Consider the following 72,089-nt stretch of genomic DNA (forward strand, 5'->3'; position numbering starts at 1 on the left):
AGATTACGATGTTGATTACCGACAGCCTTTCCATGTAGTCCTTTTCAAAATGGAAAGGCTGTCGTAATGCGACTGGTAGTGGCCCTCTTCCCCCCTGGTCCTCTGCTAAAGGCCTGAGGGGCACATATGAAGCCCCCTGAACATCCCTGCACCGTGTGTCAGGCACCTTGAGGTGGCTGCCACACGAAGCAGGAGTTTTCGCAAACTCCCATTTCTTAATGGGAGCTTGTGCTGCTGGTGGTTTCAGCCCACCTCACAAGCTCCCATTGAGAAAAGGAAGTTCGCAACTGCACCATGCATGGTCGCATTGCAATCAGGTGTGCAGAACCACCTATGGTCGGGGGGTTCCCTCACCGAAACGGTGTTAGTCAGAGGCAACTCCTGACATCATAATGTGGGCCTTCAAGTTTATTATTTATTTTTATTCATATATATATATATATATATATATATATATATATATATATATATATATATATATATATATATAAGAAAATATATTTTTGACAATGATATTAGTAACAATTATATTTTTTCCAATATTTTTGTCATTTGCATTATAACTATATTTTTTTGATCAATATTTTGGGCTCAATATTTTTGTAGCACAATATGAGTGTTGCCGGTAATATGTCAGTTTACCAAATCAGGTCCTCTATTCATCTGTTTGCCGCATGGAGTTCATCATTTGGAGTATTAATCTTTGATAGTTCTAAGAAGCTGGTTCTCATGTATAAGTGTATTAAATAGTCAGATAAAATCAATGCCCACAGTATGGCAGGCATATGAGGGCCTTTCGGTAGGTTTGAGTAGTGAAGTGTGTGTCTTTATAGAGTCTATTTTTAACATTGTTTTCTTCCTATGTGCCCACTATGCTCTAATTAACTGACATCGTAAATTGCTGGGTGACTCAGTTTGTAGTTTCTACACAACAAGTGATCTTCCGTAGACACTTCAATCTTAACTTCCCAAAAAGGTTGTAAATCATAAGATAAACAATTTTCTTTGGGCCAATCTTCCTTAATAGAACAGAACATTTCTATTGAAACAGAATCTGACAATCCCTTCACCCAATATCACTATTCAATGTTCTCCTCTGTTCCATCCTCTATATCAATATTGACATTAATACGGTCATCTAAATCATAGGGTTTAATGACTTATTTTGTTTCCTAGTGGTAATCATGCAAAGCAATTAGCAAAAGCATTTGTTTTTTACCAGGAATGTACCTCAAATTGGCATTCATTTATGTGTCACTAGCTGTGTTAATCATCAAAATACGAAGGGCCTGATTACGCCAAAGTCGACCGCCACCTGCCTGCCAGATTATGAGTTTCCTCGTTGTCTGGCAAGCAGGCGGCACAGAAGTCCCATTGTTGTGCCTGCTGAAAAGGCACCACAATAGAAGCACCTAAGGTTGTTACACAGCATGGACTTTGCAATTCCTGCTGTGCGGGAAAGGAGGGCATGCAGGCGGGAAAGGGGGTGCATGCAGATGAGGGCACAACACGTTCCCCACTGCATGCATCCCCGGCACAGGGGCGACAGGGGAATTTCCCCAATACCATGCCTTTTCATGGCGGGCTCACTGCCATGTAAAGGCTGGAGGTGGGAAGACTCATAATATGCTGGGCAGTGGCGCTCTAGCACCACCAAGCATATTGCTGCCCCAGACTGCCGCAAGACCACCAGAGATCATGGATCCCGGGTGTTTGCTGTGCTCCCAAAATGATCCGACAGCTGTAGTCATAATACGGGGGTCGGACAGCTGGTGTGGAGGGTCCCGACTGCCACTGCACCTTCACCATGCGTTTGGCAGTCCATCGTAATTAGGTCCTTAGAATAGCGACTGCCAGACAGAAATTGAATTTGCCGTTTGTGGTTTCTTTGTAATCAGAAGATATGATCGCTTATAAATGGCACTTTAGTGATTGATCATGTGTTATTTAATATTTAAGCTCTGCTGATCGCACAGTCCTAGATGCAAAAGCGATAATAATTAGTTTCTGGCCTTTAGTTTGTTTCAACATGGCTCCTATACCTTATTCTCTAGTGAATGCTGAAAGTTGTACACTTAAGGTATGATGTCAAAATACTGCAAACCTGAGGCACTGCTAATGTTCTATTTACTCTCCTCTAAACACCCATGTCTTACCTTAAATGCAGTATTTACATTAAAATGTTGCTCACAAACTTAGTATTGTGTGAAAAATTCCTAACTAATTTGGCCAAATATTTGCAGAGACTTAGAAGGGACATTATTTGCTCCTTTATATATGATGGAGGAGACTTAGCAATACCTTCAACTAAATTAGACTTGTGTAAAATGCCATGCTCAAGTTATATGTCCCAAGAGTTCATCTTGCTTTCTCATAACTATTGTTTTTTTTCGACTTCACTATTACAGTTTTCTCTCTTAACAATTTAAGTGCACTCTCTAGGACTCTATCATGTTTAATCTCTTTTGAAGGAAAAATAAGTATGCCATCCAAGAATGCAGTTATGCTCGTAATACCTTTTATAGTAGAAGCATTAAACACTTTGAAACAACCGTCACTGATGCCAGATCAAAGGGTCTCCTCCAAAAGTAGAATAGACCTTCATGTGTAAAAAAAAGTCCATTCTTGGAAATGCTTTTTTAACTTTGTTTGATGATAGGCTCACTTCAGATCAAGAGTGCTGCACACCTGTGCACCGTGCAGTAAGGCAATAAGTTCATTGATATTAAGTACACGATGGTAGTCTACCCATATATTCATATTCAAGCTCCAAAGATCAGTGCATACCCAGACCTCCCGCCTTCTCTTCATGTGCTACAGATAGCCATAGTGATGCTTTAGTAGGTTTTGTAATCGCTTCGTGGCACATTTCGAAGCAACTTCTTGTCCTATGTAAAACTGGAAAAGCATCGATTTTTGTTTTATAACTTGGAGGAACCCCATTAGTTTTCCTAATTTTTCACTTCCTTGCAGTCTCCTATTATTTCAACATTTGAGTTTTGTATGACCCCAACTGACACGCAGGGATCTGAAAATTGATCAAATGTAATTATGGAGCATTTAAATGTTGTCTTCCTAGAACATTTTCTCTGTTTTCAAAGTCATAAACGTTTCTCATAGCAGTTCCGTCTTGAGAAACAATTTTAGCCCAAAGTACCCACCAAGTTTAATGCTGACAGTGCCAGGTCTGCTATTTTTTAAAGTTAATATTAGGCAACTCTTTTTTAATGCTGCCCGTTTGATAATGGTAAATGTCAACCTTGAATCTGCCATGCACTGTCCAATGTTGAATTATCAACATGCACTTAGGTTTTTCTGTGGTCATTCTTTACGAATAAAAACAAGTTCTCTAAATTGTCTTCAACATCAATAGTGTCATCAACCCTATGAAAATTCATGTATTTATGAGTTGCTTCTTCTCCTCTCTCGATTGACTGCATTAACTGAACTGTGCCCTGCTTCACCTTCTTGCTGGTTTAAAGCCTTTGGGGTGGCAGAGATTGTGCCATACCCTTGACTGTTGCCTTGCTCTGCATGCTAACAGTCTTTCCTGCACTTTGTCTTGTAGCAGTGACACACGACTTGATCTCTAGTCATAAGTTCAATAAACTTCTTGTTTTCACAATGTCCTCCTAGGATATGCAAAGTAACTATAAACATTTCAGGGGATTCATGCACTTGTTGAAACCTCATCAACAATTTTCTCTTTTCCACCACAATGCTCGGCAAGGGAACCAAATGATTTTGTAAACGTAGTACTGATATTCATATTTATCAAATTTGACTATTTCTTCTTCATGTACACTCAGGAAGGTAATCAAAAACGTGTTGTCCTCCACTTCATAGAAAATGGAACAAAATTGGAAACGTTATTTGTTAAGTGTTGTGTAACAATCTTCAGTTGTTAGGTAATTTCTATAGGCTCTACAGATTGTTCACTTCTTTTTGGATTCACATGGTGTTTGAAGAAAGCATGCAGGACTGGTGCACGATTTTTAATTTGAGTAATAATTACAGTCAGGAATGATAAAAGATTACTTTGAGACCGTATAGTAGGTTGCATGTATATTTTAAACATCTTAATGCACAGGTAGAAAGCTGCAGAATGGCTTTTTCAACATTAGATCCTGGCCAACATCTGCTTGGATGCTCTCTGTTTGTGTTGCACGGTCTTTCTCTTAGCGCCGGGGCACTCCAAGGAGTAGCCTCGCGCTTTATAAATACCAGCTAACATAACATAACCTGGTTCTACATATTTGACCTGTACAATAAATCAGGGTAAAGTGAAATTAATGATGAATTGGATACAAGGATGAGCTAGTTTTGCTTTACTGCTCAAATGGAAACAATAGATTACAGTGTGTGTGCGTCAGGATCGGATTGGGATTGCAATTTGGCCCGGGCAGTCCCATAAAAAGTGGCCCCCTTCCCGGATCATGCCATTTCATGAAACATCATTTGGTTAGTCTCATTGGGCTCATGTTTAGAGAAACGTTTGGAAGCCTAAGCATTTTAAAGCCTATGGAATCAGCATGATTGGTGAAAATGAGAAGCACTGCATTTTGGCCAGATGGGTGAGGTGAAATTAACTGTGACAAGGGCCTCAATACCTGGTCTGGCGAGGGTTACCACCCAGCCTTTTTTAAACAATATGAAATGTATTTTAATATCTTGGCCAGTGCAAAAAAAAATCACAGAAAGTCTATATTTTTTTCTTTTATTCAGTTTCTATTTTAAACAGTCAACGTAAAGTGAACGCACTTTAAAATGTTTTCTAAAGCTGCTATACTCATCTATGACTAATAGCTAAACTAAACAAAGACAGAAAAATTATATGGCTATTTTAATATAAAGAGTGCCCTCTAATCATCATGCTCTGGTCCTTGTAGAATCTGATAACATGAATACATTGCAGATTTTTCTAATTGCTTTTTGTATATTTACATAGGGTGAACTCGAGATCAAATACATTTTTACTTCAGGTACTCGTGGATTAAATGTTTTGCTCAGAATCGCAGGATGCTCTGCTGACACAGGGACTTGTACCTGGTTTGCCACTTCTAAAGTCAGCAGGTTTGGCTGTTAAGTCCACCTACTCTCCAGTGTAATGGCAGCTTAACAAAGGTTGCCTCATAGCTAGGCCTTAGCAAATACACACAAGCATCCTTCAGGAAGGCTTCTCTTACTTCACACCCTCCCCGGCCCTCCATAGCTTCGGGGCGATGGCATTGCAGTGAAGAAGTAAAAAATAAAGGGCACGGCTACTGCTGCTCTAGTGGGGGGTGAGCTGTGGATGGCCCATAGCCAGAAACCCCCACTCTCCAGCGAGGTTCCTGCATACTCCCACCCTCCATTGCCTGAATGCGATGGCCTGGCAGGGGGGTTGGGTCAGGGGCAAGACGCTGTTTCTTGGCCAACAATGTCCCACGGGGCCCGAGGTAAGAATGGCCCAAGAAATGGAGCAAAACTTGCCCACAGTAAGGCTGATTGTCACACTCACCACCCTTGCCTTCCCAACATAGCCTGAATTGCGATGGTCTGGCAGGACAGGGCAGGAATGAAGCAGATCATGCCCTTGAAAACCCTGCCCCTTAGGCGCCAGCCCTTTAGCCAATGCTGGATGGCCCACCTTCCCAATCCGACCCTGCTTGTGACTGCATGCCCTTTGGAAAACATGTCATTTCTTGTAGGGCTCAAAGTTTGGCTATGACCGTTTCACTGAAGTCCTTAGTACCTCCTTAATGTTTTTTGTGGAGTTTCGATACGCCTTCCTTACTGTATCTCTTGAGCCATCCTCCAAAGGAATGCCCCTGGAGTTGAAAATCCTCTTGATTCTAGTCTTTATTGTTTCCTCACTGGATTTGTCAGAACTCCCAGAAGTTAGATTGTGGCTGCACTGAGTTGGTCTTCCAGGCATTCATTGTGTAACTCCATTTAAACCAGAACTGGAGTAGCACAGTCATTTATTTCCTTGAGCTCTTTTATCATCTTGCAGTGCTGTTGCTGAGGCCTCCAACTAGCCAATGCTTATCTTGCTATCCTACATTGTCCCCTCTGTTTAGCATTGCTGTTGGTGAATAAGGACATTTTCATGTTTAAAGTAATTGCCCTTTTGATATCTGATGTAGCACACTGCAGGTCTCTTAGGGCTGACAGGATTAGATACCCTTAGAGACTTCTAACCATCATCTTCAATAGCTGTGTCCATCATCTCCCTATCACTACTCGGAGGGCATTGAAGAAGATCAACAGTCAAATGGATCTTTCTTGCTTTTACTTTTGTTTCTTTTGGAGGCATGGCAAGTGCAGTGCTCCAGGTCTCTCTAAGTTCAGGTCTCAAGGCCTCCAGGACCAGCTGTCATGCAGTGACATTCATTCACTCTCGCCTGGGAAACGCCTATTCTTAGGCCCTCTCTCACTTCTCTGGTCTTTCGCTACAGTGCTATTCATCAACTGTCAGGTGCATGTGATTTCGGTACATTGCTGCTCCTAATTCTTTGTGTTGGTTCACTTTTAAATCAGCAGGGTCGCGATGGAGGACCTTGGATACCCACTTTGAGCAGCATTCCCACTGCTTGGGCCCGGAAGTGCTGGTGCAGCAATCTTGATGTTGCCAGGTTCACAGACGTTGTATTTTTCACGGTTCTAGCTGATAGTGTGATGAAAACTTCACAAGGTAGAATCTTCTAGCAGACCTCATAGAGAGCATTCCCCGCCTGCTATTTGACCTAAAGGGGCTTCTGACCTGGAGAAGAGGAGTCTGGCCAGAGTGCTCAACCACCATAATGTACTCCAACACTTGGTCCTTGGCCCACAATATATATATTGTAAAGTACATTTGGTGAAATGTGGGATACTAAAATCTGGTATGAAGGTGGAGGCATAAGTATATATTGCTGATGTGAGTCCAACTCTCTCATTCCTAAGTAAATGTTTGCACCTCACTTTTGACTTTGATTCATTATGTAGCTGTCCATACCATTTCTTTCATTAAATAAAAAATATATGTATATATACTTTAATTCATAGAAAATGTTTAGATTTTCACAAAAAAGTAATTCAAATATGTGCGCAAAGTTTTGTTAAAGAAACATACGTGTGAAAGGGACTTAAATTGTAAATGAGCATTCCACTGTAAAAGAATATATGTTGGGAACTTAAAATTATGAAAAGAAACTAGGTACTCACATTTCATTGTCTTTTGATCCAGTGGATGTGGATTGCTGGGGAAATTTGTATTACATTCCGCTGGAAAACAGGATATGCCACAGACATAGGCTGATTTTACACTCACTCTGGGGTTTTAAGTTATTTGAGAAAATTTCTCTAATGCTAAGAGACTGGTGATAGGTACATTTGTTCATGTTGCTTTATTTGCTGCTAGCATCACATGCAAATTCGTACAAAGGTAATGATGCTAACGTGCAAATACAAAAATTGTATAAAGTGCCACTTTCCTCACATACATGTAGTTCTATATAGAGCACAAACTTGACCAAGAGGCAATGGAGCGCTTAAAATGAGCACCAGACAGCTTTACAAGAGGTCGGATTCATGCTCTTTTAGGCTCAGGTACATTATGTGATTTGCCCAAAATCACAGGATCTTGAGCTGAAGCTGGAACTTGAACTGGTTCATCAGTTTCAAAGTCGCTTAGGTCACAACATCCCTGGACTGCAGTAACTGATATCGGGCATGCAAAGGGGAACAGAAAAGGCTTATTTATCTATGTCTGTTCCATGGAGGTGAGGGGGAATAAATAAACCGAGGGGCTCCCAGTTGGCATCACCAACCCCCACAACTTTGATTGTCCAATGTTCTCCCCATTAGCATTTCCTTGAGGCCCTATCACACCTGGAAATAACCAGAAGGCAGGGACACCTCGTGCTGGGAAGACCTGGAGCAGCCATTGTCACGTTGCCTATGACAATTACCCGGCTGTGCATCCCCTCACTGTTTAGTATAAGTATAGAGAGTGATTGCAGGGAAGACGGTCCAGACGGGTAGGGCTACATATACCACCAATTACAACGGCCCACCTACTGTCCTCAGACACAGCCTCATCGGCCTATGCTCGATTGCCCGCCTTGCCAATCTGAGGCTCGTGTGTGAAAAAGAATGATGAGACTAGTAGAGAGACCTGTAGCGAATAGCACAGTAGTGGGATAATAAGTGCACATCTCAGGGAAACATAGAAAATGCAAGTGCACAATCTTCTTCCAATAATGTGTAGTCCTGATATTTGCACAGAAATATTGTTCCTCATATTTTATACTTGCTGTGGAGTAACCTTATACATTGGAGAGTCTTATATAAGTGTGCACATCAAAAGGATTTAAAAAAGATATGTGAATGTACAAGCTTCCACCGGTGTGATTTTCTGATCAAAGATTGATATTGACCTGTATATTTGAATAAATCTGTGTGGGCATTGCAGATGTGAATAATGCATCCCAGAACAGCGCACTGCAAGATTTTCAGATTTACCTTAAATCTCATATCAAAATGGTCACCACTGCCGAAACGAGGATTGACATGCAGTGAATGCCATTTAAGTCTTTGTTAGATAGCTGTTATAGTTATTGCGTGAGCATGCAGTTAGTATGGCAAAGAAAAATCAACTCTCATTCATTACCACATCTTGGTTGCAGTCTGACCTCAGTGCAAAGAAAGCCAAAGAATGAAGTGGCATATTATCAAGTACTGTTGTTAAAATTATCGCTGTTTCGCCCTTACGCCCTTGTTAATTCCCATAGAAGCCCATGTTAACATCAGAACATGGGCTTCCATGGAAATTAACAAAGGTGTATTATCAAGCCCTTTATCGCCGTTTTATCTGCAGTTTCCTGCCGATAAAACGGCGATAATTTTAATACCGGTCCTTGATAATATGCCCCGAAGTCTCGGTCTCACATGAGTAGATGTTTCCCCACCGCTCTGTCAATTTACCTGCGTTGCAGAGACACTCCTCTGGTATAAACTCCTACAATACCAACCACAGTGTAAATTCAGAGGCCCAACAATTCAATAGCGGCTCCACGAGGGAGTGCTGCGGGGCAGTGGGGTGGGAAGGGGGAGGGGCAGGGTGAGGGGTAGTAAACTCAAGCATAGGCGGAATGGAGATAAGGACATAAATAAATAAACAAAACGAATTACATTGCGCCCGCTGCATCGCCATTGCAGCGTGCGCAATGTAATTTGTTTTATTTATTTATTTACTTACCTCCGTTCGCCCGTATTCTGTTGTTTACTGCCCCACCCCCTCCCCACCGCACACCCACCAGGAGCTGCTACTGCAACTCGTTGCTAGTCCAATGACGACAAATGCGGTGTGAGGTGAGTTTGAAGCAAGAGTTCATTAGTGGAAGTGATATAGATGGTGCAGAGGATTACAACTGCCACAGCCATCCAAATGCAACATTTGGGGAGAGGATGTGGCCTTACGGCTAGTGCGGTCGACCTCGGAGCTGGGAAAGCAGGTTCGGGTCTCGGCAGGGACGCTCAACATCCAGTTATTCTGGGCACATCACTCAATCTCCCCGTGCCCAACACAAATGAATGTGTCCATATGTAATGCAAATGGTGCTCATGTAAAGCGCTCTGATACCTTGGGGTCAAGCTGGCGCTATGTAAAACTCCGAAAAAAAAAATATATATAACATTCCATGTGCACAGTGAGAACATTGTAAAGCTATGCGTGTGAGATAACAACTATGCATATTTGCTTGATCTAACATTTTATAGCTTCAGATTTCCCTGGGTCCTTCCATAACCCCCACTGCTCTGCCAGTGATCATCAGTTGCTTTTTTCTGGTTTCATTGTCAAGGCCATGAGTGGTCTGAGTTCTCCTGCAGACTCAAGCTATCCCAGAGGCCAAAATAATTGATCCATTTCAGCTGACATATTAATATTATAGGTTGTTCTCTTTTGGTTTTATTTACATGCACGTGGTCTTATTTCGAAGCTCAAACAATTCAAATCTACCTCCATCAACTAAAAATCGGCCTGTTGTCAAGGGCAGTTACAGTCTAGTTTTCAAGCTCTAACCATATGGTATATTTAGGTCTAATTTTCCCCAACAATAAGCTCCACCTACCTAAATTCATGTAAGCACATCATTATGATTAGTATTCTGCCCATTGGTCATTTTACCATTGATGAAGCATAGTCTTGATTTTTTGCGGGTTCTCCAGTTTAAAACCTGCTTCTTATACATTTCGAGGAAGGTGCAATTTTCTCTCATTTCCAGACCTATTTCAGTGGAAGCTTTCCACAGTGAGTTCACATGCTTGTTCGTTTTAATGTTCAGAGCAGTTGAATGTCTTTCTGATTGCAAACCCATTAGCATGCAAGTGCACTTTGTACAAAATACACAACCTAAAGGTGAATGATAGGCCAAATAAACCCTCTGAGCCAGATCCATCCCGGATAACATATAAAGGTGAGATCAACTAAAGTGTGTTTTGCATTCAAGATGCACTGATTATGCACTTGTAGCTGCTAAAAAAAATGCAACATGAAATTAAAACTTTAATCAAAGCAGTGACACATATCTTCTGTTGATGTTAATCAGTTTAGTAGTTTTTGAAACATTTGTAGTAGGAAAAAGAGCAGAGGGCTCTGAGGGTAAATTATTAAGAAACCGTAATGGACAACTCAGAAGCAGCAAAACACATTCAGGTAAGGGAACCATATGATTCCTCACTATTGATTAAAATCTGTTTTATAATAGAAGCCAAAATAATTGCCAGTAGGAAGAGAATGTTGACACCAAGAAAAACCACTGGGTAAACAAATGCAGGTGCCATAACCAGATGACTAGATAGCACAGAAACTAAGATGTAATCATGAGAGCATGGTATATAGCAGTCTAACTTTATGTCATTTGTAGCTGGCAATATTTCAAAGCTTACAGATGTTAAAATGCTTCATAAAGTTCTAGAACATTAATGGTGCCTTTTTTATTGGTCCCATTATGTTGGTACCTTTTTAAAGCCTGGCAGGTGAATGGTGGAATTTTCAATCCTCAAATAAAATAATGTGTATGTTTCCTAAGCTCTGCTAAACTTTATTTTAAAAATAGACGTGGAGCAATAAAGTGGAATCATAGCAAATCAATTTACTGATTGAAAATCCCTTGAACTTGCTTTCAGGAATAGTTTTGGTCACTTATATTTAATTCCTACTATGTTGCATACTGTAAAAACAAATTTAAATTGGCCACCTGCACTAGTAATCCTGAGTTAGACTAATGTTCATTCTCCATATTTTCTCTGAAGGATATTCCAAGACTATAGGGTTATTTTAGTGATTGCATGTGGACTCATTGTGCAATGTTGCCCACTATAACTCTGGGTGTCAGCTTCCTGTATATCCATTAAATGAGCTACAACAACTCCAACTTGTTCAGCAAGACAACACAGGCTCCTAGTCTACTGGGCTCTGCACAATTGAAGGACGGACACCAAGGCTGCATTGTTCCATCTTGGCTCTGCTAGCCACATTAGTATGCAATAGAGCAGTGACATTGTCAATTTGTATACACAGTGCATATTTACATGAAATGGCACATTCCTGTCCTCTACTTACACTGGCAAACAATGTGCTGATTTGCGGCAATGCAGGCACCTTTGAGCTGTAGTGCAAGGATGCTTGTATTGTTGGCAGGATTTGGTTTGTGCAGGGAGGGACATCATCCTGCACAAAAACGATCCTCCGAAGAATGTTTCTCTTTCTATGTGTGCTGCAGAATGCTGCTCATGTTCAAAGAGGAAAAACGTCCCCCCTAGGAAGGTGTTGCATTTTGCCACATTCCCACATATACCACTCATGGTAAATCTAGGAATGCACCAAAATCCATAGATGGATGCATGGGAACACCCATGCTCCACCCATGGAATGCTTCCCTGGCACAGAGTAATGCAAGGCAGCGGCTTGCACTGCCTTGAGTTACTCCAGATTTACCAAGCACCGCAGGGCCATGCAAGGTGGCCTTGTCTTGCTTGGGACACCTGACTTTAGTTTTGCATTTCCATTAGTGTTATCTTGCATGATGCAAGGGTAACACAGCACTATGAGAAATCTGGCCCACAATGTCATTTGACCTGTTCCATATCTTGGCAATCTTCATTATTCCACGTCAAGGTCTTCCTTACTCCAGTCTTATAGCTCACATGCTTGAAATTTATTTCATAAAAGACAACTCAGATCCTAGGGTGGCCCTATTTCTTCTGTGTTTCCATTTTTCTGTAGCAGTTGTCCTCCTTATTATCATGTCACATCCAGTAAAACTGAAGAATCACGCATAAGAATGATAGAAGGTAGGTATGCCTGGCAATAGGAAGACCTGGTATGCAGTCATTTGGATACCAGTAGGTAATCCGGTAATTACCTTCTTGTCAGTCCCTATTCTTAAATCTGAGTTAACAGCCAGCATGACCTAAGCTTCTGCGGCAGGAACCCCAACAGAAAGCCATGAATGAAGACACGGACAACAGAATACTGTTGCACACAAACATATTTCATAATAGAGGAACAAATAAAAGACCATACTAGAACCCCAAAGATACTTCATGAAGGGAGGGCAGGTCTAAATAGCAATGTCTCTTGAAAGTGAACTAAGAGCAACAAGCTGCTCCCTTACATGCTTCAATCTAAGAGCTCCCCCTTTATTTCAGCCCAGGAAGTGGCTATGAACCAAGAGGAATGTCACTAGGCACCAGAAGGTAGTGGAACCCGAGTCCTCATATGTCCTGGCAATGGGCAACTACAACACCTGTTTGATATTGAAATATATGCATCTTTACCCTATTCCTTTGGCAGGCCTGAAAGTAACAGATTGTGCCTTATAATTGCCAAAGTAGTCAATGGGTTGCAGATGCAGTAGACATGCCCATTTGTTATCAAGTTTTATCGAACCCCTAGTCACATGTCGACTTTTCCTCAACTATTAGGCAATATGATCTCCCATCTAGATATAAATCATGCCAGACTCCTAATAATTGGAGATTTCAATTACTGGCCAAATGACGCAAGAGAGAGCGTGAACTTCACGGAATTCATCGATCTCTAACTGGAATGAATTGCACTCAGCATGTGAAAACTGCCTCTCATATAAAGGGGCACTCCTTAGACCAAGTATGGACTTCCAACCTGGACCTATCTAAATTTACTATCTTACCTTGCACTTGGTCAGATCACCATCTTATTACCTTTGTTCTATCTATCAATCCACCTAGGAAAAATGCTCAGATCAAAAATAATCTGACGAGAAATTGGAATCACGCTAACATGGCCGAAATTTGCTCCATACTTACAGCAACAGCCCCCACCCCGTAGACTCTTTGCACACCCAGGCAGCAGAATTACAACCTGGCTTGAATCTGCTAGCAATCATATTGCCACATTCAAGAAAATAAAGACTATGCGACCCCATGATACCCAACATTGGTCCTCTAACGAGCTAAAAGTAAAAAAACTTGCATTACGGCAAGCCGAACGTTAGTGGAGACATGATTACTCCATGGATAAAAGAGCCTTCTACGTCTCCTCACTCAAAGATTATAAAAATGCAATTCTCCAGACAAAAGCGAATTATTTTTCTGCGAAGATCATTAACTCAGTAAATAAGTCTAAAGAAATCTTTTCTATAGTTAACAAACTCACCAATCCAGACAGGATCATAGCTAAACCTGCCCCCTCGCAATCTCTATGTGATTTGTTTAATTTCTATTTCATTGACAAAATTAGCCTGATTAAAACTAGCATTCCGCCAGCTTCCTCTGTTATAGCCCATTTACCTCCCGGTAAAAATATACCTATAGTTAACCAAATCCCCCCTATTTCAAAGGAAAACTTATACGGTCTCTTAAAAAAAGTCAGTTCAGGCTCTCCCACTGACTGCTGCCCTCCGCACATCTTCAGCGAGGCTTTCCTTACTTTCCCCGACCCCCTTAAGCCCTACTCAACAACTTGCTAAAATCTGGTATTGTCCCTGACATTTTCAAAAGTGCTGATATTATCCCAATTTTGAAAATACCTAATGCAGATCCATTGGTGCTTAGTAAATTTCGGCCCACCTCTCCTAGAAGCTCATGTGGCAAACTGCCTGAGCTCCTTTATTGAACAATCTCCCTCATTGGATCCCCATCAGGCTGGATTTAGGCCGGCACACTCAACAGAGTCTGTAATCCTCGCAGTCATGGAAGAACTTAGAGGAGGGATGGACAGAGGGCACTCCCAAGCCCTTGTACTCCTTGTGACCCGGTCGACCATGATATTCTGATTGACCATGTCAGTAAGGATGGAGTCCAGGGCATGGCTCTGAGATGGATTTCCGCTTTCCTCACAAACCATTTCCAAGCGGTTTGCATGGCGAACTTTTCATCCCAGAAAAGGAAATCAACATGGGGGGTCCCTCAGGGGGTCCTCCCTTTTGCCCTTGTTGTTCAATCTATACTTGTTCCCCTTGATCTGGTCTCTGCGTGAGAGAAAGGTTGTCACTTTTAATTACGCCAACGACCTTCATTTGGTATTTGATATCAGTCCTACTATATCCTCAGTGCTCTATTTCCAATACACATTAAGTTTCATCAGCGCCTGGATGAACGACAACCAACTAAAATTAAACTCTGACAAAACTGAGCTCATTCTCACAGAGGATCAGCTAATCCTTGGAACAGCAGTTTTTGTCCTTCCACTCTAGAAAGTCCCCCACTTCCTTCTACGTCCATTAAGAGCTTAGGGATCATGATTAGCAACGATCTCTCCATGAAGGCTCAAGTAAGCGCAGTGGTTTCAGCATGCTTTGTTCATTTCCGCAGAATCAGGAAGATCAGTAGATTTCTAAACCACTGAGGCCCTAACCTTGACTGTCATTGCATTGGTAACGTTGCGTATTGATTACGCCAACTCCCTTTACGTTGGTATCCTCGTATATCAACTACATTGTTTGCAACAGGTGCAAAATCACGCAGCCAGACTCATCTCCCACCAGCCTCTAGGTCACCATATTAAACCCCTATTGAAGAGCCTTCACTGGCTCCCAGTTGCTAAACGTTGTGCCTTCAAACTGGGATGCACCACATTCAAAGAATAATGGGGAATGGCCCTGCCTTCCTCTCCTCCAGGATTCAGCGATATATCCCTTCTCGAGAACTGCGTTCCTCGAACATTAATTTGTTGACATCCTCTGCATTAAAATGTAAGAGACACGGTGGGCTTGGATTCGCGGCACTGGTTCCTCAGTTCTGGAAATCACTCCCTGTGGAAATTAGGCTCACTGCCTGTTATTCACAGTTCCGGAAACTACTTGAAACTTTTCTGTTCACTCAGGCATATCTGTAAGTCAAATGCATTTCTGTTGCAGCTTCTCTCTTGCTCTTTAGCACCATGAAACCTTTGGGTGTATATTCGGTATATAAGTTCATTGAGCATAACATAACATAACAAGTGTTTGTATCACCCTCCTGGTTATCCACAGGGGCAGGGAATATTGTTAGTGGAAAAATATCCCAGCCCTCATGCAAACAAGAGGCCACCTTAAAAGCAAATCACAGTCAAGTGTGTAAAACTATCTAATACCATGGCACCTTCAGGGAAAGGAATGACATACCAGATTGTACTTACTAACAGACTGGGCCTATTGGCAGCTGCCGGTGTGCTTGGTCTCAACTTCGAAATTAGATCGGAAACATTGGGAAGCTCTGCTGGGCACAATGAAGGAGATGGTGTGGGGTCCTCTGGTTCTGCTCCAGGCTAAACCCACAGATCTCCAACATAGTCTCAGGTTGAGCTTGGCAGCATCAGCAACTGCAGTGACATATCTCCTGATGGCAGCATAATTTAATGTCAGTTTCCCAATCTGGAGATTACGGTTGTAGCTGACTCTAGTATTGATAATAGCTACTACAACAATGAAGACTTTTGGCAACATAATCATGTGCCCTTTGTAAGCATTGGGGGGAAATTAGGATCTTCAATAAAACAGGGAAAACTTGCAACAAGAGGAGGCAATGGAAAATGTTACAGTAAGTGCTATGAAATGTATTTTAAATGACAGCAACAACCTCAAAGATGATAAAGGTGTGAACAGCATTAACTTGCACAGTACACATGAGGATAATTTAATATATGGTGAAAATACAGGACATATGACTGTGGGCAGCATTCTTCAAATGGCAGAGAAAAGGGGATTGTGAGGCACATACTTCATTCCCAGTTCCCCAGACATTTGAGATATCTGAGACACATTAGACAAATGAAATCAATAGGGCAGGTGAAGGATACCACAAGTGCACAAACGTAACCCATAAAGCGTTACCCCCATAGAAAATGAAAAATATTAGGATCACATTGGTACTGGACCTCAATAGCAATATACATCAGTAGTATAAATATATAGGGGCCTATTCATGAGGTCCTTTGCGTCACTCTTGCACCGCGCAAAGCGATGCAATAGTGACGCAATCCTTAAGACAGATTTTTGAAGACACGCAAAGTCACTTTGCGTGGCTCTGCATGGCTCCAACTATCTGGAGTAATTCAACAGAAGGAATGTCACCTCATTGCGCTACTCTGCCCTGGAAAGGCATTGCATGGGCACTGTGTGGGTTTTCTCTTGCAACTCCCATGGTTTTTGACACATTCCCAGTCTCATGACATTAAATGGACTGTGTAGACATTAAACTTGTTTTTTGATTATATGAACACTGTTTAATAAATATAATTTTTATTCTGTTCTTTTTATGCAATAGTGCATACGCTATGTCTTTTTAAAATACCAAAGGGGCTACATTTCTGCTATTGTGGCCACCCTTTTTCAAACAATTTCTGATAAATTGTGTTTGTCATATATGTTGACATTTTGAATAAATATATATATATTTATTTTTATTAAGTATTTGTTGTGGTCAGTACATTGAGGCTCCACTTTATCCATTGCTTATTCTCTAAACTAAACACCTTCAGGTCACCTGTTGCCTAGGAAATTTTGATTTATTTCTAGCTGTACTTCTGAACATATGTCAATTAGAATTTTATCGCAATAGAACTAGCAGTCTGGCTTGGTAAAATGATACAGATGGGTGATTTTAACTGCATTATGGACTATGTGCTAGCCTTCTGTAATATTAGAAATTGCAGTGCTATTTTAAATTTCTCACAAGCATACTTGCCCAGAGAGCCAAATGCGATGCAGTGCTAGCAGCGAAATTCATTTTATTTATTTTTATGTTTACTTACCTGTATTTGGCCTTATTCCGTAGCTTACTACCCCCACCCTGCCCCGCCCCACATCACCACCAGGCAGCACTCCCACCACCGACCGCTACTGCTTGGGGCCCACCCTCATCGCTGAGGCTTTGGGCCCATCATTGTTCCACTGACCCATAGGGGATCTATATCTGTATATTACAATCTGATGTGGAATGCCTCCAATCAACCCAGCTTTGCCTGTAGGACGGCCATGTAACAGTACAAGACAAATATTAAAGAAAAGACCTAAAACGGCAAAAAACTCCAAATCCAGGATGCTTCTTTGAATGCCATCCAATGACAGTACCTACGAGCTTTGTCAGACTTTCATAAAAGGGTAAAGTTACTAGTTGATTCCCTATCACAGAGCACACAATGCACCTGCAGTATATACCAATGATTGTTTTCAGGGTCAACTGCAGTGATAAAACGCTCAGAATTGCTCAGGTTGTTAAATTAGGCGTTGAAATCTGATATCTGCATTCCTGTTGACATAGAGTGACCTTACAAAAATGTATCGAACGCTAATTCATCTTTAAACGAGCAGCATGCAATGCCGGCTGTAAGAGCCTTAGAACACCTGACCACGCCTAGGAGCATAGCTATCATTGGTGGAGGCGGTGCAGTGGACCTAGTGCCCAGGGGCGTGAGCGGCCCATTGCAACATAAAATGGCTGCATTTGACTACTCAACTTGTAAGCAGGAGGAGGGTTTTCCTTACTTGCATTAAAGCCTGGTGGCACCCTTGCTACGAACTGACCACCTGTGTAATTTATGGAGCTGCTTGATTGACATCTCCTGGCAGTTGCTTATCTATTTTCTTAATTGAGTCGAGCCTCGGTATGCAAGACATTCAAAGATACCAGACTCCGCAGCTGATGAAAGAACGTCACGTTTTAACAAGGCTCATTCATTACACCCGACTTTTTAAAAGAAAGCAGGACAAATGAATCTGAGGTGTGAAACAATTGATTTTAAAAGCATTTAATTAGAGATGTGTTTTACAAACAAAGACACATAAAACAAGTGGCCCTACAGAACGTGGTTTGGCACTTAATCTTGAAAGTAACGAGAAGCAGCGTCGCCTGTCACACGGGCTATCTGTCTGCGTGCTTCTTTCTAGAAACCGATACAATCCATTCATCAGAGCCTCTTTGATAAGCCAATCACTGTCTTCGTCGTTGGCACGTGCTGACCAGTTAGAGTACTCGCAGGAACTCCGAGCAGCCACAACAGAAAGTCAATTTAGGATTGAAAGTGACAGATGTGTTCATCACACAGTTAACCGAGCTTTCAGGATGAGCAGGGAGGATTTTCAAAAGATTGCAGGGAAAGTTTGTCTGGGAATTCTCAGCGAACACTTCAACAGCAGAGGTTTGCGGAGTGTTTTAATGAATCTGAATTATCTTAACAAGTGTCATGGACTGAGCGACAGTGGTAATGCCAGAATGGACCCTGCTATGTTCAGGCAGATAAGGAGAACAAAACACCCATTAATCAATAGACAAGTGGAGCTGTGGGCTGATATGGGATTTTCTGGAGTGCTGAAACACTGGTAGGATTTATATTCTCAGATGCTGTTGTTAAAAGCCGGATGGACAGTAACCACATAGGTGTACCTTGAATGCATGAGAGAAGTACAACAATAAAAGGCTAATGCAAAAAGAGCCCTTGGAGCAAACTCGGAACAAGGGCCAAACGCTGTATTCAACAAAACAGCTACCAAAGAACTCAGCGCTACATACTTATTCCATGTGCTTATATATCCAGATCAAATAATAGGAGATATTTTTGGTTCCATGTCTTAATGGATTTTATTAGTGCGCCAGTCAAGAGCGCCCCTCCTTCCTAGGTGGTTACCCCAAGGAAGAAGGTCACATGATACCAATGACGTTCCAACCAGAAATTCCTTAGCAGTTTAATATGCACAATAATGTAGGGCTTCATGAATGATAAGCGTGACTGTCATGTTTTGGTATTGTTAGATCTGCGTTAAATCTATATCCTGTGTATTTGAAAAATCTAAATATCCCCCCCCCCCCAAAAAAAACAAGTAAATACCACTCCGCACTTTACTACAAATTATATATCTGTTGCCCATTTTCCAGGGACGTAAAAGGCATTTATAGCATAATATACTGGATAGAAAAAAAGTCAGAGGCTGCGAGTCTTATTCAAATACTGAACATAAACCCAGAAATTGATAAATGAATAGAGATAAATTGGGATGCACATGACAAAGGTACATTTTCGAGACCTCTGTCAAATTTTTAGTTTTCAATTTCTGGTATTCATCCAATTGCTTTTGTGATAACCGTATGCAAATGTGCCTCGATTTTCAAGCAGTGTTGAAATGCAGTTAGTGTATGATACAAGCCTGGAGGGTAAGTATTTTTCAGCACAGAAAGAGAGAAGTTATAAGGCATAGGCACAGTGGGCAATTTCGCAGGGTCCCTCACCTTCCAAGGTGCCCAGAGGTCAAAGAGGGCGGGATCGGAGGGGCACGACTTGCCCATCCTTTTTTCAGTTTATGCAAAACCTTTCCCTTACTTTTTGTGAAAAGACAACCGTCCTTGGAAGGCAAATTCCAACAATGTAAATGCTTCAGCCAAAGTGTGAGGCAGGGAGTCTTCTGTGCCGTGCAACCGAGGGGGGGGGGGGGGGGGGGGGGGCAGACAGCTAAACAAGCCTTCTTGCCCGGATGCCAGCTTGCCTGAAAGAAATGTAAATGTGCAACTTGTCAATCTGCAAATGTAAAACGTGCTTGGGAGCCAATACTTTCTTTAAATGATGGAATCACTTGAAGCTTTGTGATGACAAGGATTTATTCTTATTGAATGGTTGTGAAAGAGAGTTACCAGCTGAGATGTGAAGTGCATGCTTTTATGTTTAAATTTCTTTATTGATTTTCAGCATAATCATATATGATAATAATACAATACATGCATTTAAGTACTGCTATAAGTCCCATCTAAGTGGGATGACATAAATAAGAAAGGGAAAAAAAGGAACATTTCCTTCCCCCAGCCACCCTCTCCCCCTCCCTCTGACTCATGGACATTTGTGCTATGTGCCCCTGGTCTCTTGGTCCCCCCCAACCCCCCACCCCGGTCTCGCTGGTCGTGTCCCAAGAATCGTATGTCCGCTAAGGTTTCGCTTCTTCTCGTGGTACTGCCTGTGGTGGGTCTGCTAGTCGCAACAATCTCAGGTATCTAGGGCATGTGAGTTCGAAGTGCATGCTTTTAAGGGACAGTTATATTAAAAAGTTGCATTACGTGTAGTATAGTATCACTAAAATCTATATTTTCGAAGCACCATTTTATCTTAAAATCTCGTGTGCAATTTGTTGCAGCCTGTCTCATACTGTGTGAAATGCAAGTTTAAAATAATGACTTACATATTCACAGTGCTTTCTGTCACAGACTTGGACTTTGTAGCACTAAAAACAAACAAATCACTATTCTCCACTGCACCAAACAAGACTTAATTCTATGGCTATCTGGTTGTAAAAAGACATCTGCAGTGCATTAACTAATAAAGGTTTCATAATGTACTATAGTGCATTTCCCGCCGGTCAACAACTTTTTTTAATTTAGTTCTCATTTAAGCTACCTATTATTTTCAATGTAGCTACCTGAAGAGGAAAGATTAAAAATGTTTAGCCATTCTTTTGACCCCGCCCCCACACTCACTGCCCCAGCCCCTGCTCCATTACATGATGCAGCATCATAGTTTCCATACTTTAAAAAAAAATCTTTTTATTATAATCAACATCAAAAAGGCTTAATTCTTCCAGATGGTATACATATTCATTAAATACAGCAAATCACATTCCCAGTACATTGTCACATTAATAATCAAGACATCATATTCGGAAACAGAACCCCGCATGTCATATACGCCACCCTCCCTAGAGATCATCTGCCAAGCCTTCATCAGCCTGCTCCTGCGGTGGTTCACAGATATTTCCCCTGAATGCATTCCAGGCCCCCAAGATCTTGCTCCATTTTCGAGGACAACCTCGATTGATAAATACCGTTCTCTCTGCCACCATTGTCGTGTCCATGTTTTTACACCATGCTGTGAGTGTCGGCACTTCCATTGCCCCCCATTTCTGCACAATGTTTCGTTTTGCAATCGTTATCCCCAGCATGGCCCAATCTTGCGCAGGGTGTGTAAGGTCATTGGGTTCCCACATATTTAACAAGCATCTCCTGGGCTCTGGTGTCAACGACATCTCCACCGATTGTGATATCGTCCTCATTACTTTTGCCCAGTACTTTATAATCTTTGGGCAGTGCCATATGGTATGGTAAAAGGTACCCTCCTCCCCACAGCGCCTCAGACAGTATGGGTGTGATGTTTTACCTATTTTTTACAGGGTGACTCTGGTGTAATAGGCCCGATGCAGAATTTTAAGCTGTACCAACCTAAGGCATGAGGGTATGCCCACCTCCCTCGGCGAAGCCAGTGCCTCCTGCCATGCTGTGTCGTCAATGTCACCTAGCTCGCGTGACCATTTTTCCCTAAGAGATGCCGTGGGATCCGGAAGGTTGTTAATTATTTTCCGGTAAGTGAATGACGTGGCCCGCTTATGCTTGCAGTCCGTCAGCAATCTATCTTCGAGAGGCGAAGCTTCCGGGACCTCTGTACCTGGTGGCAGGGCTGCTGTCAGAGCATGCTTTATTGGCGTGTGCATAAAGATTTTTGTGGGTGATAATCAGTGCTTAATTTGTAAAATATGAAGTGCAGGTGCTAACATTTTTTTTAGGAGGCCACACCCACTTCCCCGGCTCCGCCCACAACCTGCACCAATGCATGCCACTTGTGGCTGTTTTACTACCAAAGAAGGGCTACAGGAGCCATTTTGCTTGCTTCCTTTAGGGTCAATGTCACCCTTAAAAACACTAAGGTGCCCCCCGTCTAACCCTCCAATTATCAACAACCTATACCCTCTAACGAATAACAGTGTAATGGAAAAGAGGAGCTTAGTGGATGAGTAGGACAGCAATCCACACACAACAAATGCTTGTCCATAAGTAATCAATCAATGTGTAATAATTCCTGCCAACCTCAGAATTGACTGAACGAAAAAGCTCCATCATCACTTCTATACACATCAGTGTCTCCAAAAATAGAACATCCATCACATCTCTCTCTCACTCGATTTACCAACCCAGCCTGTCTCACCTCTAGAAAGTTCTATGCCACACCCACTTGTGTGAAGACTTATGATGTCCATCGATTTGACCCCTGAGTTTCGGAAGATTATCACCACCAGAATTACACCATTTTTAAAATCTGATTATGTGTTGCCCTATTTTTCTGCTGTGCAATTTTTGGCTTTCACTTTACTAACACATGGAAGAATTTCACGTCAGGTTAGCATACAATCTATGTGCCTGAATAAACGTTTGGGTGTACGTGTACCCGTCAAAATGAAGAGTGCTTTGATTTCACAGTCACCTTTGCAAAGGGCAGCACTGCCTTTATGATATACGAAATACGATAAACATGTTGGTGCTAAAAAACAAAATTACTTTGTTAGGGCCAACGAAACAGAGTGAGACAAGCGGAAGCCTGCAAAATCGTTAAACTATTCCTTAATCCACTTCATGATTAACATTATTTGAAAGGCAGGAAAACAAGGCATGATGAAAAAAAAAATCAGAAAATGCAGAGCATCAAGTGAACCAGCAACACTTACCCGAAGCCAAACGTAGGACTATGGGGCAGCCGCCGCTTGTGGGCCTTATCACAGATCACAGATTGGAGGATACCAAAGGCTTGGAGTCCTATAATGCTGCGTGCTGCACTAAGAAAATGCAAGCGGTGCGCTTCCATAAGCATCTGCAACCAATTCGAGCCCCCTCCTCTGGATTCTAGTTCAGGTTTACGAGTGACCCCCTGTCCCACAGATTTTTAGAACCAAATCCAGCCTGAGCCCCGGCCGGCAACACCGAACTAACTGCCGCCACGGCATCAACATATTGGTCAGAATAGTCAGATTTGAGATTCATTCATGAGAATGAATCTCTGTCTCCTCTTGGTTCAGCCAGGGCAGGACAGGCTGAGGATCACAGGCGAGCCCGCAACCCACTTCGCTGGGAGTGGGATGGGAACAGTACATTTGAGTCGGACGTGGGACTGAGTGACTCATTCCCGTCGGGACTCTGTGTGCTGCCTAAGGCTGGTGCGCACTTGCGCAGCTTTATTAATTAAACTGATTGGTCTACCAGGCCCCGTCTCACCTGGTGCAGCTGGTACCAGTACTGGCTGCTAGTGCTACAGGCTCAACGCCAATGACCGCCGGTTCGCGCTCAAACTTAATTGAAGACAGTGAACGGCCATTGAACCACGTTTACTCTATGATCGCATGCGGCCGTGCAGGGGGGTGGCAGTCTACAATCTGAAAAAAATCTGTACACGCTGCCTGCTGCCAGGCACAGCCCCAACCCCAGCAGAGAACCAAAATCAGCCCAACTCAGTGTCCCGCCCACAGGGCCAGAAGCACTGAACAAAGGGCTGCCAGCGCCACTGCATCAACATTATCAACTTAGCGATCATCGAGAAGTCGACGTGCTGCAGTAGACAGTACTGCTGAGTCTGTGGAGGAGAAGTAGTTTCACACAAGTTCAACATTAACACCCTGTGCCACTGCCAAGTCCCGTACCGAAGTTAATTACTATCAAATCAATTACGTACAGCAATGCATGTAGACCCGGCCCTGGTAATTAGGTGCCGATGCTAAGCACCAGAAAGCTCCGGCACAAATTAAGCACTGGTGATAATTGGTATTGTTGCTGGAGGCATTCAAATGTTACTACTTCCCCCTTGTGCCACATGTCCCCTACCGTGGAAATTCCAATAGTGTCCCACTGAGAAAAGCCCTTACTATTCCTAATCCGCCCCAGTTGTTTCGTGTCCCAAAGGGGGTGAGTTAGGTTATTATTCCTTGCCAGTCCAGTCTAACCTGTGCAGCGTGCCATATAGTAACCGTATGGTTCATGGGCCCTATTAGTGACTTGGCTTGCTTCTTATCTTAGAGGGCAGATAACATATTTCCCATTTCCAATACCAATCTGTCTGCCTTAAATGCAGGGTCTGCCTGAGGAGCATGTATCCACTGGTTGATCACTTTTAGTTGCGCCGTCCAGTAATATAACTTTATATTCGGGAGTGCTATTTCCCCATCATACCAGCGGGAGACCAACTTGGCCCGCGTTATGCGCGCCGGTCTTTGCCCCCATAACAGGCTGGAAATCTGGGCCGCTATTGCATTAAAATAGCTTGGAGGCACCAGGAACAGCGTATTTTCCAGTGCATACACAAAACGAGGAAGCGTCATCATTTTAAAAAGAACTGCCTTACCCAACAGCATTAGCGGCAACATTCCCCAATGTGTCGTGTCCCGTTTAAGATGCTCCAGCGGTGGCAACAAGTTTTATTTTAAGAAGTCGTCTGGGTTAGCTGTGATGTCAATCCCCAAATATTTGAACGCGTTGTTTGTGATTAAGAATGGGCATTCTTTGGGAAGCAGCGGTGGTGGGCGGAGTAAGACATATAGTATAGTTTTGGACCAGTTTATAGTGTAGCACGACGCCCAACCAAAGAGTTCACATATATTCAGGAGGACCAGTATGGAATCCCTGGGCGATGCCATATACAATAAGACGTCGTCCGCATTCAATGAGATGCGATTTTCCCACCCTTCCATCCATCGGATACCCTGTATCATTGGCTCCCACTGAATCCACCCCGCCAATGGCTCAAGTACCAGCGCAAAAAACAGTGGGGACAGGGGACAGCCTTGGCGGGTGCCCCGTGCCAGAGGAAAGTCATCGGAGATGTGCCCATTAGCCGTTACATGAGCTACCGGATTGGTGTATAAGAGACGGACATACGCGCAGAATTTAAGGCCGAAGCCCAAGTGATGAAGCACTGCGAACAAGAACAGCCACTCAACCATATCAAACTCCATTTTAGCGTCCAGGGAGAGTACGACCGCCGGTATCTGAAGGTATGGGATATGTGCCATCACGCTGTGCAGGCACCTCAAGTTTAGTGCTGTATTTCTGCCTGGCATAAAGCTGGACTGATCCAGATGGATCAGGGTCAAAAGGTGTGACGTCAGTCTGATTGCCAGCAGTTTTGTAAGATTTTTGGCCTCTGCATTGATCAATGATATTGGGCGATACATTGAGGTACATTCTTCAGCAGGCTTTCCTGGTTTGGGTTTCACCACTATTGTGGCCATTCGCTAATCCAACGGCAACTCTCCTATTTGCAAGCAATCGGTATACATGTGCAGTAAGTGTGGGGCAATAGTCCCTGTCGTCTTCTTATAGAGCTCAACAGGGATGCCGTTGGGTCCTGTCACTTTGCCCGATTGCAATGACCTGATTGCCACTTGCAGCTCCTCTAACATAAGGTCCGCCTCAAGTGTGAGGGCTGCATCTGGTGGGAGCCTGGGAATATAAATATATTTTATGTAAGATAGCGCCTCTTCTACTGTCATCCCGGAGGACGACATATACACCTGTTGAAAATGTTGTGCCAATGTATGTACTATTGTATGCAGGTCTAGTTTGATTTACCCCTCCCCCATCTGAATCCTCTCTATCCACTTATTACTCTGTTCCCTTTTATCTAGTTATGCCAGAAGCTTCCCTGCTTTGTCCCTGGTTTCATATATCTTGTGTTGGGTGGCCGTCAAACGTGACCTGATCAGGTCTTCGAGGAATGCCCTAAGCTGTTGCTGCGCAAGATGTATTTTCTGGGATGTAGCCGGCGCTGGGTCTCTGGAGTGTTGGGCTTCAGCGTCGTGTTCTACTAGCTCTAGATCATGCAATTCCTGCTGTTTCTCCCATTTGTGCCCCGCAATAGATACAATGGCCTGCCCCCTGAGGACCGCTTTGTACGCTTCCCACAGAGTAGTTGGGGTGTCGACTGACATAGCATTCTCCTGGATGTAGTGTTCTGTTGCAGAGATGACAGCTTTTTTTATTTTTGGGACCTGTAAATAGCCAGGGTAAATGGGGTAGGTATGTCGCCTAATCTTGTGATGATATGTGTACAGCAATACCACTGGGGAGTGGTCAGAGATACCTCTAGGTCTTATCTCTATGTTGTCAATATTCTTTAAGCAATCCGCGGAATCTAGGAAGTAGTCTATCCTAGATAAACTGTTGTGTACCCCAGAGTGAATGGTGAATTGTCGTGTCATGGGGTGGTACCATCTCCACACGTCAGTAAGCCCAAGTGCTTCCATAAAACCCCCAAGGCGGGATACGCCGCGTGCATGTGCCTTCGCAGGGTGTCGGTCCAGGGTGCAATCCATAGCTGTATTAAAGTCCCCCTCAATCAACAGTCCCCCTCCGGAAGATCAAGTAAGACCTCAATGAGAGCTGGAAGCGTTACTCCATGCAGTGCGGGAGGAATGTAGACGGAGACTATATTTATAGAACGCCCTTCCCATTGACCTATTATGGCCGCAAAGCGGCCGTGTTTGTCTGTTTTTGTGTTAAGCACTATTAGTGGGGATTGTTTTTTAACTAAAATACCCATGCCCTTGAACCAGAGGAGAATTCCTAGTGTACTATCATTTTAAACCCCCATCTGTTCATATCCTTGCATGCAGTACCAGTAAGGTGTGTTTCTTGCAGCAGGGCCACCGTTGGGGAGCACCGCTTCAAACACTGTAGAACTAAGCCCCTCTATACTTTGTCACCCAGACCATGTACGGTCCAAGTAAGTGTTGTCAGGGGTGTCACCTGAACTGTGGGGTACTTTCTGGGGTCAGGGGTAGCTCAAGTTTGTGCTGTCATACTTGATAATAAGTGCAACTAAAGTTGAGGATACCCATGTGTACTGTGGTTGCTGGACAATGAGGAAGAATTCTTCATGCCTGGAAGTTTCACTAGAAACTAACATAGAGAACAAACATAACCGAAAAAACAAACCCATCCCCTCCTCCCCAACACCCACCTCCCCAACAGTTGGAAAAGACCAACCCCACCATCCCTTACCATCCACCTTCCTCCCTAACCCCAAACCTTTCTGAATTAAAAAATCAGCCAAAAATAAGTGTTCCTTGAGGTGCTGCTTTCGGTGTCTATTAGGGAAGTCATTGTCCACAGGAGATAAATGCAGCTGAAACAACACACCTGGTACCAAGCGGGGACAAGTCTCCCTCCAGTGAACTTGCGTCTGTTCAACTACTGCACTTTGGGTAACCTATAGAATGTACAGAAAACAATAAAGTACCCAAAATGTAGAACTGTATCCCCCAGCCACCCCTTCCCCGCCTCCCAGCCAGACGGACCCCCAACTATCCCCCACCCCAACGTAGCAGAGTGCTTCAATCCCATCAACAGTGCTTGCATGTAAAGGGGGGTGCGGAGTCCGTGGAGTTCCGTAGTCTATCCTCTCCTCAAAAACAGACTCGTGTCCAGGGCCTGCTGCAATTTATTGCACGTTTCCATATTTTTTTAACCCTTTCCATGCTCATGACGAGCTCAGCTCGTCATGATGCACAGTTGAGCTGTGCTGATGACGAGCTGAGCTCGTCATGAACAGTGGGGAATCTGAGATCCCAGCACCGGGGGGGAAAATGCACAGCAGCGATGTGGTTAAAGTACTTCCATCACTGAAGGTGTCCCATGGAACTTCTTTCTGTTTCTCTATGTTAACCTTTAACATATCATTCAATATTGTTTAGTATCATGGGACATGAATTAGCAGATGGGAAAAAAATTTAAATTGTTCTGCTCTGGTGCAGTAAAGCATTTCTTTTCCCAGGCCCCCAAAATCCTTAAGATTACATTACATAAGCCACACAGAAAATGTTTTCCAAATTTCACCTTCAACCACAGCCCAGCATCAGAATATGGTTTTGACCAAGACGTATTGAAAGGTTTATCCAGCAGTTGTTGCAACGTGATCATTTCAATTTTTTTTGCTGACATTATGCTTGTATTATAAAGAAGCACTTATATAGCGCTACATACCCCTGAAGAAGCAGCAAAACGGTTCAGATCCAATGGACTTCCTGAATGCTCTTTAAGAATGTGTGGTTGGCATTCTTTTTGATGCAGCATGACATACATGAAATCTTTTTGTTAAAGTGAGTGAGGTCCAAAGATTGCAGCATAGGATTTGATTTAGAATTTTGCAGATGGGTACTGTGTCACAAAGGTATCCTGTCCACCTTGTTACAAGTGCATTATATCCTTATGTACTTGTTGGAGGGGGATGGGATATCAGTCACTTTTGTGCAGAGTGCTTGTCCACCAGACTGTAAATCAGGCCCCTAGTGCGATGTACGTCACTGCACACATGCATGAAGTATTGTGGAGTGTGGGAGTAGACTCACTTTCACATAACTGCCTACCACTAGTACATATTATCATCTGCATTTTGTGAAAAGGACAGCCAGATTTTTAGTCCCACAGGACGCTGAAGTGATTGTAAATTCTTATTCGAGTAGGCATTGAGTTCCTAAGCCTTTTCACTTTGTCAATGCTGGCACTTCAACCCTGTTGCAAGAAGCATCAGGGGCGGTGGGTGACATTTCAAAGTGGTGGGGCGCAAAGTGATTTGATTACAGCACCATAGCGAGCGAGCGTTGCGAGCGAGCCCGAACCCCAAAAGGGGGGGTTGGGGGGATCACCCCCCCCCCAAGAAAATTTTGGAAAAAAAAGAAGAAAAAAGAAGAAAAATCGTGCATTTTCAAGCAAATTTGAGAAAGCAGGAAGGTTAATAAAGCAATTGTGAAAGTGCAGTTATTACATTAATAGATGGCATAACATAGGTAGCTGCTTATTCAGTATAACCACAGAGTTTCATACATTTCGTCCTATTACGCTCAGGTGCTGAATTCAGACTATAAGACTTTCATGAAAATCTCAGCTCTAAGAGTAGAAGAAGTTGCACAGCAGTTGGGAAACAGCCTTCACAAAGCATTAGGAAAATGAGAGGCAACATTTTGAAAAAAAAGAAGAAAAATTGTGCATTTTCAAGCAAATTTGAGAAAGCAGGAAGGTTAATAAAGCAATTGTGAAAGTGCAGTTATTACATTATTAGATGGCATAACATAGGTAGCTGCTTATTCAGTATAACCACAGAGCTTCATACATTTCCTCCTATTACGCTCAGGTGCAGAATTCAGACTATAGAACTTTCATTTAAATCTCAGCTCTAAGAGTAGAAGAAGTTGCACAGCAGTTGGGAAACAGCCTTCACAAAGCATTGGGAAAATGAGAGGCAATTACTTGAAAGCAAACTGAAAGCAATGCATCAAGTAGTAACTTAAAGCAATGCATCCAGCAAAACAGTGCATGCAATCAACCATACAAAAGTAAACTAAAGCAAGTGTGAACCTGTGAACCTTCACTTTGAAAGCAGGGTGCTAGTCAACAGGCCAGTCACATACATTTAAACTGAAGAAGAGTACACCTCAGCATGCAGGCACCAACATAAAATCACCAAGCAAGTCAAACAGTTTAATGAAAGAAAAATGAAAGCAATATATACAGCAAACTAGACAGTGACTCAAAAGTAAACTAAAGCAAGTGCACACTGAAAGGAATGCGCAGTCATAAGTCAGACATTCACATAAAAGCAACTTACCAAGACACCCAATCAATTACATGGGAAAAAACTTGAGCCAATGCACCCAGAAAACCAGACCAGCACACCAAAGCATCCCACCCCTGATAGGATGGCAGCTGTCCTCTTAGGGTCACCACTCCGTTTTTTGGCAGGGTTGATAACTCCCCAGTTTTATGCCCTGTGCGCCTGAAGGGGAGACAGGTAAAAGGGGTCATAATGGGACAACTGGCACAGCCACTTTGTAATAGAGGTCACCCACCCAGCTCAAGACTGAGTATACTATATCATTATTTAGTATATGGTATGTATACTCAGATCACAACAGCACCATTTTCTGATTGAGTATTTCATATTGTTGGCATGGGAGAGTTAAAAACAAATTCTATTACGAGTCTGCTATGGAAATAGAAAGCCATGTTCCCTTGTTGTGTGTAAATGCGTCTGATTCCTCACCCTCTTTATTTCCAAGAAGGCTCCTAATGTAGTCACACCCACAAGGGCCATTAAGCTACAGACTTTGTTTATTTACCATACGCTGCTAAGCATAAATCTAAGGCCTCCGGCTCCTAAGCTTAATTAAGTTGTAATGTCTCAGACCTGGCGTTTCAATTCTTTGTGGGAAAATGCCTAGGAGTTGGCCAGCAGAATAAACCGATAGGATATTATAAGAAGCATTCCAGGGTTAACAGTGTGTTTATGTTTAAAAAATATCATGCATTAACCACAGTTAAATCTAGAGACGGAAAGCGCTACATATTTCTAGGAGCGAGCCTGTGCAAAGGGGGTCTGTCTGTCTGATATCCCGTGGATCTTTGGCGGTGCAACCTAAACGCCGCACAGCAAAAAAAGAAGGGTGAAACACTGATAATTTGCGCGATCGTGCTCTACCCAGGAGACAAATGGATGAAATATATATGTAAGAAGGGCATTTTAAAACATGTAACTTTTGAGTCAAAGCACTTTACAATGTTGAAAGATAGCAGCCCCTAAGGAATAATGACGACAAGCTGATGAAAAGCAAGTTGCAGATATAATTGAGACAACCCAGGTCAGGCACGGAACTCACGGACGTCAGGGAATATTTATTTCAGCAGTGTCGATGCAAGACAACGTGCCCAGAATGTGACGTGGGATTCAGAATTATATTGTATAATCACCGTAATGTCTTGACCTGTATCTGCAACGAATTTAAGATGTGGTCAATAACAAGAATTAAAGATAAAGAAGAAGTTACCAGTAACGCAGCATACAATTGTGACTACTTTTTGTATCCCTGAAGCACGTCTCTGTCACAGATTAGGCCGCAGATGCTTGTACAACACAGAATTCCACAGACACATTTGGGCACATCAAGAGAGCATGACTGCTTCCCAGTGGGGGTCCCTAGATTTTTCCACATCAAATACTGGCCAATCAGCAAGCCGTGAAAGGCAAGATGGCTGTCTGAAAGCACCATTCCGCTTTTCAGTGTTGTGCTGTCTCCAGAGCAGGTATGGACGTTTCAATGTTCCATCTTCATGCTGATTAGAACATCTTGATCTTTAAATTGACTTTCAACATTGAGTCTGATGTAGTGTCATCCCTCTTTTTCCCACTTCCCCACACCTCTGCCAGATGCCCGCCCTCTTCTCCAGAGAAATTGAAACATGAAACCAACAAGCCCACTGGATTTCCGGCAAACCCATGAGGTCTTACTACTTAAATGTATAAAAGCCCCCCTTACCCATTGATGAAACTTACCGGAGGCGAGCGCAGAGCCAGACCCAGACCCCGAACCTTGAGGGGAGACATCGCTCCCGGGCCCGTGAGCTGCAAGCGCATCAACGCTGGACTGTTGAAAACCAGCACGTCCGACGCTGCCTGCTCCTATTTTGTTTTGAGAATCATTTCACAGCATGACAGCAACAGAGAACTTTTTAGGTCAGGGGAGTCTTTATTTCCTGAGTTACTGTAAGCGGAGATCCCTCGTGGCTCTGCAATACTTATTGTCCTGTAACATAACCCAGCTCTGATTTGAAGTGCCAGCATAGAGCACACAGCTGACGAATCTAACACAGAGCACGCTTTCCTCCATTCTGCATTGCCACAATTGACTTCTGCCGTGCAGGATGTACCGAGCCTGCTGAGAATCTCAAGGCGATTTACAAAAAGGGGGTGGTGATGAACAGAGTGTCTGAGTTAAACAGACCACTCTTACCCAGTCCAAAGATCAGGGCTTGATCCATCACCGTTATTTATCTCACTGCCCCATCCCAGCTCAGAACCTGGCTATATGCAAATCAGTCTGTCCCTGGCCCAGTGCATCATGGGAACAGGGCAGACTAAACTACCAAGCCAATTCTTCACCAGAAAGGAGACAAGCTACCGGGGACCGGTTTCTGGCATTTCAGCCTTCTTCGGCCCGGCTTGCTTGAATCCTGATGGAGCAGTGAGAAAGGGACTCATGTCTGAGTATACCCTGCCACACCTATAGTGGCCAAAAACGATTTACAAAAAGGGGGGTGGTGATGAACAGAGTGTCTGAGTTAAACAGACCACTCTTACCCAGTCCAAAGATCAGGGCTTGATCCATCACCGTTATTTATCTCACTGCCCCATCCCAGCTCAGAACCTGGCTATATGCAAATCAGTCTGTCCCTGGCCCAGTGCATCATGGGAACAGGGCAGACTAAACTACCAAGCCAATTCTTCACCAGAAAGGAGACAAGCTACCGGGGACCGGTTTCTGGCATTTCAGCCTTCTTCGGCCCGGCTTGCTTGAATCCTGATGGAGCAGTGAGAAAGGGACTCATGTCTGAGTATACCCTGCCACACCTATAGTGTGGAAGGGTACTCTCAGATGTGAGACCCTTGCTCATTGCACCATCAGGATTCAAGCAAACCGGGCCGAAGACGGCTGTAATGCCAGAAACCGGTCCCCGGGAGCTTGTTTCCTTCCCAGTGTAAGAATTGGCTTTTGTAGTTTGGTTTGCCCTGTTCCCATCATGCACTGGGACAGGAACAGACTAATTTGCATACAGCCAGGTTCTGAAACTGGGATGGTGCAGTGAGCTAAAAAACGGTGTTGGATCTAGCCCTGATCTCTTGACTGGGTGAGAGCTTTCTGCTTAATTCAGAGACTCTGTCCCTCACCACCCCTTGTTGTAAATATTTTTGTCCACCCTAAGCGTGGAAGGGTATCTCAGATGTGAGACCCTTGCTCATTGCACCATCAGGATTCAAGCAAACCGGGCCGAAGACGGCTGTAATGCCAGAAACCGGTCCCCGGGAGCTTGTTTCCTTCCCAGTGTAAGAATTGGCTTTTGTAGTTTGGTTTGCCCTGTTCCCATCATGCACTGGGACAGGAACAGACTAATTTGCATACAGCCAGGTTCTGAAACTGGGATGGTGCAGTGAGCTAAAAAACGGTGTTGGATCTAGCCCTGATCTCTTGACTGGGTGAGAGCTTTCTGCTTAATTCAGAGACTCTGTCCCTCACCACCCCTTGTTGTAAATATTTTTGTCCACCCTAAGCGTGGAAGGGTATTCTCAGATGTGAGACCCTTGCTCATTGCACCATCAGGATTCAAGCAAACCGGGCCGAAGACGGCTGTAATGCCAGAAACCGGTCCCCGGGAGCTTGTTCCCTTCCCAGTGTAAGAATTGGCTTTTGTAGTTTGGTTTGCCCTGTTCCCATCATGCACTGGGACAGGAACAGACTAATTTGCATACAGCCAGGTTCTGAAACTGGGATGGTGCAGTGAGCTAAAAAACGGTGTTGGATCTAGCCCTGATCTCTTGACTGGGTGAGAGCTTTCTGCTTAATTCAGAGACTCTGTCCCTCACCACCCCTTGTTGTAAATATTTTTGTCCACCCTAAGCGTGGAAGGGTATTCTCAGATGTGAGACCCTTGCTCATTGCACCATCAGGATTCAAGCAAACTGGGCCGAAGACGGCTGTAATGCCAGAAACCGGTCCCCGGGAGCTTGTTTCCTTCCCAGTGTAAGAATTGGCTTTTGTAGTTTGGTTTGCCCTGTTCCCATCATGCACTGGGACAGGAACAGACTAATTTGCATACAGCCAGGTTCTGAAACTGGGATGGTGCAGTGAGCTAAAAAACGGTGTTGGATCTAGCCCTGATCTCTTGACTGGGTGAGAGCTTTCTGCTTAATTCAGAGACTCTGTCCCTCACCACCCCTTGTTGTAAATATTTTTGTCCACCCTAAGCGTGGAAGGGTATTCTCAGATGTGAGACCCTTGCTCATTGCACCATCAGGATTCAAGCAAACCGGGCGGAAGACGGCTGTAATGCCAGAAACCGGTCCCCGGGAGCTTGTTTCCTTCCCAGTGTAAGAATTGGCTTTTGTAGTTTGGTTTGCCCTGTTCCCATCATGCACTGGGACAGGAACAGACTAATTTGCATACAGCCAGGTTCTGAAACTGGGATGGTGCAGTGAGCTAAAAAACGGTGTTGGATCTAGCCCTGATCTCTTGACTGGGTGAGAGCTTTCTGCTTAATTCAGAAACTCTGTCCCTCACCACCCCTTGTTGAGAATCTCAAGGCATCTGAGGACATTCTTCTCAAAATATTCTGTCAAAGCAGCCATTCAGACTGCTTTTTTTTACTTTTTTTCTGGCATCGCTGACTAATGAAGTAAATCTGCCCGAGTGACTTGAGGATAGCTCCCTGAGTTGAAGACTACGTGTTCTTGCTGCGGCCGCACCGCGCTCCCTATCCTAAACTGAACTCCCGTCCTGGAAACCCGTCTTGCAGCTATACAGTTAATTACCTTTACTGTACATTGTGTCAGGCGCCTCTGATCCAAATATAAACTAAACATGATAAACTTTAGCCTGGGTCACACAAGGGAAGGCTTTGCGGGCGGTGCGCCGTGTTCCCGCTCGCTGAAAGGCTTTGCAAACAGCCGGGGCTCCGGTGACTGCGCGTTAACCTGCCGCCTCCGCCTCGAGTGGTTCCAGCCACTTCTGAGTCCAGACTGGACAGCACTGGCATCCGTACCCCGCCCACCCAGGCACCCATACACGAATGCCGTGCCACCCCCACAGCAGCATCCAATGGGATGCTGCGCCGGTGGACCAGCCAATCCTGGTGCTGCATGCAGCGCCAGGATTGGCTAGGAGGGCACATTTGCTGCTCGCCCTGTCACCCTTTGGAAACCCAGGCTGTGGCAACAAACAAGCACCCCTGGGTCCCACTGGGGAACTTACAGTGCGCATGCTTGAGAAAGTTGTCAACCTTCCCAAGAATGCGCACTGTAAGTTCCCCAGCGGGACGGTCTGCTGTAGCCTGAGTGTGGACTGTCACTCAAGCTGCAGCAGGCCACCCCCCCTACGCAATTCCCGCCGGCGGCTGATTGTTGCAATACTATTTTAATTTAGAAGATACTAGGATAGGATTGCGGCCGGCGGCCGCGATGCGGGTCCGTGGTGGCTGGTGGGGCTACGCCCCTACACCCCAATGGACGCACTGCGGCTGAGAAGCATGTAGGTTTTAACTATCACTTGGCAAATTTGATAAACTTTCCAATGGTGCAAAAAAGACAGAGCACATATCTTTTGCATAATGCTGGCTGCTTACCCAAGACAGCATGTTGAATACTAATTTTGGGTTAATACATTTGAGGTAAAGCTATTGCACAAGGGAAAAAAGAGAAACCTAACTGTCAAATCATTAAGAAAAAATATTTATTTGCTTTTAGTACTTCCCTTATTACTGTTTTGCCTCATTTCCATGTTATCATAAGTAATAAGAGCCGGTACATAGTCAAAATATCGAGTATTAAATATCGACCTACCAAAATATCGTGTTAGAAATTTCGAAGGTGCAGAATATTGATGTCAAGAATATTGTTGCACAGAATATCGGCCCTAAGGTAAGTAATATCGAAATTCTTTATATCGATGTAAGTAATATCGAAGTTAGTAATATCAATAGCATATATATCGATGTTACTAATTTCGATGACACTAATATCGATATTTCTATTATTTTTTTGTTTTTTATTATGTATGTGTTATATGTTTTACTTAAGTATTTAAAATAATTAATATTATATGTGTATTAATTATATATATTAATACATTTATTTATAAGCAAATTATATGCTTTAGTACCAGAGCGGGTTGTGGGTTTATAGGAGAATAGGGTGGGAAGTAATTTAATTATGTTAAATTGATTATTAATTAGTAGGATTTATTAATAAATTGTAAATAATTAGTAATTATTTTAAATTAATTGGAAATTTATTTTAATTAATTGATTAATCGATAAATATGTTCTGTAGCGGGTTATGGGTTTATAAGGAAATAGGGTGGGAAGTAATATAATTAGGTTAAATTAATTAATAATTAGTAGTTAATATTAATTAATTTTAAATAATTGGTAATTACATTTAATTAATTGGTAAATCATTTTAATTAATTGATTAATTGATAAATATGTTCTGTAGAGGGTTGTGGGTTTATAGGGGAATAGGGTGGGAAGTAATTTAATTATGTTAAATGAAAAATTAATTAGTAGTTATTATTAAATAATTTTAAATAATTGGTAAGTAAATTTAATTAATTGGTATTTCATTTTATAAATTGATTAATTGATATATATGTTCTGTAGCGGGTTGTGGTTTTATAGGGGAATAGGGAGCGAAGTTACTTAATTATGTTTAATTAATCATTAATTAGTAGGATTTATAAATTAATTTGAATTAATTGGTAATTAATTTGAATTAATTGGTAATGAATTTTAATTGATTGGTAAATATTTTTAATTAATTCATAAATAAATAAATGTATTCTGTTGTGGGTAGTGGGTTTATAGGGGAATAGGGTGGGAAGTAATTTTAATTTAATTATGTAATAACGTTTTTAAATTAATTGTTTTGTTAATAATATAATTGTTAATAAATTATTAATTGGTAATTAAATATTATAAAATGGTATTTTTTTATATTTATTTTTGGTTAAATATATTTAGCTAATCATGTTTTTTTTAATTATGTATAGGTATTGTATATGGTTTATATTTATTTAATAGTTTATATTATTATAATTAAAAAAAGCTTTTATTTATAAGTATGTTATTTTAACCCCTACGCTATACAACACGTTCCCTACTGTTGCACTCTCTAGAGTTGGAATAGTAATTGTTACCCCTACGCTATCCAACACTTTCCCTACTGTTGCACTCTCTGGAGTTGGAATAGTAATTGTTACCCCTACGCTATCCAACATTTTCACTACTGTTGCACTCTCAGAAGTGGGAATAGTAATTGTTACCCCTACGCTATCCAACACTTTCCCTACTGTTGCACTCTCAGGAGTGGGAATAGTAATTTTTACCCCTACGCTATCCAACACTTTCCCTACTGTTGCACTCTCTGGAGTGGGAATAGTAATTTTTACCCCTACGCTATTCAAAGCTTTCTCTACTGTTGCACTCTCTGGAGTGGGAATAGTAATTTTTACTCCTACGCTATCCAACGCTATCTCTACTGTTGCACTCTCTGGAGTGGGAATAGTAATTTTTACTCCTACGCTATCCTACACTTTCCCCACTGTTGCACTCTCAGGAGTCGGAATAGTAATTTTTACCCCTACGCTATCCAACGCTTTCCCTACTGTTGCAGTCTCTGGAGTGGGAACAGTAATTTTTACCCCTACGCTATCCAACGCTTTCCCTACTGTTGCACTCCCTGGAGTGGGAATAGTAATTTTTACTCCTACTCTATCCAACGCTTTCTCTACTGTTGCACTCTGTGGAGTGGGAATAGTAATTTTTACTCCTACGCTATCCAACGCTTTCCCTACTGTTGCACTCTCTGGAGTGGGAATAGTAATTTTTACACCTATGCTATCCAACGCTTTCCCTACTGTTGCACTCTCTGGAGTGGGAATAGTAATTTTTACTCCTACGCTATCTAAAGCTTTCCCTACTGTTGTACTCTCTGGAGTGGGAATAGTATTTTTTACTCCTATGCTATCCAACGCTTTCCCTACTGATGCACTCTCTGGAGTGGGAATAGTAATTTTTATTCCTACGCTATCCAACGCTTTCCCTACTGTTGCACTCTCTGGAGTGGGAATAGTAATTTTTACCCCTACGCTATCCAACGCTTTCCCCACTGTTGCACTCTCTGGAGTGGGAATAGTAATTTTTACTCCTACGCTATGCAACGCTTTCCCTACTGTTGCACTATCTGGAGTGGGAATAGTAATTTTTACCCTTACGCTATCCAACGTTTTATATAATTAATTGCAAAAATATTAAAAGTATATTTAATTTTTTATATTTTTTACATTTTATTTATGTTATTGTTTTATGTTTGTAAATGTATTTGTAATTTAGAATATACTTTATTAATTTATAAATTAGTAAAATAATTATTACAACTTATTGTTCAGTACATATATATTATATATTTACTGTATATATTTAATTAATGTTTTATTATTATATATGTATTATTTATTAATTTTAAACATTATTAGATACTTTTAACTATGTAGATTTTATTTATTAGTGTTATATACTTTATTTTACATTTATATTTTAAAAGAAAAAAAAAAATCTTTTTAACATCGATATTTTTTACATCTATATTATTTTTGCGATATTTATGTACTTCCCATGTTGTAGATAGGATGTCGATATTCTTGCCATCGATATTTTTGACTCGATATTCCTGTAGGTCGATATTTTGGAGGTCGATATTCTGTCAGTGATCCGTTATTACCCATGCACTTAACCCATGTAACCCACTGAGACACCTATCGCGCTGTGGCATATTTTGCTTGTGAAATTCATGTTTTAGAGGATAAGTCATGGGTAATTATGTACCTATATTTTTGAAAATATGGTAAAATGCCTGTATTATTTTTCTTCTCACCTAATTCGAAATGGAACAAACTTATTTGCTGAAAGCGTAGTTCCATCAGACACATTTGAAAGGCGGAGGCAAAGAAATGCTCCATTTCTTCATAAGCAGAGGATTTAGGGCCAGATGTAGGTCGCCCAATACCGGTCGGTAACAGCCGAAATCATCGAATTTCGGCCGTTACCGACCGGTATTGGGAATTTGGAATGTAGGAGCCCAAAAAATACCAATTCGGTAATTACGAATCGGTAAATGCCGAATCGGATGTTACCGATTTGGTATATCCCGATTCTGTATTTACAGAATTGGTAGATATGTAGCAGGCACATCTAAGAGTGCTCAGGTGTATTTTTCCACGAACTAATAGTTGGTAGTAAATATCGTAAACCTTAAAAAAAGCAAATTTTGTGCTTTTTTCAACTGTGCCTTGTGGCAGACATACATGCCCTTAGGGCACGTATGTGTGCCACATGTGCACCCATGCACTAAACAGGGGTGCAACAGGGTGTCAATGTGACAGCTTGCCACCCTTGTAAGTCTACCCCCTATTACTGAATCAGTGTTTAGCGAATTTTACCGATTCAGTACAATTTACTGAATCATTAGCTACATATCATTTACCGATTCTAAAATACTGAATTGGTAAAATTCGGTATTTTAGAATCGGTAAATGATATTTACCTATATCTGGCCCTTAGTGATGGGCCTGCAAAATTAACTCTATATTTTGCCATGGTTTAAAAACGTACTTTTACTATGAAATGCATCTGAGGCGTGGCTTGGTAGCAAAAGATAGCGGACATGTGAGCTTGCAGCTCTGCGCTGACCCATTAATTATCTGCCTGAATCGTGCCCAGACCTCCATTTTCAGGGGATGGAAACAAAAACCTGGCAAAGTGGGGGCTGTGGCATGGGAGTACAGAAGAGACCACCTCCGGATAGTCCTAAACTGTGAGATGATCAGTGCCAAGCTGGGAGATGGTGCGGGCCAATATGTCGGATTGAGCCGGAAAACCTGTGAACCCCCAGACCAACAAGCAAGCCGGGCAGTGAACACTGAGTAGGCAGGATCCCTTAACCACAGCAGTGGGGAAATGAGTTTACGTCCCCACCCGCTATGCTGAGACTCTGGACAAGGCCTGAGTAAGCAGGAGCCGCGTTGGACTGCAGCAGCTGCAGAATAGGGGTGAGGCTCTGCTCGGGTCTATGAAGGAGTGTGGAGTGGTGCCCAGCGGGCTCAAGGCAGAAGATGGAGCGGGGCCAAACAGTGAACTGCATACAGGTAGGAGTGGACACCTATCGTCGCTCGGTGGAGAGAACCAAACTCCTGAATTTACATATTTGAGGTCGCAGCGAGGAAGAGGGGGCCTTGACTGAGGCAGCAAAGAGCAGACAACAGGGACAGGCATGGTGCGCACTGCTGAACCCTTGGTGATCTGGACACGGGTTTCCCAGGGGAGGGGTTGTAGAGACCCCCCGGTGGAAAAAGAGACTCAGGCCCAGGTCGGGCCTCAGTGTTTTACTTGCTGTGAATGGCTACTGGGAAGGGGCCCAGCATTGTCCTGCCTTTCATTTTTAACTGCACTAATTGAAGCTTCAGTTTGGTTTGGAAGCTAATTGACGCCCAGGAGTGGGAAATAGTGGGATGACTATGCAACCCTAGATAATGATAACAGGGGCTGTGTAGTGTCTTGCGTCTTGTTTCATGGTCTTATGACCATGCATGAAATGTAGAACCCCAGGTTTCTAAGGAAGGCTGTGGAACTGGTCAGTTGACAGTTGCCAGTCTCCGGTGCTAGGTGGGGTCTCTGAAGTTGCCTGCATAACAAATACTTCTTCAACTATATTGCTGTCTCTGCCTATGTTCCTGCGTAAGTTAGATCTTACATTTGGCGATGACTGGAAAAGACGATTCCGGCTTACCTCCATCAGACCCCAACACACCATCTTGTGCAAGAGGCCACTAGATTCGCAGCTGGCTCTGCTTTCTCTTGTTTAGAGGAGAGGATGTCCGGTTTCCTGTTCTCACTTTGGAGATCAGTCTAGGAAGTTTCTTCACTTTACTACAGATTTCAGCTGCTGGTGAGTCTCGCTCCTGCGCGTGAAACATTGGTGACGTCAAATCATCCTTGATCGTCATGTGAGTTGAGGCATTGCTGTGTTGCTAAGTTACTGCCAGTCATGAGAGTTGTGACTTGGCTCACAACTGGGCTTCCTGAGTCATGTCTCACACACAATCCTTCACTCTTTCACTGTCAACATGTGACGTCACTCCATTGCGAGCACCATCTTGGATTGGGCTCCATGTGCGTTGGAGTGTTTTCACCGCTGATGCGCATAGCTTTATTCATTGGGATACCTCGTGCGCACACACACCCGCATCACATTGGAGTTTCTTCATCACTGAAGTGCACAGCTTTATTCATTGAGATACATTGTGCGCACAGACACCCGCTGACGCACACAGCTTACCATCATACAATTACTTTGTTTGAGCCTGCATGCAGATACTTATAATTACTTGTCTTTACTTTCTTTACTGCTGGAGACAAACTTTGAACATGTCTGCTTTGTGCGCACAAAACTGATGTGCACATCCATCTACATTTGAACGTGTCTGCATTGATGCGCACAGCTATTCCATTGGGTACAGGTTCTAGGTTTCTGCACCATGTACAGTTCGCATATTTTTCCGTAAGGGTGTCTACACCTAATTACCTACTGTCCAAGCTGTGTGAAGGAGTTGGCTTATGAAAGAGTCTACGATGATACATTTCTTCTAACCTACTGTATTAGTACGGTTGGATATCATTAAGTTCTGTATTCTTTTTGAGCCCTCAATTCATTTTTGGTGCTTCTGATTATATTTTCAACTCTCTCCACTTTCAGTGTTTTTGTAGAGGTTAAGTCAGTTCATAATGCAAAATGTACCTGCTCCTCCCTTTTTTAATCCTCCCCTGGTGAGCCAGTTCTCCCTTGGGTGAAGTGGAAGAAGGTTTTCTCGCATTATGTGAGGGTTTGTGGTACATCTCTCAGTGCAGAGAGGAAAACATCCCTTTTAATGCACTGTTTGGATTCGGAGGGACAAGAGGTGTTTGAACATCTTCCTGAACTCTCAGATGGTGATGCCACGGGTCTGTATGAATTTGAAATCTCTGTAAATAAACTGGATTTACATTACCTAAAAAAATCAGCACTGTTCTTGAGAGGTACCATTTTGGGAGAAGGATGCAGAGCCAAGAAGAGTCAGTGGAGCAGTACATTACCGAGTTGTGCAAACTTGCTTCCACATGTAATTTTGCTGGACATTTGGATGAACGATTCAGAGATCAATTTATGTTGGGATGTAGTATCGATAAAGCTAGGGATAACTCGTGGCAGAAGAACAATCCATCGCTACATGATGTTCTCACCATAGCCAAGACTCATGAACTCTCGAAAACCTGTGTCGAAACTATTTGTAAGAATGAGCCTTTGAACAAGAGTGGGGTAAATGGTGTATTAGTGGTTGATAAAGAAAAATGGTTAGAGCCAAAGTTCCTGTTAAAGTTGAAAAGAAACCCGCTTTCTCTAAGTCTTTCTTGGGTAAGTGTTTCAGATGTGGCAATTCTGGACATGTGGCAAATTTCAAGGGTTGTCCAGGTTGGAAAGTAACATGTAGTGTGTGTCAGTGCAAAGGTCACTTTGCGAAGCATTGTAAATCGGGGAAAGATCAAAGGAAGATCAGAGAAATAGATCTTTATAAAGATGATTTGGAACTAGAAGAGATAAATATCTGCCAAATCATGGGATCTGGTAGTGACGGTCCCATGGAGGTGGTGTTAATTAATGATGCACCAATAAAAATGCTCTTTGACTCTGGAGCTAAGGTGACATTAATTCCAATGTATTTCTTTGAACAACATATTGTGAAGAAAGTCAAGTTGTCCAAACCAGACATAAAGCCAAGGGGGTGTGGTGGACAAATTATCGGTCTACAAGGCTATTTTGGGGGAACAATTGACTTTAAGGGTAGGATCATCCCAGGTAAAGTGTATGTGTCCATGAAAGGTTATTCACTCATAAGCTGGTTCCATCAACTGGATTTGCATGTATTTTTAGATCCCAATGAGAGTCCCCTGGTGTGTTTGAAGAAGATTCCATCTGTCAAGATGATGATGGGTGGAAAGCATGGGTCAAGGAATTTCCGGAGGTATTTGATAGTAAACTTGGGTGGCTCAAGAACTATGTACATTACATCAAAATTAAGCGTGGTTCTGTATCCAAAGTAGCTAAAGTTCGGGGTGTTCCACTCATGGCAAAAGAGAGTATGAAAGTGGAGCTGGACAAATTAGTTGCCAATGGTATCATACAAGAAGTAGAGGCCACAGAATGGCTTTATCCGATCGTTATGGCACTCAAAGCCAATAGCGAGGCCAGGCTTTGTGTGGATTTGAGAGAGCTCAACAAGGCGGTGGTCATGGACCATTACCCTCTGCCCAACATCAGTGAAATGTTGTGCTCGCTAAGCAGGACTAAACATTTCTCGTCCCTCAATCTAACTTCTGCCTACTATCAGGTTAAGTTACATCCTGTCTCTCAAGAGCTTACACACTTTGTGACACCATTTGGCACTTTAACATTTTTGAAAATGGCTTTTGGTCTTATTTCCACTGCCTCTGTATTTCAGAGGGTCATGGAACACATCTTGAGAGGTGTAGATGGGGTGAAGATTTACCAAGACGATGTTTTGGAGTTTGGTCTTGATGCCAAAGAGCATGATAGCAGGATGAGAGTAGTCTTGGTTAGGTTCTGCGATGCAGGTCTGACGTTGAGGGCTGATAAGTCCCGCTTTGATGTGGCAGATATCGAGTATTTAGGACATTTGTTGTCAGCTAATGGCATCAAACCCAAATTGGTCTTGGTTTATACTATTTGCAATCTTAGAGTTCCTCGAGATAAGGTCAAACTTGTGAAATTCTTAGGGATAGCGGAGTTCCATCATAGGTTTATTCCCAACTTTGCTGGAGTTACAGGACATTTAAGAAATCTTCTAAAAAAGGTTGTGAGTTTACACAGTGCAAGTCTTGTGGTGATGAATTTGAGAACTGATCTAGGCAGCTTTGACCCAAAGAAGGATTCCTATTTAATGACTGATGCAAGTTCTGAGGGTCTTGGTGCGGTTCTCCTTCAGAAATCTGATGGTGAGGAGAAGACTATTTTGTTTTTGTCTAGGCCCTTAAAAGACGCGGAGTGCAATTATTTGGTCATCGAAAGAGAAGTTCTCGCCATATTTTGGGCCATCCCCAAATTGCATACGTTTCTGTGGGGCTGTAAGTTCACAGTTTTAACTGATCATAAACCACTGAAGGAGGTATTTTCAAGGAAAGGCATTAATTTTGTTTCTCACCGTATTCGAAAATGGGTAGTAGCTCTTCAAGAATTTGTCTTCATGGTTTCTTACCTTCCCGGGGCCAGTAACACGTTGGCTGCATTTCATTCTAGGTTAGGTGATGTCCGTGTTGAAGGAACTGTTGTTCCTGGTGAAGGTGAATGGTTAGGTGGTGAAGAACTTGAGGAGGAAGTCGATGTGTGCGTCATTAGTGATGGTATTGTGTCTGAAAATGAATGGAGGGAGTGTTTGGCCAAGGACATGTTGTTACAAAAGCTGGTGACAATAGATTTGGGCGAGTGGTGTGAAAAAAAAAAAATCAGCGAAGAACTGAAGGGCTTTTGGCAGAGAAAAGATGAATTGTCTCTTGTTGATGGTATTCTCTTGAGGGGCAGTAAGTTGGTTCCTCCTCGTGATCTGTGGGAACGCCTGCGGAAGAGCGCCCATGCCTACCATATGGGAATTGTTAAGACCAAAGAGAGAATTAGAGAAGCTTATTGGTGGCCTGGCATAGATGTACAGGTAGAGAGTATTCTCAGAAATTGTACAGAGTGTGCTTGTAGTGATAGGATATTAAAGTGCAGAACTCAACCCATGGTAACAAGAGAACAATCAAAGGGGCCCTGGTCTGATATTGCCATAGACATTCTGGGTCCAGTTAAAACGGAACACATGTGACTGGTATGTGTTGGTTCATCATTTTGTTGTATGCCTATATATATATATTTTTTTTTGGGGGGGTTGTTCCTCTCTTACAGCGTTTCATTGCATATTGGGGGGAAGGTGATGTAGTATCTTGTTTCATGGTCTTATGACCATGCATGGAATGTAGAACCCCAGGTTGCTACGGAAGGTGGAACTGGTCAGTTGACAGTTGTCAGTCTCCAGGGCTGGATGGGGGTCTCTGGATTTGCCTGCATAATAAATACTTCTTCAACTATACTGCCGTCTCTGCCTATGTTCCTGTGTAAGTTAGATCTTACAGGCTGCTTATTGAAAAGGCACATACTCTGTGGCAGCACTGTGTTTGAAATGTGTGGTAGCAGGTGATAGCACACAGTGGAGGAGGCGGAGAGGGGGGTGTGACTGTCTGGCTTAAGGGAGCTGCTCATTGACAATGTTCACAACCTGCAGGAGCGCTACATAACCAACGTATGGTGTGATGTGACGGTGCGCTGTAGAAGGGGCAGAGAGATAGGGGCGCTAGACTAAACTCATGAGGAATACCTGTGGAACTCTCGGTCTGTTGGTGATGCCCCTGCACCTGGTGTAACACGCTCTTCTTCAGTGTTGGGTGCTTTCTTAGGGTATTTCTAAACCGGGATATCTGTACATTATATCCCCAGTGCTAGTGGTTTAAATGGGCCGGTACTCACTGGTACTGAGTACCGGCACTTCCAGTTTTTCTAGCAGTCAGTAACAGCACTTTTCTTTAATCAGGTAAATTATCAGTACCCTGATTGATGGCATTGCAGGCTAAGGTTTGGTTTCACCTCCAATGCAGGACAAATGCCACTCTGCTTCTGGATCTCGCAGTCGCACTGAGCCCCTGAGGTAGCCTTTTGCAGAGACGCTACTCAATTCCAGTAACGCCCATTAGAATTTCCACACTCTGCAGGGGTTGGGGAGGTCTTGCTTAACACTGTGATTAACAGGACAGGGTCTAGGTAGACCCTGCACTGATGATTAGGCATTCAACAACCATTCTGCTGAAAGTGCTTTACCACCCCCCCTCATTTCCCTCTCTGTTAGGTGCATGAAATGGCCTGGCCTGGAGCTGCTGGTCAGTAAACCAGTCCATTTAGGGTACTGCACTGGCCATATTAAAGCGTGTGGCAGTTCAGCACAATCCTATATCTTTCCCAAAGCCGCTTTACGTATGTTTGTTTTTTTCAGCGCAGGAGCTTCTTTCCTTTATGTGCCCCATCAAAACTGATGGCTGCAATTAGATTATAACAGTAACGGATCCATGTGGGTTAAAGTATCCCTGCCCAAAGAGCAATGAGTAGCAGGGAACGCTGCAGCACTCCAGAAATGAGCTCCAGTGACAACTATCAATGGATCCGGTTGGGGGAAACAGAGATACACAGAAGGAAGGGGGAGGGGGGAATGTGAAAAAGTGAGGTGACAGCTTAAGTTAGAATTGCCACTTTGTTCAGATAAAAATACCAGATATTTGTTCAGTTTTGAAATGGGTGCTTAGGGATTGTATTTTAACACAAATTAAAATCTGCTGTATTTCTTGAAGTAATTGGTTTAGCTATTGATGAACCATATGCAATTTCAATCGAATCGCCTCTTTCAGTGCCGGGAAGCAGTCTGATCAAGAGAAATGAACTAACCATTAGCCTCAATTTTAATTTAAAATGCTGCCTTGCAGAATTTACAGGGCACGGCAGAACGCCCGTGCACACATTCTCACACACACACATGCACACGGTCACACACACACACACACACACACAGACACACTGTTGGACTTGGCCCTTTTTGCCGGGTCCTCTCTGAACCTTTTACCTTCCTTCTAGTCTTTTTTCTTTTTTCTGACCTGGTGTTGGTGGTTTTAGCACTTGGGCACTTTAGCACTGCTGTCCAGTGTAAAGTGTGTGTGCTCTCTGTGGTAAACATGGTAAGATTGGTCTACACCTGTTTGGCGTATTTAATTTACCTGTCAGTCCCTTGTCAAGTGGTATCTAATATACCAGGGGCCAGTAAATGAAATGGTACTGGTGGGATTGCAGTGCTGCTTGCACCACCCCCCAAATTAGCTTTTCAAACCTGTCTCAGACCTCTGCCATTTCAGGGCCTGTGCACGCAGTTTACTGCTGCTGTGACGTGGCACATAAAGGGGGTGCCACATCTGTTACCCCTCTTTTTCTACATCTCAGTCACCGCTAAGGTAGACCCCAGCTAGCCCTATGGGCAGGGTGCAATGTAGGTAAAAGTTAGGACATGTGCCTTGATTGTGTGACATGTCATTTTCAGTTACAAACAGCCATTTTGGTTTCTCACTGCTGTGAGGCTGCCCTCTCATAGGAATGCAGTGGAGATTCCCTGATAAGTGTTTCAGTGGTAATTTCTAATATGAGCGGAGCAGTGTGGTCAAGGTTGGTATGTTTGGAATAGTAATAATACATTCTGCCTAATGGGGTGCACAGATTTATTACCACCTTTTTTAGAAATGCCACTTTTAGAAACTGGCATTTCTGTGTGCTATGTGTCTTTGTGCCTGCCTGATGTGTATTGCATGTCTGGCTCTGGAGTTACAGGGGCTGGTGAAGTGTGTGGCTCCAGAGGGGCTGGGTGAGTCAGCGCCAGGCTGAATGGGCAGATTTGCATTTGGAGTAGTGGGCTGAGTCTCTGATCCTGAAAAGGTCTGTGCCTGCCTTGTACAATGCTGGCTCCGCCCCCCTGAGGTGTGTCTGGGGCCAGGACCTACTCTGATAATGAGGGTGTTTGTGCCCTGTAAACAAAGGTCGGAGTACCCCCAGAACTGGTTTGGACCGGGTCTAGGCCTGTGACAAGGGAAAGAACAAAGACAAATGTGGTATAAATATTGGGACTATGACCCCTTGAAAGGTGTGCTTACTTATACCTTCTCTGGGATAAAGGACTGCTGGGCAACAGGAGGAACCTCTGTGGGACCCAGCTGGGGGTCCCTACATGCTGGCCTGCCTACACCCAGCTCTTCCCCTGATAACTTTGGACTAAGTGCCCTGAAGAGTGCACTCGCCGCAAGGAGGACACTGCCCAGACTTGAGGGGAGTGATGCAATCCGTCGCTAATGCAATCCCTGCCCAGGATTCCCTGCGGCAGGGAATCCTGGTCAGGGATTGCATTAGCGACGACGAGGGCGGAAGTCAGCCAAGTGCCTGATTGTAGGCAGGGGCCGGCGTGTGAAGCCAGTCATGCCCAACGTGACCGAAAGCCAGGCATGAGCAAGCCTGGACGTGGTTGTGGCCCACACCCAACGGTAGAACGCCGCCAATCCGGAGATCCAGGGGGAGCCTACCCCGCTTGAGTGAGCGCCTAATGAGGGACCGGAGCCTCGTGGGCTCACATCAGCAATGGCATCGGGGAAAGTAGAGATGTCCCAGTGAAAAGAAGAGCCCTGTGAGCTGAGGGGAGGATCGCAGCCTCACAGGCTCCCTGTGCCTGCATCCTTCTGGAGTCTCTATCCCCCCCACACAGGGAAAGACCCGGTGAGTGGGACTGAGACTGCACACGGTTGGTACCTGTGAGTGGCACCAAAAGAGCCCCGGTGAAAGGGCCTCGCAAGACCCTGTTGGCGCCCGCTGTTATACCTGTCTTCTTTTCTACGAGAGGAGCCCCGGTGAGGTGGGGCTCCCAAGGCACTGTTGGTGCCGATTTTGGGGACAACAGCTGCACTGCCAGATCGCGGGCAGCTACAACATTGAGGGGGCATTATTTAGTGTCTCAGGAGAGACAAGGGTGGGGTACACCCTCACCCCCCATTTCTGGTGCTAGCCTGTTGGGCCTGCAGCCTGCTGCAGTGGCAGCTTAGAGCCCTGTCTGTTTGGACATAGGGCATGAGACGGAAGTCCCTGGCGGGTCCCCGAGGGAGGCCAGTTGGCCTGTGGGTATGTGAGGTGTTGGTAAGGCACAAAGCCCTAAGAGGATGCACAATGTGGTTTATATCTGAGGTGATGTATGCACCTAGTGAGTGTTACTACGGTACACTTCTAAATGTGATTTATGCCTAATGTGATTATGCATAATAGGTTTCTGCTTAGTGAGTACATTATTTTACCAGTAGTCACTGGTTGTTTTATTACTTACATGTTCTTATGGTTCTGACAGTGGCCCAATTGGCTCTGTCCTGTATATAATTCCCCGTAAAGTACTACCTAGTGCCAGTTGGCACAGTGTATATTTGTGTTTATGAGTAATGCAAAGGCATTTTTTTATATAACCTTATGTGGGGTTTCTTTTGTGGTGTGCCTAGTGTGTCGCTGCTGTGTGAGTGTGCTGCGCAAATACTTTACACATTGCCTCTGGGATAAGCCTGACTGCTCGTGCCAAGCTACTAAGGGGGTGAGCAGGGGTTATCTTCAGCGTGTAACTCCCTTGCCTTGACTAGAGTGGTGGTTTCTGCCTGGCTTAGGCACATGTCCTAGCCAACCAGAAATCTAATTTCTAACAATTACACACTTTCACAGCTTGGAAATAGTTTTGTACGTTTGAAGTGAATAAATGATTTATGCTTTTATTTACTGGAAAAAATATAAATCCTGATTTAGCAAGTTTTTTTTTTGCAAGCCTTTATTTAAAAATGCAGGCCTCAACAGTAAGCGTGCTCTATCAACACAAATAATGAAATATAGAACAATAAATTACTGGCCAGTGGTTGAAAAAACAGTGACAAAATGTAAGAGACTTGTTTAGAAAGTAAGCGAGAGGTGGCAGTAAGGGGGCAGAACCAGGGAGAGAAGGTTAGAGGCTGGGTAGAATTGAGAGGTTAATCGTGAATGGAGAGTAGATGTGGATGTAAAGACACCGAACCAGAAAGAGACAGGAAGAGCTTGGCCGTAGGGAAAAGGGCTGAGGCAGTGCTTTAAATGGGACGGTACTCAGAGGTACTGAGTACTGGCATTTCTTATTTTTATCATTGTTAATAACGGCACTTCGCTACTGCCTAGGAGTGTACCATTACTCATGAAAGGTAAGCTCATTGGCTGCTAGTGCTGGTGAGCACTAGGCTGATTGAGAAGAAGTTGTCTCTGTAAGCCAAGGCACTTCTGTAGTCCTTAGCTTAACTGCTTTTGTGTACATGTCTGCTTGTTTCTTTGTGTGGATGCTCGCTTGAGGCTATATAGCATTGTACCAAACAACAACAAATAATGGTATGACATAAAGAAGTTACAAATGTTACAAAACAAGGACATTTTTAACATATTATCCTGTTTAGCTTTAATTTTGTGTAATGATTTAACCTGTTTTTGTTAACGTAAATGCATTTCTGTTGTGTTTTGATATGTGCTGCAACTGGTATAGAAGTCATTATGTATCATCATATCTTGGCCTCAGCCCCACCCACTTGCCACACCTTTAGCTCATTTTCATGAGTACTGGCACTTATTTTTTCCCATTTAAAGCACTGCCCCATGCGTACACGAGCTATAAGAGGGGGAACTTTCTTACAATCAATACGGACAGCCTTCCCATTGAAGATAGGCAAGACTAGGGCTCGGGCAGCATAGGCACCTCCTGAACAGGAGGTGACAACAAATGAGCAGAGGAAGGAGTCAGAGTCCTCTGTTGATCCAGTGCACCTACAATTAACCAAGATACTTGAAGCTATTGTGGACACAAAAGCCACCCTGCTTGTGGAAAGAGGCAAGGTAGCGGAGTCTTCACTTGCTGACCTCCATCCTTCGCAACAAACAACATCTATCCGGGTCACAGAGCTTCCATATATGGTCTGTGTGCTTAAACATAGACCGAAGGACGCTGAAGGATGCAACAGGTGCAACACTATTTTGGTGGCTGGGCTACCTGAAGCGGTGGAGACCACAGATATGATCACCTACCTGGAACACTGGCTTAAAACAGTGGCGGCCAGGAGGGCCTCTCTGATAGACAAAGAGTTGTCTATGGTGGTGAGGCCCAGGGTTCCCTAGGTGTAATTGTGAGGATGAGGATTTAGTCCATTTCAAATGGGCTTGCCCAGGTTCGAGGTTGTACTGGAATGAAGTGGTGGCGGTCATGGGTACAACGCTGGGGCACACACTTTTCCCTACGGTTGCGGACTGCCTACTGGGGCTCTACCCTCACCCACCTAAGCGGAAGGTCTGGAACAGATTTATAGATCTGGCTCTGGTCCTTGCCAGGAGGGGAATAGCCATGGCCTGGAAGTCCACTACTGGTCCGGTGGTAGGGGCCTGGAGGCAGGATGTAACACATTGGGAGGTTGCGGAGCGGAGGTCATTGACTAGGGCAGAGGTGAGGGTCTTGCGAAGTTGCCCCATTGCAGCACAATGGAGGGAGACCCTGGATGCCTGGGAACACTTGCAGTCGGAACCCGACTCTGAAGATGGTAGTCGGGACAGATCTCCGACAAGTGCTCGATGTGTCTCTGTAACGGGGGGGTTAGATAAGAGAGTCGGCCCTTAACAAGTGACAATAATAAGTGGCGAAGATAATAGACACTTGGGGGTGGGATTGGTGGTTTAGAACTGAGATGGGCCATGGACTGTGGATACCCTTGGGGGCCAATCCAGATGTAGTAGTTCTCGGAGTGAATGGGGGTGTAGTCTGATGATTGGACTGTTCCCCTGATCCCCTGCCTAACTAGCGTTATGCACACCCCGATTATTTTTCCCAGATCCTGAAAGATAGCATGCCACCCTGCATACGTTCATTGATCATTACGTTTAAAAGACATCATAAGGGAGATCTCTCCGTTGGAGCTCCTATCCGAAATGGGCCAGACCATCAGACACTTATAGGTACATAAAGTTTGAAGAATATACTGTAGCAGATAGAATTGTTTCAGTGTACAGTAACCAGGAAAGTTTAGCATTACTGTTTATGATATGTGAGTTGTTAACCTCAGCCGAGTACGGTGGATGATGGGACTGAAGATGGTGGGATGGAACTGTGTACACTGCTGGTGTGATATTCTACCGCAAAATGGATACATGAAAATGACTGTATCTGCTCATTTGTGATTATGTTAAATGGCAATAAAAATATGTTAAAAAATAAAATAGTATGATTTGCATCTTGGGGAATAGCTTATGAAACTTTGCCCCAGTGCAGTGAAATTATGCAGCAGCGAGAGAAATGTACTATCTTGTTTCACCACAAAAACTGACGGACACTAAGCACAGCGTGTTGTGTCGTAAAGTTGCCTAAAGAAACTCAAAGTAGCACTATGAGCTACTTTGCATTACACAGTAATCCCTTCTGTGGTACAATGCATTCCCATGCAATAACCCATGGGTTTTTCACACAAACCACTATCTACTAACATCTGTAGGCAATGTTTTATACCCAAAAATTACATGGTCTGGCAGGTGAAACAGGGGAGAACATTTTAAAAGTCTCCACCCTTTTCCAACTCTGCATGTTTGCTAAACTGTATAGTACAAATACAATGAAGGAAACATAATAAACTATGCCAAAAGATAGGTTTTTTTTTAATGGAAGGGTTCTATTTTAATATATACCTATGCTAGACAGTACACTAATACAACAGTGCTTAATTTGTGAAAGAATAGATGTCAGGGCCTAATGTTTTGCTCAGAAGCCTGCGGCAGGGGCTATTGAATGTTGATGTGTTGAATACCAAGGCTAGGTATAGTAAGTTTTATCATAGTTTTTAAGTTTTTCTCTTCCTTCATCTTTCCCCCTTTTGTGCTTTGTCATGCTTGCACTGGGTCAATGTCTGATGAGGAAAAAAACATTCTGGACTTAGCAAATGAGTGCCATTGGGCCCCACCTGTAATTACAAACTCAAATTAAACACTGTACATACCCTTGTACTACAAGCGTGTGTGCATTGATGTAGGAAAGCCCGAACTGAGCAGGCGCTATGTTAGAAAACATGCAGCACAAAATCCTAATAGATATGGCACTATGTTTCTCTCTCCCTTTGACCCAGTACAGTAACTTTGGTTTGGATCAAAACCTGCTCCAACCAACTCATGCAAAAATGACAATCCGACAAATGAAAAGGGCTATTCTTTCAATGGTCGCACGGGACAAATGTAATTTTTGCACATTTGGAATGGTGCAAATATTTAAATACATATTTTTGTCACTGATGTATTCACATCAGAGGACGTTTGCCTCTTTTGTCAATGTAAACTTAATGTTATCATGCTGATATCAGTAGCATTGTCGTCTTTAAAGGTAAATCCATTTCAACCCTATATCATTCTCTGTCCAATAGAATGTCATTTGAGCGTTTTTAAATTGATGACAAGAGAGGGTCCTCGTTTAGTCATATATTCATTTTTTTGGTACACACTTGGAAAATGATGCCTTGAGATATTTCATTGTGTGAATGGTGTCCTATTTTACTTAAATGGTCGCAGGAGTGCACTGTAGATTGCACATGTATGTATTTACACATACATAGTTTACAATTATGTCCTGAAAATTAGCAATCTGTGGTTCTTACGAGGGTCTTTGCTAAATTGTTTAACATAAGCATCATCTTGTGGGATGCAGTGATGCTGGAACAATTTTCAGAGTGGGGTGCTACCACTAATCACTGAAGTCACAGGGTAGTGAAAAATCAAAGCACTGCATGAAAGACAGGTGTAGGAAATGAGACATGTCCATTTAGTAAGATAATGGTGTGGTTGTAGTATGCGTCCACTGGTGCATTGTGAACCTCACTGCTCCAAATAGAGGAGTAAAGCATTGGGTGGCAGGGTACTGACTTTAACAGAAAGACATTTTCCGTTGAAATGTAATCTTCAAATGGGCATTATATTTTGTATTGGGCAAGCAGTTTTACTGCTAAACCACCAAGATACAAATATAATAAGGTGTGGATATTTGGATTCTCTACATATCTACACCAGCTGTAAAGAATATTGTTTTGTTTTCATTCTATTACATTTTTTTTCACATCATACTTCGAATTACAATAAAAATGAATATGCTCTTTTACAAATGTATATTCTTCCAAAGTGTAAGGCATCTTCAGTAGTTATTTGTTCTAAACTTGCAATCAATAGATTTTGAAACATTTTTGAAGTTCATTTACCAGTATTTCAATGTTGTTAGGTGTTAGTAAAGGTATGTAAAACACACAGAAATATCTATGGGTTGGACCAGTCACTTGGCGCCCTAGGGCGTCCTATACACAAGTAAAATATATTGAACCTCTCTCTGGTGAGCCCTATTTAAAGGACAGAATTCCATCACTCACCAAAGGTGACATGCCTCACCTCAGTGTAGCCCGTGGTACTAACGAACAGAGCGGGCCTCACGTCCTGAGCAGTTGCCAAGTGAGGTGAGGTGACTTACCCACACAATATGGGTTTGACAACTACACAAGCCTAGAATACAGAGGTTTGGTGTGTATGATTGTATCTGTTCCATTGAGCAGTTTTTACCTCCGCTGTAGTTAGTTTCTATTTTTTCATTGTTTTCACATTATATGCAGTAACTCACACTTTTAGGTCCTGAGGAAGGCTGGACACTCTGTAGGTCATGATAGAAGAATCATGTAGACCAACCCTCTAATTTGATAGCGGCTGTTATTTTTGAAAACTGTGCTAGCACTGTTTTTAACCCTGACACCACAATATATATATATTAAACTCTTTTTTTCTCCTGGTAGTTAGTTTTAGTACACGTTCTCTTTTTCCACTTAAGCACTGCACTCATCACCTAGTACCAGACTGTAGCTCATCATTTGATGGATCTTAGTATATCCTGTGTAACTCTGAAAACATCCCTGAGCTCCCCCCTCAGAGTGAGGGGGTTTGTAGCAATTAAAAGTCTTTAAATCCAGAATATGAAATAGTCTTTAAATCCAGAATATGAAATAGATGTGATTTATTGAAGATTAGTTTCAAATCAAGTTGATAATACAAAAGTATGTAGGTCCAATTGTAATCCAATTTCAACCCCACCGGGAGCAGATGGACTCCTTCTCAGCCTCAGATGTAACTGACTCTCAATCCAAGCATACACAATCAGAACACTATGTGACATTATAGATGCATGCTAAGCAAGTTATAACAAACACTAAAATAGGATAGAGAAAGAGGAAAACAGAATATAACACATCTCCCCCCTTGACAGAAATAAAAACAAGATAAGATGATAGAACATAAAGCACATACAACGTATATATTACTGGAAAAGTAAACAGAATAAGTTGCAACATCAAATGGTGAAAGTAAGAAAGAAAATACATTCATCCACAACATAACTAAATCCACAAGAATGGGAATGAACGGATTTTATAAATTAAATATATCTGTAACACCATCCACAAGAATGGAAATGGATGGACCTGATAAAATAAATAAGAACTTCTGAGCAACCTATGGCTCCTTTAAACCTTGAACAAAATGAACACCTCTAAAATATTAGAGCACATACGTGGTACGTGGTTCAACAAATGAGCAACCTGTGGCTCTTTAAACATCAAACAATGTGAACACCTCTAAAACATTAGAGCACAAAAATGGTTCACATCCTAAAATAGAGCAACATGCGGCTCCTTTAAACCTTGAACAAAATGAACACCTCTAAATATTAGAGCACACACGTGGTACATGGTTCAACAAAGCACTAAAACCCTTCAAATTTAAATTTCTGAAACATGGCTCATCCTCGGATGCAACCCATAAACACATAAAACCGAGAAGCAAAGAACTCCTCACTTAACACTGAGCACTAAAACAGCACCCTGTATAATTGAACACCTTCTGCAGAATAGAACACAGCAGAGCTCTAGAACTAACTTTAAAAGAATAAGGCACCTCAAAAATGAGCACAAATGTGGTCCCGGAAAATACACTAAGGCACCTCAAAATTAAGCTCAAATGTGGCCCCAGAAATAAATCTGAAATAAATAAAACTGAGCACCTCAACCTATGTCGAGCATATAAATGGCTCACTCCATTGAAGAAACTAACTCACCACTCACCAGGAGTATCATAAACTCCAGTACACACATACAACCAATATATAAGAAGCAGTACAAATCAAAATCACAATATAAATAATGTGCACTCCTTCCCAAAGAACACATATATGAGACTCCGCCACCTCTCTCATAAAGAAGTTACAAGAAAAGCATTACACATTTTTTTTTTAACAATAAAATGAACCAAACAAACTCCGGTGAGCGATCTCTCACCCGAGGTCCTTTCCAGTTGAAAATAAAAATCTTTAAAGTTTTTCTTTTTTTTTTTTTAAACAGTTTGAAAAATATGACAGTGAAATCCAGGAACACAAAGTTCACAGCTGAAGACTTAATCATCATCATTTGGGACCCAGAACATATGTAATTATATTTTCCCAAATTCGCCAAATCCACACTGACGGGGAGGGTAATAATCCATGACATCGATCTGTAAGTTCTTCGGAGACCAAAAGATCATGCGTGTAGCACGGTGAGTTGTATGTTAATCTTCGAACATTTAGATGTCCGCGTTGCAAAGATCGGGACATAGTTCACAAATGAAACGTACAATGTAAATTGAACTCACCCCAGGAATCTGTACCTCACCCCCAGAATTGTCAAAAGCTTCAATGTCTCTTTTACCAAATAATACTTGAACTTGGACTAGGACTGTTTGCGGAAACGTAGAACAAAATGGCGGCATGCAACTGACGCTGCACCGGGTGGCTCTCCTCACGGCAATGCTTGCAAACGTTCATAAGCAGCAAAGATGAAGACCTAGATGACGATGTCACAGTAGACTCTTGAGACTCTCAAGCTGGATACGTGAGTAGCGCGTGTACAGTTATCCTTTTTTCAAAATTATATGCACACTGTTAAATTTGAAATGAGTGTGCTGTCGTCCACCACGCTGTTGTTTTGAAAAAATAAATGTACAGTAACTCACATGACATTAGCAACACTCCATCAAAAATGACACGTACACAAAATATTAGTACAAATGTGATCAACCGTGTAATCACAGCTCTGTCCTCACGCTCGTGGTGCCACTGTGAGATTCGCTCTCTAATACTTATAGTAAACAGTCTGGATAGCAGAAAATAAAATTGTTGACAGATGCTTCCTTTTCTTTAAAACATCAAACAATTTGAACTGTGTAAGAATGCTGAAATATTCTGTTTCCTCTCTTGCAACGCTGCGTACACTCGTGTAATATCGAAAAATAAATAATTGTTTCACATCTACTTCTTCACAACTGATGACAGACTTTTTCTTTAAATATGACAAACATCACAGTTCAGTGACAAGATCTCTGGCCAGTACTGTTCAAATCATGCAGTTAGAACTCAAACACCCTGGGGAAAGAAGCTGTCCAGATAAGTAGAGACACTAGTGGGGTTAACCAGGGCGCTTTCCTTAATTTACCTTTTTTTTCTTGCTTCTTCAGTTGCAGTTGCAGTGTTCTTAAATTCCTTAGTTGCAGTAATCCATTGTATCTGCCTTTCCTTCACGCATAGGTTTGTACCTCGTGGCCAAATGTAGCAATTAAAAGTCTTTAAATCAAGAATATGAAATAGATTAGATTTATTGAAGATTAGTTTCAAATCAAGTTGATAATACAAAGGTATGTAGGTCCAATTGTAATCCAATTTCAACCCCACCAGGAGCAGATGGACTCCAGCTCAGCCTCAGATATAACTGACGCTCAATCCAAGCATACACAATCAGAACCCTGTGTGACATCACAGATGCATACTGAGCAAGTTGTAACAAACACTAAATAGGACAGAGAAAGAGGAAAACAGAATATAACAGGGTGGTAGCCCTCTGCTGTACTAGGATTTACAGCAGGGAGGAGATCCCTGATGATGAAGCATGTCACCTTTGGTGAGTGATGGGATTCCATCCTTTAAAAAGGGCTTCCCAGCGAGAGGTTCAATATATTTTTACTTGTGTATAGGATACCCTAGGGCTCCAAGTGACTGGTCAGACCCACAGATATTTCAGTGTGTTTTACAGTACTTATAGGGAATATATTTGTGCTGGTCGTTAAACTTCCCAAGGACCCTCTAACCCCTGGTTGAGTTTTTTCTTAGAATAGATATGATATACTTCAGGCTTCCCCCTTACATACTCTACCCCAGGAGGCCTGCTGCTTGGTGGCAAAATGCGCTCACTTTGCAGTTAAAGTAGGGATAGGAAATATCAATCTCCATGTTAAAGAAAAGAATGCGCAGAAAATTATCAGACGACATTGCCTGCCGTTTGACCTCTGTCTTTGAATGCACAGCAAAAGTTGCAAGACAAAAATACAATGAAAGAACTCTTAATTGATCATTCTCCTTCTAAACTCCTGGGGCCATATTACGGAAGTGCCTCAGGGGCGCAACAGGCGTTTGCGCTTGCTTTGCACACCCCTGAGCCACTTTGGTATTACAGAAGGAGCTGCAGAATCTTGAGTATCCCCTTCTGCAATACCGATACCGCTGGCACATAAAGCGCGAGCCCTAGCATCAGAGGGCATTCCCTCATTTGCATGGGGTGTCACTCATGCAAATGAGGGAATCACTTTACCTCTGCACCCACGCCACGAGAGCACAGAGGCAAAGAAGCTGTCAGGAGGCGCTTTGGCAGTGCACCACCTAAACTTTGATGCACTGTCAATGCTCCCTCTGATTGCAACCCTCTGGAGGGGAGAAACGGGGTCCAATGGACCCCCCAGACATCCCCTTGCAGGCGGGTGCAGTCACTCACTGCACCTGCCTGCAAGGGGATCGCTAAACCCCTTGAAAGTAAAGGAGGGTTGCTGCCTACACTGTGAAACACGGAATTGCTTCAAAGCAGCCGCTCCATTTTTCACATGATTGTGCTGCGCTTGGGGCAGCACATTTGCGTGAAAAACTGAGCCCTGGGAGCTGGGCATTCATTCTAATATGGCGCATTTTCCTTGTTTGAGCTGGTGCGTCTTTTAAAAGGTGTGCACAGCGCAAACAAGGAAAATGCACCGTATTAGAATGTATGCGCTGCCTCCATGGGCTCCTTTCTTCACATAAATAAAATGGTCCCTGGAAGATTATTCTGTGGGTGCTGCAGCACCTCCCGCTCCCTTAGGTCCAGTGCCCCTGGTGGAACGTGCCAAATATTGCAGCAAGAAAGGAGTGTCAACCCCAGTCCATTTTATGAGGGAAAGAGCTTCATGTTAGTCATGAGCAAAAATCGAAGGGTGAATGGTGATATTCATTAGTCTTAGTGCTAATCTTCCTCCCACCGTTCATACTTAGGAGGTTAGATGGGATATTCCAGTTTAAAAGCTGAGGATGCATGCCCCCCATATCTGGGTTCCAAAAGGTGGATGGCATTCTCTGCATCCTCTTATAATTTCCAAGCAAATCATAGAGGTCAGAAGGAAGAGAGCTGAAGTTGTTAAGAGAAAACGTAGGAGTAAAAGTAATTAGTAATAAGGATTACTGGTAAGAAATCAGAGCACCACCTAATGTCCATCTACCTTGTGGCAATCCTTTGTTATGATCGATACCAATGCATTAGACAGTGATTAGAAGAATCTGCCCCATGGCAAGCCACAGACAAGTAAACCCCATGGTCACAAAAGGGAGATCATTCCCAAGGCATGCAAAGAGAAGGAAATGCCCAGAAGAAGCTACACTGAATGAAGAAGGAAGACCCTGCACCGTCAACCAGGAGGACAGAAGACAAAGAATGAAGAACCAGCAATACTCAGCATAATAGGCGAACACCTGCAATCTCAAACTAGGGCTAGGTAAGAACTAAGCTGCACAGAATTCTGTGACCCATGCTTAAACCATTCCCCTACCCGACACAGAGAGAACAAGTACCCAGGATCTACTTGTTTGGATAACATAAACAGTGGGTTTGGTGGCAGACTGGTTCCCGAACACCCCCACCGGATATGTTTACCTGTTTGCATTAGCTAGCTCACAGTGCCACTAGAATCTCCTATTATCGGGGGGAGAATAGTTTCTGACAACCTCAGAACATGACAAATGTGATCCCTCAGAATACTGGAAATAATATACTACTTTTAGCTCATTCACTCATGCTCACTTAGTCGGTTTCAGAGATACATTGAATAAACAGTCTTGGCGTTTCACTAAGGATTTATTGAACAGTTGTTATTCTTGTGTAAAATAGATGTGTTGTAACAACCATTAGACAGTAGAAGAGATATATTATTAGCAGTACCACAAAAGAAAATGGATGGTACAGTTCTACCATTTTGTAGTAATCATGAATATATACAAGTACATAAAACACATGTTATGAAAGTGCGTACTCGTTCGATGCCTCCCTAACTAGATGTAACTAAATGTACCTAGCATCTATGTAGGTGTTATGCCAAGAATCTCTCTAAGGTCTAGTTAACCCCATTAAATGAGAAAGGAGAGAATATGGGACCCCGTCATGGTCTCGAGTTGGACACCCCTCAAGGGATGTTAGACCACTGCGAGCTGGAGTGTCTGCATGCAGGAACTTCGGCCACTCTGGTCAGTGTGTCAGCCGGGAAGTCACTGTCTCCTCTGTCTTACTAAGCAAGACATGATGTATATATACCCACAGGTCTCCCAGGGGACCTACCTTACTCTGTTACTGTGTTGTCCTAAAGGATGACGTTGGACCTGAACTTTATACAGAGATATTATTCAGGGAATGTTCGTCCTGCTGTCAATCCTGCTGTCAGTCCTGCTGTGCTTCCAAGAAGCCTTATCCATATTGTATGAGTTTCAAAGTAGGGGAAAAGCCCACATTCTGAATGCAGTGTCGTATCTAGGTAAAAGGTCAGTCCCTATGAACCGTTATGTATGTAATTTAGGGAAGGATATAGGTGAAAGGCTTCAGTGTTACCTGCGCGTATATAGGGTACTTATATGGAATATAACACTTCCAGACTACCTTAAGTACACCAATCACGCTCTCATTATCATAGATGGAATACACTGGGAGGAGGGATTCACACTGGTAACACTTAATGTGAGTAGCCTGTAAACCAGCAACAGGTATGATCTAGGCATTCACGCACGGAGACTCTTTATGAGAGTCTTCTCCATCTCCTCCCACTACATTCTGAAATAATAATTGACATGGTACAATACTGCTTAAGGCATCATTTCTTCTTTCTTGATAATCAACTGAATAGGCAGTCACAAAGGACTGCAATGGGCATCTATTTTACCACCAGCTATGCAAACTTGTTCATGGGCGGGTGGGAGGAAAAGGTGGGCAGCAATCTGACCAGTTTTGAGACCGGAATGGTACTATGGACCAGGTTCATGAACAACATTTTCGTCATCTGACGAGGGGATGAAAAGTCAGTTGGGGAATTCATTGAGGAACTGAATGCAAATTAGTATAATCTGCATTTCACTGATCAAATGAGCACATCAGAGACTGAGATCCTAGATTCTGAGATTTCAGTACAGGAGGGCAAAAAGAGAGACAAGACAGCATCCCCTATGAGAAAGTTCTACGGGTCAAGCATAATTTTAACATCAGGCAGGTGCTAAACAAACACTTGCACATCCTTAAGACTGATGATATTTTGACCACATTTGTACATGACAATCCTCAGATTCCTTTCCGAAGGAGCTGATCCCTTAGGGACTACCTGAGTCAGAGCATAGTCACACAACATGCACTAAGCAGCCATGAACAAGAAGAAGGTGTATTCTACTAATGCATGAAATGTGAGGGTTGTAACAACAGTTGAAACTGTTCTCAAATCTAGGTTCCTAAAACATCTAGACATTCCAGAATCAAGAAAACATTATGTTTTGTGGCGTTTTATGATTTTTCTCAGTTTAGGAGTCCTAAAGTTAGGAGTCCTAACTTTACTACTACTAAATTGAGAAAAATCCTAATTTTAAGACTTTAGGTATCCACAGAAGCCATTTAGGAGTCTTAAAGTTAGGACTCCTAACTTCTGTGAATACCGAAATGAGTAAGTGCATTCGGTGAATACCAAAATGGTAGTAAGTTTAGGATTTTGTCTTAAGTTAGTACTGTGAATCGGGCCCTGTGTGCCTAAACCTAGGTCCACACATATAGTAATTTCATTTAACATCCTCTTGCTTCTTAACGTGTTAATGCATACATTCATTTAGATAGTTCTAAAAGCAAGATGTATCACATTAGAAATATTACTGGTACATAAGAATGGAATGTAGACACTTATTTATCAAGATATATTGATCAAAACATTAACTACAGCAATAAACTACATCCAAGAAATAAAGTGCATAGTTCATCGGTCCTCGTGCCCTCATACATGAAATATCAAGAATTGTAATAGTAATTGAAAGTGCTTGTTTGTAAAATACAATAGTTGTTTAAACTTTAAATTAAAGTGCCAAGGTGCAAAAAAGTATATATATATATATATATATATATATATATATATATATATATATATATATATATATATATATATATATATATTACCTACTGGCGGTCGCCAGTAGGTATATATAGTTAGGATTTTTTCTCTATGGAACTTTTGAAAATTCTATGTCTAATAACTTTGGCGTTTGTGGACGGAATCGGCTGAAATTTTCAGGAAAATGGCACATTTTGTTTCTGATCAGCCCCTGAAAATTTGAGGGGGTTTTGTCAAGGGGGGGCCGAGAAAAAAGGGGGGTCCCAAAACGCGTTTTTCCCATTCATTTTTCCATAGGGCGTTTGGCCTCACTTCTAGCTCGAACGGCTGAATGGATTTGCACGAAACTTGGCAAAATTGTAGGGACTGTTAGCCCGATGTGCCTTTGCTGGGTCTCAATATATGTGCTCCAGTGGATTTTGAGAAATTAACGTTTAAAAAAATTTATATATCTGTGACAGCGTCCTGGATAGCGCACCAGTTCGCGTACTTTTCGCGTAACGGAGCTTTGCGAAGCGAAGCTGATTGGCTCTCCGGTGTCTGTCAACATTCTAAACAGTCCGGAGCGGCCGCCATCTTGTCTCTCGGTAGGATCGAGAGACAAGAGGAGGCCAAAACGAAGGGGGAAATGAAGGAAAGGGGGCAAGGTAGACCTCTTCTGACCCCCTAGGATTGATGAGGGGGATATTAAAGTGGCCCGCAGGGCAAAAAAAAAAAAAATGCGATTTTTTGTCGTAGAGGCGCAAATCGGTACGTGAACCGGGCAGCTAACCGGGCAGCTAACCAGCAGCGTAACGGGAGTCTGAGGAGAAGCTGATTGGCTGTCAACATTGTAAACAGTCTGGAGAGGCCGCCATCTTGTCTCTCGGTAGGATCGAGAGACAAGAGGTGGTGAAAAACAAAGGGGGAAATGAAGGAAAGGGGTCAAGGTAGACCCCTCCTGACCCCCTAGGATTGATGAGGGGGATATTAAAGTGCCCCGCGGGGCAAAAAATTTTTTTTTTTAAATTGCGATTTTTCGCTGTAGAGGCGCTTCCAGGTACGCCAACAGGGCAGCTAACTGGCAGCGTAATGGGAGTCCGACATCTTGTGTTTTTGGAGCGTCCGGTTTGCATACCGGGTAGCGTTCCGGTAAGCATAACAAGGGTAAAACCAAGAGAAACAGTAAAATAAAATTTAAAGGAATAGATTTCCACCAAACTTGGCAAAATTGTAGGGACTGTTTGTTTGATGTGCCTTTGCAAGGCCTCAAGATATGTGCACGTGTGGATTTTGTCTAATTAAGGTAAAAAAATATATATATCTGTAAGCGTGCTCTGGCGCGCTTACGTTACGGGTTTTGTTTGCGCTGCAGAGACGATACGTCACGTTTATGCGACGCGTCATGAGGCGTCTCACTTGGCTACGTGATACGTCACGTAATAAAGAATATATTTTACAGCTATAGATATTAGCTTTTAAAAAAACAATGAAATTCACTGAAAAAACCATAGGTTATAGACCATATATAGTTAGGAATTTGCATTTACAAAACCATGAAAATTCACTGAAAAAACCATTGGTTATAGACCATATATAGTTAGGGATGAGCATTTACAAAACCTTAATTTACTCGCACAAAACCATAGAAATTCGCATATATAGTTAGTTGCAATAACTATATATCGCGCACCCGCAATCCACTACTGATGATGTCACATATTACATCATTCATGACATGGTCAGTGACATCACTGATGACATCACTGATGACATCTCAAATGACATCACTGATGACATCTCAAATGACATCACTGATGACATCACTGATGACATCTCAAATGACATCACTGATGAAATCACTGATGAAATCACTGATAACATCTCATTTGACATTACTGATCACATCACTGATGATATCATTCATGTGATAATACGATGAACCTCTTCAGACTCTAATATAACCTTAGATACAATCAGTGTAAACAGACACTCACAGACTGTCATTCATCCATGGAGTTACTCACACACCTAGTCAGTCATGCAAAGAATCAATCACACCTCCATTTCCTCAACTATACAGTTATACACACCTTACTTAATCAAACATATACTAACACATATTTACTCTCTTATACAATCACTGATACAAGTTCACAATGATCCATACAGCCACTCACACATTCATTGGCTCTTATGCACAGTTATTTATATATGTCAACTCTTACATGTACTGTGTTTTACATATGTACTTACTTTGACATGTAGCACTGAGAAATCCAATCACTCACCAATACACTCATGCAGACAGTCAACCGCCCATGCAGCTGTTTCCACATGCACTTTTGAACCCATACATCTACTGAATCAACTGCTCACACATCTATGCACAGAGTCACATACCTCCCAGCCACCCCCACACACACACTCACTCTCCCATACAAATATTTGGGCAACCAATCAATAACCCATATAGTTACTCATATAGCTACTGATCAACACATGCAGCAGTTTACAGAACTACAGAAATAATGATGCACAAATTAAGACAGTTTAGTCACTAACCCATGCACTCAGTGAGACACATTTAATCATTCTCTCATACAGTCAGTCATGCACCTACTAAATCCTTCATCCAAACACTTATACATCCACTCATTCTTCCATATGTAAGACATATTTAAACTTTACAGAAACATACAGTCACTGGATGTTGTCATCAGTGATGTCATCAGTGATGTCATTTGAGATATCATCAGTGATGTCATTTGAGATGTCATCAGTGATGTCATCAGTGATGTCACTGACCATGTCATGAATGATGTAATATGTGACATCATCAGCAGTGGATTGCGGGTGCGCGATATATAGTTATTGCAACTAACTATATATGCGGATTTCTATGGTTTTGTGCGAGTAAATTAAGGTTTTGTAAATGCTAATCCCTAACTATATATGGTCTACAACCAATGGTTTTTTCAGTGAATTTTCATGGTTTTGTAAATGCAAATTCCTAACTATATATGGCCTATAACCTATGGTTTTTTCAGTGAATATATATATATATATATATATATATATATATATATATATATATATATATATATATATATATATATATATATATATATATATATATATATATATATATATAAAGGAATATGCATGGTAAACACCTGCATGGTAAACGCAATGTGTGGTAAAGGCATTCATTGTAACATCACACAACCTTTCATATTATGCCCTAGTACACACATGTCAGGTGTTGGTGCCTTTATATGTCCAGGTATATAGGAAGTATGAGGAGGACTTGACATTGTTACTGAAACATACAGCATCATTGCAATGGGATCCCAGCATGCACCTTTTTACTAGGCCTGGGTGTGAAATTCCAATCCGCTCGCGGAGTTTATGGAGTCTTTCCCACTCCACGCCCGGCATAGCACGCAGAGTTCTGAAAACTCTGTGGAGCAGAGCAGAGTTTTTTCCTCGCTCGCTCTCCCCAGAGAAATGGTAAGTGTGAGCTAGGAAAATCTTACTCCAGACCACCTCCTGGCAAGATTTCTCAACACAGGTGGTAACAGATGGTCGCTACCGCTCGTATTGAGAAGCCTTCCGATCACATTGAGGGAGCTGCCACTTGAGTAGAACATCTACTCAAATGGCAGAAAGTAGTAGTGCCCTCTTGTATTGCACGTGGTGCTGTTCACGCTGATTTTACAGCAGACGACAAACACCTGTGCTAAAACTCTGCACTAAGGGCATGACATAATGCAGTATGCCACTTGCGCAACTCTGCGTAGCACGGCAGAGTTTTTTGGTTCTTGATTTGTTACTTGTATCTAATACTTACCTTGTTATGTTCTAAGAGAGAAGCATTGTTGGGAAGGAAGTGGAAGTACAAAACACCTGAGGATACAAGGAAGTCGAGTAGACCTGAAGGCTATCTCATGAGGTGAGCAAGACAAAGGTTTATGTGAGATTATTTTGTATTGTTAAAACTTGGAGAAATAAACTGTTTTATACTAAGAGATTGATAAATTGCTAAATAAAGAAATGAAAAACCAAATAAATCAAATGAGCCAAGTAAGTTAAAGTGAGCCAAGAAGCATAAAGAGCTTAGAGGGAACTCAAACAAATGAACCCCCTGAAAACAAACTAGATAAATATTTCTCTTTTTCTATTCTGGCTCTGTTAAATCAACACAAACAAATGATCAAAGACAATGCCATATTGGTTCAGGTGTTATCTTCACATGGACAAATGCTCATATGACAGACATATTACTATTACAGGCTAATTTAGGTACTCCATCATATATCAGGTATTGACCTTGGGTATTCATGTGATCAAAGGTTAGGTATTACAATCATACTGTACAGTATGTCCACCAGCCATATCTGTATTTCTACCACATATCCAAATATACAAATGCCAGGTGATTTCCTGACATTTTCCCAGGAAGTCTCACACACAGAGGCAGACAGACAGATACACACTACACTCTGCCATCTGCCTGTTCTCCTACTCTAGCCTCCTTCCATACAGCTCATTAATTAGGCAGACACCATTTTAGAGATTGAGCCCTCATTATGAGCGGCTTATTTCAGAATGGTTGGGGTAGTAGTGCTCTAGGCTATTCCAACTTACCTAGCGTTTCCGGTCCCAGAATATTGGGTCCCAGCACTTCTGACAGGGTAATTTTGATCTCAGCAACACTAGACCCATATGTGGTGCTTTGGGCACAACAGGCAGGTGCTAGTCCTGGCTGATCTTGCAGAACAGGGCAGCGGCAAATGCTTCTTCTATCTTATCCTTTACTTGCTTTAATGTACCTTCTGCCACCTACCCCCCTCAGTGTGGATTAAACAAAGCCCCCATACTCATTTAAACCTGCTTAAAGCAGATGTAGAAGAGGAAGATTCGGACACTGTATTTTCACAAGAATGGAAAAACACATTGATTCGACCCTGACATAACAATGTCAATATGTTATTTCCCAATCAGGCAAAACAACTTTTGATTCTCTGATTTAGGTGTTGAATAATGGCAATTAATTCTCCAAATGAATCTAGGAAACATGCAAAGCGAGCCTCAATAAATTTCCTGAAAGTAGAGGCAGTCAAAGTCCCAGCTCATGATATTAATAACTAAGAGAAGGTCATAGGCCACAGAATATGTAATCCATGGTCAAGCAGCATGTGGTAAGGAATCAGTGGCAGCCAACTGGAAATGGGTACATGGAATCCATCACTCTCCCTAAGACTCTTTGCACTATCCTCACCATTACAATGCAAAGTCTGTGACAAACAAAGGCTGCAGTTGATAAGGCCCAAAATATTTTTGATTCTGTTTTGGCTGCTACCACCATCTGCGCCATGTTCTTACAAAGGCTTAATCTCTTTCACAGTAGGATGAGGACAATTCAGGACCTAGGATAAGCCACTAATATTTCCCCTGTTACTACAATGGCCATGCACCTGTTTGGGCCTGATAAATGTAATGATATGACCATAAATCGCTTTTTTTTGTTGGACTGCAGTTTATTTGGTAATATGTACAGAGTGGCAGAAAAGGTCACCCTACATATACACTCTGTTCAACTTCAGCCATGAATTTTCGACAGGGAAGGGATTTCATGAAAACATAACATTTGAGGCTGAGCCTGCTCCATACTGGAATGCAAGGCTTGTGAAGTGAAGAGTCGTAGTTCAAAATTGTGAGTAGAGTAGATTTATTATAAGTAATGCAGGACAACAAGTAAAATCTATCCTGCCTCAGCAACCGCCAGGATCAGAATAGAGAACATGGAATTAACACAGGCTAGAGAACATGGAATTAATACAGGCTAACACTCTAGGGACATCAGCAATGATGATGTCAGTAGAATGAGAAGCACAACATATCTCCTCCCCTTAAAGAAAGAAAAAGTTAAACAAAACTAAGAAATAAAAAACAAAGTAAAAACATTAATATCGAACAAAATTATTGAATTTCTTAGGAACACGATGAATCCTACCAGAAACAAAATCATTGAATTTCTTAGGAACACGATGAATCCTACCAGAAGAAGCCCGACCCAAATTCGGAGTTGCTTCTTTTGAAGACTCAGGTACAAAAGAAGAGTCTCTGGAACAATTGGGTGTCACTAGAGAAGAGTTAGGTGACACAAAAGTATCCTGGGAAAGATTAGGTGCAACCTGAGATTCCTTAAGAAGAAAACCCTCCCTTAAGGACACATCCTTGGAAGACCGCTCATTCGAACTTTCATTCACAACATTTTTCTTAGAATACAAGGCAATCCTACGGAAGTTCCAACTCTGCCCATTCTCCAACACAACATACCATTTATTTAACCTCCTTAACTCTCATAGGATCAGAAAACTTATTCATACCAAACTCTCTACGGCCCAACTTAACTTTAACCAAATCACCCACTTCAACTCTACCAACCTTTCCAGGCACAACCTTAGAAACAACAGCTCCTTCCCACAACCACTGTGGGACCAACTTGGTTTTAGGAATTCTACCACGCATACGCTCAAAAGGAACTTGGTCAGTAACACCATGAGCAGTGGTGTTATAAGACCAAGCCATATCCTCCACAGCTCTGCGCACATCTCTCTGTCCTTGCGACAACAACTGTATAGTCCCTTTGACCAAATGATTCATCCGCTCAACCATGCCATTACCCTGAGGGTTGTACAGAGAAGTGCACACATGCTTGATTCCATGATTGGCTAGAAAGGAATGCATAGAAGAAGATGTAAGTTGAGTGCCGTTATCTGTGATTAAAACTTTTGGGAAACTTTCCTTTAAAAATATTGACCTCAATTGTTTAATAACAGCATCAGTGGTAATATTCCTCATAAACTCCACACACAACCACCGAGAACACACATCTACTAGGACCAAGTCAAACCTACAATCACAAGGCAAAGAATCCATTGGACCAATAAAATCTAAGCAGATTTTATCCCAAGGTAAATCACTCACACTAACAATAGAACCCTGTGAAGGAGAAATAATTTTGAACCTCTTCTCACTCTCTTTACATAACAGACAAGACTCAACCCACCTTCGAACATCATCGTCAACACCAGGCCACCAAAAGTTTCTTTTAAGACGTTTAAGAGTCATGTTTTGCCCAAGATGTCCTTCATGAGCTAAACAGAAGAGTTTCCTTCTGAGATAGATGGGCGGAACAAACCTCTCACCACGCAAAACTAAATCATCTGAAGAACCAAGACTAAGTTCTTCTTGCAACTTAACGAAAGAACGCAAAGAAGATTTAACATCCCCTTCTCTTTTCCAACCTAAACGAATAGCATTAACAAGCTCACTGAAGTCAGAATCCTCTAAAACAGCTTGATGCCACTCTTCTTTAGAAATGGAACAAAACTCAGTAGAACAGGCATCCTCAAAACTAGCAACCACACACACACTCTCATCTTCAAAGTCCTCATTTACAGCTTCAGAAGAAATAGGTAAGCGTGACAAACAGTCAGCTTGGGTGTTTCTCCAACCTGAAATATGTTCTAACTTATATGTATACTCCTGCAACTTAGCTGCAAATTTCATCAAACGGGGAGAACCATTATCAGCCCCACCAGGCGACAAGATCTTAAGAAGAGGCTTATGATCAGTCCTCAAACAAAACTGCATACCCCATAAATAAGTGCGAAAATTGGATACACCCCACACAGCAGCCAGTGCCTCTCGCTCGATAACAGCATAATTACGCTCAGAGGAATTGAGACAACTTGAAGCAAATGCTACAGTTCTCTCAATCCCACCACTCTTCTGAGATAAGAAAGCACCAATTCCATAAGCACTTGCATCAACAGTAACATAAGTGTCTCTACCTGGTTCAAAAGTAGTCAAAATGCCCGCATTTATAATGTCACTCTTAATCTTTTCAAATGCTTGAGATTGTTGAGTCTCCCACTCAAAATGCACACCCTTCCTAAGTAACACTCGTAAAGGTTCCGTTTTGTGCGAGAAGTTAGGTACAAATTTGGAGTAATACTCCACTAAGCCAAGAAAAGATTTTAGCTGGTCTTTATCAGAAGGAATTGGAGCACACCTAATTGCTTTCAGTAAATCTTCTTTAGGTTTAAATCCATCTTGCGAGATCGTGTACCCCAAGTAATCAATTTCAGTCAAAAGGAATTGACATTTGTCCCTTCTCAGGGTAAGACCAGCACTAGATAAAATTTGTAAAACTTTTGACAAATTGCAATTATGTTCAAGTTCAGCTATACCTGCGATCAAGATGTCATCTTGGAAAAAATGAACATGCTTTAAATCTTTAAATAAGGAATGCATCATACGTTGAAACACGCTGGCTGCGGAAGCCAAGCCGAATGGCAACCTCTTGAACTGAAATACACCCTCAAAGGTAACAAAAGCAGTACATTTTTTCGAATCAGGGTGTAATACAACTTGATGATAAGCAGACCTTAGATCCAATTTACTAAAGAATTTAACTTTATCCATCAAGAGAACCATTTCGGAAATATTGGGCAAAGGAAACTTATCAACAATGATGTTCTGATTTAGTGAACGAAGGTCAACACAAAAACGAAGCTTACCATCTTTTTTTTGTGTGACCACAATGGGCGAAAGCCACTCAGAAGCTTCCACAGGTTCTATTATGTCTTGTTTTTGCATGTCATCAAGCATTTCTTTTACCTCTTTCCTAACAGCAATAGGAATTCTTCTGAGAGAGTGCCTAACTGGAGAAGCATTTTCCTTAACTTTAATCTCATGTAAATAACCTTTCAGTTTACCTAAACTGGGGCGAAAAACATCAGAAAATTTAGAAAGAACAGTGTCAACATTATTGAAATCTTCAATGACCAGTACTATATCATCAGACCTCGGGTCAAGAATGATATGCAAATCATACTGTTGTATCCAACCAAGGATAGCTGGGCCCTCTTCAGAAATATAAACTTTACCAACAGCAGATCTCCCTTTAAATTGAAAAGAAGTATCCATGACTCCTTTCAATTTAATAACTTTTCCTGTGTAACCTTTGGGCAAAATGTCATTGTGTGAAAGTGGGATTGAAGACCAATACTCTTTATACATATTATATGGAATGATAGAAAACATTGAACCCGGATAAACCAGAAGTGTAACAGGAATACCATTGAGAATAAAAGAAGCTTTTGGTCTTTGTAAAATAAACTGAGTATTGTCCTCAGAATCACCTTCCACACAAAAGGACATTTCTTGAGGAACAATATCATCTTCGACAAAGTTGACTCTATTAAAAGAAGGAGATTTACAAACTTTGCTGATATGACCACGCTTACCACACTTACGACAAGTTTTGTCTCTTGCAAAACAACCCTGAAAGTCAGCAGCATGAGACATGTCACCACAGCGAAAACACCCCACAAATTTTCCTCTCCCCCCAGGATTATTAGAAAAAGACCTAGGTTTGAGAAGAAAAACTTTTGGTTTAGTATTAAATTTGTCCACACTAGAAGTAGGGTCTTTGTCAGCTTTGTTGATAACGTTGACAGTCTCTTCTTTCTTTATTTCAAGAAGTCGCATCTCTTCCATACACTTGTCAGACTCTTCAACAACTTTTGCGATAGTAATAGCTTCCAAAAGCGTAGGATTCTTAGCTGCCCACATTACATTGTACTATCAATTGATCTCAAATCATTTGATCAGCCATAGCTCCAAAGTCACATTTTAGAGATAACTCCCTTAAACGAGCAACCATCTGATCCACTGTCTCTTTACCCTTCTGTGGTGCAGTGTAAAATGTATGTCTTTGCATGACAATATTCACTTGTTTTCCAAAATATTTTTCCAATCTCAATTTGGCTTCATTGTAGGGGTTATCAATAAGTTCACCATCTGCATTACGAAGTTCTGGCAAGAATTTGAAAACATGTTGTCCAGCTTTCCCCAAAGAATTCAATAACATAGCTTTCTTCCTTGTTGCAGG

The sequence above is a fragment of the Lissotriton vulgaris genome, chromosome 11 (genome assembly GCF_964263255.1).
Source record: "Lissotriton vulgaris chromosome 11, aLisVul1.2, whole genome shotgun sequence".
Taxonomy (NCBI): Eukaryota; Metazoa; Chordata; class Amphibia; order Caudata; family Salamandridae; genus Lissotriton; species Lissotriton vulgaris.